This window comes from Passer domesticus, chromosome 31 (genome assembly GCF_036417665.1).
Source record: "Passer domesticus isolate bPasDom1 chromosome 31, bPasDom1.hap1, whole genome shotgun sequence".
In the NCBI taxonomy this organism is placed as follows: domain Eukaryota; kingdom Metazoa; phylum Chordata; class Aves; order Passeriformes; family Passeridae; genus Passer; species Passer domesticus.
This window is the reverse complement of record NC_087504.1, coordinates 3,633,151-3,699,194: the sequence shown is the minus strand read 5'-3', so window position 1 is coordinate 3,699,194 and position 66,044 is coordinate 3,633,151. Positions and strand designations below refer to the sequence as shown.

The 66,044-nt window shown below is 64.9% G+C and overlaps 6 protein-coding genes across 12 annotated transcripts in view; 3 read left to right on the top strand and 3 right to left on the bottom strand.

The window, feature by feature from the left end:
- Nucleotides 1-2,991, bottom strand: part of SLC48A1 (solute carrier family 48 member 1) — a 16,057-nt gene extending 13,066 nt beyond the window's left edge. For 3 of the 4 annotated variants that reach the window (XM_064401296.1, XM_064401297.1, XM_064401295.1), the window contains exon 1: nucleotides 2,801-2,991. In XM_064401296.1, coding sequence (XP_064257366.1) covers nucleotides 2,801-2,939 — 139 coding nt within the window. In that variant the 5' untranslated portion in view covers nucleotides 2,940-2,991. The remainder of the gene's footprint in view (nucleotides 1-2,800) is intronic. The other variant, XM_064401294.1, reaches the window with a different exon arrangement.
- Nucleotides 2,992-10,660: 7,669 nt separating this feature from the next.
- On the top strand, nucleotides 10,661-24,374 carry RAPGEF3 (Rap guanine nucleotide exchange factor 3). 2 transcript variants are annotated; one of them, XM_064401131.1, is made up of 27 exons: nucleotides 10,661-10,964; nucleotides 15,531-15,584; nucleotides 15,793-15,899; nucleotides 15,980-16,101; nucleotides 16,176-16,350; nucleotides 16,518-16,602; nucleotides 16,833-16,893; nucleotides 17,006-17,082; nucleotides 17,326-17,472; nucleotides 17,553-17,662; nucleotides 18,685-18,773; nucleotides 19,752-19,830; nucleotides 20,025-20,175; nucleotides 20,264-20,346; nucleotides 20,664-20,703; nucleotides 20,822-20,897; nucleotides 20,989-21,135; nucleotides 21,225-21,322; nucleotides 21,472-21,597; nucleotides 22,265-22,446; nucleotides 22,518-22,608; nucleotides 22,717-22,767; nucleotides 22,934-23,021; nucleotides 23,102-23,166; nucleotides 23,344-23,398; nucleotides 23,525-23,596; nucleotides 24,214-24,374. In XM_064401131.1, the coding sequence occupies exons 1-27, from the start codon at nucleotides 10,716-10,718 to the stop codon at nucleotides 24,330-24,332; spliced, it is 2,799 nt and encodes a 932-aa protein (XP_064257201.1). In that variant the 5' UTR covers nucleotides 10,661-10,715; the 3' UTR covers nucleotides 24,333-24,374. The 2 variants fall into 2 exon arrangements, with proteins under 2 accessions (XP_064257201.1, XP_064257200.1); XM_064401130.1 differs by having other exon boundaries at nucleotides 18,682-18,773.
- A 1,603-nt stretch (nucleotides 24,375-25,977) lies between these two features.
- On the top strand, nucleotides 25,978-34,602 carry ENDOU (endonuclease, poly(U) specific). The gene is made up of 9 exons (XM_064401132.1): nucleotides 25,978-26,087; nucleotides 29,710-29,844; nucleotides 29,985-30,020; nucleotides 31,220-31,391; nucleotides 31,468-31,667; nucleotides 32,813-32,926; nucleotides 33,307-33,413; nucleotides 33,706-33,848; nucleotides 34,467-34,602. Exons 1-9 carry the CDS (start codon nucleotides 26,030-26,032, stop codon nucleotides 34,579-34,581), a joined length of 1,080 nt encoding a protein of 359 aa, XP_064257202.1. The 5' UTR covers nucleotides 25,978-26,029; the 3' UTR covers nucleotides 34,582-34,602.
- Nucleotides 34,603-44,799: 10,197 nt separating this feature from the next.
- NEUROD4 (neuronal differentiation 4) lies at nucleotides 44,800-48,022 on the bottom strand. Its single transcript, XM_064401090.1, has 2 exons — nucleotides 47,577-48,022; nucleotides 44,800-46,287 (listed from the first exon to the last, which is right to left on the bottom strand). The coding sequence occupies exon 2, from the start codon at nucleotides 46,285-46,287 to the stop codon at nucleotides 45,301-45,303; it is 987 nt and encodes a 328-aa protein (XP_064257160.1). The 5' UTR covers nucleotides 47,577-48,022; the 3' UTR covers nucleotides 44,800-45,300.
- Nucleotides 48,023-53,850: 5,828 nt separating this feature from the next.
- LOC135287890 (protein IWS1 homolog) lies at nucleotides 53,851-56,321 on the bottom strand. 3 transcript variants are annotated; one of them, XM_064401122.1, is made up of 4 exons: nucleotides 56,122-56,272; nucleotides 54,696-55,823; nucleotides 54,112-54,237; nucleotides 53,851-53,975 (listed from the first exon to the last, which is right to left on the bottom strand). In XM_064401122.1, the coding sequence occupies exons 1-4, from the start codon at nucleotides 56,174-56,176 to the stop codon at nucleotides 53,965-53,967; spliced, it is 1,320 nt and encodes a 439-aa protein (XP_064257192.1). In that variant the 5' UTR covers nucleotides 56,177-56,272; the 3' UTR covers nucleotides 53,851-53,964. The 3 variants fall into 3 exon arrangements, with proteins under 3 accessions (XP_064257192.1, XP_064257193.1, XP_064257194.1); XM_064401123.1 differs by having other exon boundaries at nucleotides 54,144-54,237; XM_064401124.1 differs by lacking the exon at nucleotides 54,112-54,237 and having other exon boundaries at nucleotides 56,122-56,321.
- Nucleotides 56,322-62,615: 6,294 nt separating this feature from the next.
- Nucleotides 62,616-66,044, top strand: part of PPP1R1A (protein phosphatase 1 regulatory inhibitor subunit 1A) — a 6,195-nt gene continuing 2,766 nt past the window's right edge. The window contains exons 1-2 of the mRNA XM_064401184.1: nucleotides 62,616-62,779; nucleotides 65,696-65,756. Of these exons, the coding sequence (XP_064257254.1) occupies nucleotides 62,699-62,779; nucleotides 65,696-65,756 (142 nt within the window). The 5' untranslated portion in view covers nucleotides 62,616-62,698. The remainder of the gene's footprint in view (nucleotides 62,780-65,695; nucleotides 65,757-66,044) is intronic.

The following is a 66,044-nucleotide window of genomic DNA, read 5'->3' as shown; positions in this document are numbered from 1 at the left end:
TTCTGGGATTGTTCCACGTGGCCCACATGGAAATCCTGGGGAAAAACAACAAATCTGCAGCAGAGGCCAAAAAAAAAATCCCCAAATAAACAAAAAATTCAGATTTATTCTGCAAGGAGCCCCCTGACTCCAGCATTCCTGCAAGGAGCATCCAGCCCCAAAGGTGTGCTGATGGCAAAGAAAATGAGGGTAAAAACGAAAAATGACATTAAAAACTCCCTGAAAACAGGGACCAGCTCCAAGACTGAGGATTTTTTCTGTGTGTTTACAAAGCCTTCAGTCCTTTTCCAGCTAAACAATCCCCTTTTATCCACTCCAGCTGCAGCATCAGCTGGAACGAGCTGAAATCCCCACTCCAACAGGAGCTGGAGCTTTGCCAAGTGAAATTTTGCCATTTCCACGTTTGCCAAACTTTGCCTCTCCTGGGGGAACCCGGGAGCCTCAGCTGGGTTTGGAACAGGTCAAAAACGGGGGGATTTCCCTGCCAAAAGGGAGATATTTTAGGAAAATATCTGGAAGGAGAGGAGCCTTTGGAATATTCTGGTGCTGTACCAGATCCCACTCCTTCCATCCCTCAGGTGTTTTTACAATTCTCCAAGTCTCCCAAGCCCCTGTGCCTGGGTGGAAATGGAATTAAACCCCCGGGACACAAGGGGTTTAATTTCATTAATTCCAGCCCCAGCCTCGTTTTCCCTCCACGGAACTTCAGACTTGGCTCAAGTTTTGACTGTAAATAACAGGGAATGAGTGAAATTTAGGGCTGATTCCCAAGCAGGAAAGGGTCTCTGCGAGATAAGGGAAATATCAACAAACTGATAGCAGAGACAAAGCTGGAGATTCCTCAGAACCAGGAGGAATTCTTCCAGCCAGGAAGGCTGTGGATAAACATCCTCAAACACAGATCCAAAGGCACAGCAGAGGCATTAAAAACGAGATAAACACGGGCCCACAGGCAGAGCTTGGCTTAATCAGGGCACTTTGAGGAGGATCTGCAAATTCTGCTGTCAAAATTCCACTGTCAAAATTCCTCTGTCAAAATTCCTCTGTCAAGATTCTTCCCAGAATAAAAACACAGCAGAAAGAGCAAATGAAGTTTTTGTTTTTTCTCCTGCATTTCTGGTTCAAGATCCCCCCAGTTTTGTGCCACCCAGCAAAGCAAAGTGTGGGAATTCTCTGCTGAATCCCAGCTCCCGCTGGAATTAAAAGCTTTTTTTTTTTATTTTGAGACAAGCCCAGCCCTGTACCTCACCCTTGGATCCTTTCTACATTTTAACTTCACTTTCTGCTGCTCTTCTGGCAGGAATTCAGCCAGGGAAGCCCTGGAGCTGCAGCACTGTCCTGCTCCACCCCAGGCATTAACCAGAGCCACAAACCCCCACATCTCCCAGATCCCTGGGCAGCTCAGGTGCAGTTTCACCCCTGAAGCCCAAACCCCTCTTCCGGAGGGTCTGCTTGCAGCATTTGGGGGAATCAGGAGGATTTCTTTGCTTCCATGAAAACCTCAGTCCTGAGGAAGGGGCTGCTCGGCCCCATTGCTGCTCTGACACCCCCTCAGCCCTGACAGCCCCCCAATTCCTGCCCTGACACCCCCCAATTCCTGCTCTGACACCCCCTCAGCCCTGACAGCCCCCCAATTCCTGCCCTGACACCCCCCAATTCCTGTCCTGACACCCCCTCAGCCCTGACAGCCCCTCAGCTCTGACACCCCCCAATTCCTGCCCTGACACCCCCATAGCTCTGACAGCCCCTCAGCTCTGACACCCCCCAATTCCTGCTCTGACACCCCCCAATTCCTGCCCTGACACCCCCTCAGCCCTGACAGCCCCTCAGCCCTGACACCCCCCAATTCCTGCCCTGACACCCCCCAATTCCTGCCCTGACACCCCCTCAGCCCTGACAGCCCCTCAGCTCTGACACCCCCCAATTCCTGCTCTGACACCCCCATAGCTCTGACAGCCCCCAGTTTCTCTCCTGACAGCCCCCAGCTGCTGCGCTGACACTCCCTCAGGCCTGACAGCCCCTCAAATGCCCCCTCAGTCCTCAGATCCCCCCTCAAACCTCCTCTCAGCCACGGGGAAGGGGCTCCTCGGCCCCACCATCGCCCTCACTCCCCCTCACCCCTCACAGCCCCCTCAGCCATGAGGAAGGGGCTCCTCACACCCCTCAGTCCCCTCAGGGCTGAGGAAGGGGCTCCTCACACCCCTCACAGTCCCCTCAGGGTTGAGAGAGGGGCTCCTCACACCCCTCACACCCCTCAGGAATGAGGAAGGGGCTCCTCGACCCGCTCCCTCAGGCCCAGCCCCGATCCCCTCCCTCACCGCGATCCCGCTCAGCCCTCCCGGCCCGGCCCGGTGTCCCCTGATCCCCGGCGCCGTACCGAGAGCCCTCCCGGCCCGGTGTCCCCTGGCCCCGGTGTCCCCTCATCCCCGGTGTCCCCCGGCCCCGGTGTCCCCTGGCCCCGGTGTCCCCTGATCCCCGGTGTCCCCTCATCCCCGGTGTCCCCTCATCCCCGGTGTCCCCCGGCCCCGGTGTCCCCTGGCCCCGGTGTCCCCTGATCCCCGGTGTCCCCTCATCCCCGGTGTCCCCTGGCCCTGGTGTCCCCGGCCCCGGTGTCCCCTGGCCCCGGTGTCCCCTGATCCCCGGTGTCCCCTGATCCCCGGTGTCCCCCGGCCCCGGTGTCCCCTGATCCCCGGTGTCCCCTCATCCCCGGTGTCCCCTGGCCCCGGTGTCCCCTGATCCCCGGTGTCCCCTCATCCCCGGTGTCCCCTGATCCCCGGTGTCCCCGGCCCCGGTGCCGTACCCGAGAGCCCGCCGGCCGCAGCCGTGCCGGGCTGGCGCAGCGCGGGCACGACGCTCCAGGCGCAGAAGGCCGAGAGGCCGCTCACGGCGCCGAAGGACGCGTAGGCGACACGGAGCGCCAGGGCCCCGCTCAGCGCCATGGCGGCCTCGGCGCGGCCCGCCCACGGCACCGGGACACGCCCCGGGGACGGGACACGCCTTGGAAACGGGAACGGGACACGCCTCGGGAACGGGACGCGGCACCGGGACCGGGACAGGGACAGGGACAGGGACACTCCCCGGGACACGGCACCGTCCACCGGGACCTGGACACGCCCACAGACACCGGGGCACGCCCACCGGGACCGGACCCAGACCGGGACACGCCCACAGGCACCGGGACTCAGACCGGGACACGCCCACATACACCGGGACACGCCCACAGATACCGGGACACGCCCACATACACCGGGACACGCCCACATAATATGGACACGCCCCCAGTCCCGCCCTGTCCCAGCGCCCCCTGGCGGGCGGGAGGACCGAGGAGGGGACACGAAGGGACGGGGACACCGGGGGGAACACGGGGGGGACACAGGGGCGTGGGGACACCGCGGGGGGACGCGGAAAACACCGGGGGGACACGGAAAACACCGGGGGGACACGGCGATCCCGCGGCACACAGGGCTCGGGCGGGGCACAGGGGGGACACCGGGAGCGTGTGGCCTTGGGGACATCTCCGAGCGGCTTTCGCTTCCCCCCAGCCCGTCCTGTGGGGTTGCGGTCTGGGGACACCTCATCAAAATCCTCGAAGACTTTTTGGGGCTTTTCCGTTCCCTTTTCTCCCTTCCCTATTTTTTTTTTTATTTTTTTTTTTAGCATTCTTCCCCCTTCTGAGCCCTTGGCTGGCTCCAGCTCTGCTTCATCCGCGGGGACAGACATTTCCAGCGAGGACTGGGGTGAAAGTGGGATTTTCTCGCCTATTTCTCATCATTAATTAATTGTCCTGCGAGCGCCGCGGGCACAGAGGCGCTCCCCGAGCCTGGCAGCTCGGCTTTTCCCGAATTTCCCGTGTTCAGCCTCTCCCCAGAGCATCTCCGGGAATGGGGAACTCGGCTGGGATGCTCTAGATGGCAGCAGCCTCCTTCCCTTTCCCCTTCCCACATTCCCGGCTCTTCATCCACCTCTGACCCCTCCTCCTCCTCCTCCATCCCCCCTCTTCATCCTCCCTGGGTGTCTCCTGTGCAATTCAGGTTTTGGAGGGGTTGGAGCACCCCGGGACGCTGGAATTGTCCTGTGCTGGGAACGGGACAACGTTCCTGGTCCTGCACGCCAGCCCGCAGCTCCCACCCTGCTCAGGGACCCAAAATCCCCCCAGCTTGACCCAAAATTCCCCTCCAATGTGGCCCAAAATCCCCCCCCCAATTTGACCCAGAATTTCCCCCCAGTTTGACCCAAAATCCCCCCCCAATTTGACCCAAAATTCCCCCCCAATGTGACCCAAAATTCGCCCCAATTTGACCCAAAATTCCCCTCCAGTCTGACCCAAAATTCCCCCCCATTTTGACCCAAACCCAGTGACACCCCAAAAGCCCATGAAAACCCCAAAACCCAGTGAAATCCCAAAACCCCGGTGACACCCCAAAAACCCTGCAAAACCCCAAAACCCCCTGAAATCCCAAACCCCCAAGAAACCCCCAAAACCCCGTTAAACACCAAAAACCTTGTGAAATTCCAAAACCCTGCAAAACCCCAAAAACCCCATGAAATCCCAAAAACCCCATGAAAACCCCAAACCCGTGTGTCCTCTCAGCGCAGCCTCCGGGGGATTTTAGGCATAAAAACCCCGAGAGCAGCCAAACAAAACTCTGATTTCGTGCTGCGCTGCAGGACCGGGGGCAGAGCGAGCGGCGTCGGCAGCCGGGTGCAATCCTGGCCCCCTCCCCCGGAATTTGGGGCCGATTTTGTCATCCCGGCCCCGCTGCCTCTGCCCGGGCCTGGCAGATGCTGCGGGCTGATTTTCGGGCAGGGGGGAATCGGCTCCGAGCTGAGCAGCAGCGAAGTCTGGCGTTGTTTTTAGATTTTTTTCGAGTTTTTTGGGGTTTTCTTTTGTTCTTTTGGTGATTTTTTTGGGGTTTGTTTCAGGATGGGTTTTTGGTTTTGTTTTTTGGGTTTTTTTTTTGTTTTTATTGGGATTTTCTTTGGTTGGTTTGGATTTTGGGGTTTTTTTGTTGTATTTTTTATTTTTTGGTTGGTTGGGTTTTTGTGGGGTTCTTTTAGGGGTTTTTTGTTTGTTTGTTTTTTTTTTTTCATTTGTTTGGGGTTTTTTTGTTTTGTTTTTGTTTGTTTGTTGGTTGTTTTTGTTGTTGTTGTTGTTTCACTTTTTGACCCAAAATTGGGTTCCTCAGCACTGCCCACCCCAGGCAGCAGCTCCGGGTGACACCTGGATTTTCCAGAGATGGATGGGATGAAAATGAGGATGGGGAGAGGAGGAGGAGGAACCACTCCAGGTGGGAACAGCAACGTTCCTGCTCCTCCACCCCAGCCCAGCCCAGCCCAGCCCAGCCCAGCCCAGCAGCTCCCACCCATTTTTCCCACTTTTTGACCCAAAATCGGCCTCCTCAGCAGCGCCACCCCGGCCGCAGCTCGGGTGACACCTGAGGTGACAGCTGGCTTCGCAGAGCCGCGGACCTTGCCCCGCTGCCCGCGGCCCAGCCCCGGGAACAGCTGGGAAACAGCCGGATTTACCGGATGAGGGATCCTTCCTCCTCCTCCTCCTCCTCCTCCCCGCCGGGGGCTGGAGCTGCGAACAAAAGGAGGAAAATCATCCGGGATGGGGACAGCGCTGTTTGCTTCCCGCGAGCTGGGAACGGCCTGCGCTTCTGTCCTTGAGGCCGTTGTGGCTTCCCCCTTTGAAAGGAACATTTCGGGCGTGGGAGGAACGGGGATTGAGACCCCGGAAATGCCAAAGAGCCAAAGCGGAGAGGAGGAAGGAAAAGTGGAGGAAATGGGGAGATCCAGCTTGTTGTGGTGTGAGGAATGGTCACAAACCCCATCTTTGGGAAGAACAAATCCCATTTTTGGGAAAAACAATTCCCCTCTTTGGAAAAAGTAAACAAATCCTATCTTTGGGAAGAACAAATCCCCTCTTTTGGGAAAAAGAAACAAATCCCTCCTTTGGGAAGAACAAATCCCATTTTTGGGAAGAACAAATCCCACCTTTGGGAAAAACAGATCCCACCTTTGGGAAAAAGAAACAAATCCCACCTTTGGGAAAATCCTTGCTTTCCTTTCTCCTCTCTCTGGGTCACTGCTGGGACTCAGTGACCTTAGCGGGCTTTCCCAACCTGAACAATTCCCCTTTTTCCACTTTTGCCGATGTTCTGGACGCTCAGCTCTGGCTGGACTCAGACCTGAGGCGTCTGCAGCTCCTCGCAGACGCAGATCTGGGAATTGTTTCAGGAAGAAGCCGAGCGGGCACGACGGACCGGGAGAACAAGACGCATCACGTTCCCTCAATGATAATGAGGGAATGAAATTAAAGCACCCAGGAGACCAAAGCTCCCCTTCCTTCCTTCCTTCCTGCCCTCCTCAGGAGCAGCATCCCCTCCACGGCAGCAATTCCTGCCTGAGCTGTCACCCGTGGACGATCCAGAAATGAATCACGCCCAGAACTGGGGAACGCGGCTCAGATAATTCCTAAAGCTGTTGTTTCAACCCAATAAAACCGCGTGTAACAACAAGGGGCATCCCATAATTTGTGTTAATTCCGGAATTGCTGCTAATTCCGGCCCAATTAGGAGATAAAACACGGCGGTGGAGCCGCTTATTAAATTACAAATCATCCCGGCTAAATCCGAGGATTATTTAACACCGAGGGTTTGGGGAAGGCGCGCGGGAAACTGCGCCGGAATAACGATGTCAGGGGAGCAGAGCGTTAATCAAAGTAATGAAAACATAAATTAGGGGAGGCTGGGCCAATAAACAGGAAATAAATAGGGTTGGAGGGAGAGAAATACATAAAGCAGCAGCATGGAAGGATAAACCCACGGTGTTCGGAGCGCTGTAAATTCCCAACCGTTTTCCCCGGGATTGGATTTTCGGGGCTGATTTGCGGCCGTGTCCCGGCGAACCGGGGAGATGATAAATACAGAAGATTTCCCGCACCCCCAGCTGCCAGCCAAACCCTCCTGGGGGACTCCGAGGGCTCCCAGGTTCCTTCTGGAATTTCTGCCCTGCCAAGGGACGAGACCCGGCCACTCATTCCCAGGAAATGGAGCCAAAATAAGGCATGAAATGAAAATATTGGGATTTAACTCCGACCTCACTCCGTTCTGCCTTTGGGGGGGAGAAGGACGGCGAGCAGGGTCAGATGGATCTGTGAATCCCCTTTAGGATTTGGGAGCAGGGTCAGATGGATCTGTGAATCCCCTGTAGGATTTGGGATGTTGGTCAGATGGATCTGTGAATCCCCTGTAGGATTTGGGAGCAGGGTCAGATGGATCTGTGAATCCCCTGTAGGATTTGGGAGCAGGGTCAGATGGATCTGCGAATCCCCTGTAGGATTTGGGAGCAGGGTCAGATGGATCTGTGAATCCCCTGTAGGATTTGGGAGCAGGGTCAGATGGATCTGTGAATCCCCTGTAGGATTTGGGATGTTGGTCAGATGGATCTGTGAATCCACTTTAGGATCTGGGATGTTGGTCAGATGGATCTGTGAATCCACTTTAGGATCTGGGATGTTGGTCAGATGGATCTGTGAATCCACTTTAGGATCTGGGATGTTGGTCAGATGGATCTGTGAATCCACTTTAGGATCTGGGATGTTGGTCAGATGGATCTGTGAATCCACTTTAGCATTTGGGAGCAGGGTCAGATGGATCTGTGAATCCCCTGTAGGATTTGGGAGCAGGGTCAGATGGATCTGTGAATCCCCTGTAGGATCTGGGATGTCGGGAAGGAATTCCTGCCAGGAGGGCGCTGAGGCCAGAACTGCCCAAAGGCAGCGGAGCTCGTTAGGGAGCCGAGATCAATTAATGATTGTCCAGGGAGCCGAGCGAGCGCGGGCAGGAGCGATAAGAGGTTGATAAGGCAGAGCTGGCGGGGCTGGAGCCCCCGGGGGCGGCCGGGACTGGTGACCCCGAGCCGGGAGGGGCAGCGGGAGCACCGGCAGGGACGGGACCGGTGACCCCGCTCCGCTCCGAGCCGGGAAGGGCGGCGGGAGCACCGGCAGGGACGGGATCGGTGACCCCGAGCCGGGAGGGGCGGCGGGAGCACCGGGAGGGACGGGATCGGTGACCCCGAGCCGGGAAGGGCAGCGGGAGCACCGGGAGGGACGGGATCGGTGACCCCGAGCCGGGAGGGGCGGCGGGAGCACCGGCAGGGACGGGATCGGTGACCCCGAGCCGGGAAGGGCGGCGGGAGCACCGGCAGGGACGGGATCGGCCGGGCCGGGAGCAGGATGAGGGAGCAGCGGCGTCCCCGGGCTCAGGGGCACCTCAGGGGGTGGGAAATGGATTTGTGGAAGATTTGGTAGGGCAAGAAACGCGTGGTTTTTGTATTATAATTGAATAATACATAGAGTTATATAATATTTGTATAATGAATATATATAATTTTATATATTTATAAATAAAATTATAGATTTTAAATATGGAAATTAAATATATAAAATTTTAAATATTGAAAGTTAAAATATATAATATAATATAATATAATACAATATAATATAATATAATATATTTACATTATATTATATTTACATTATATTATATTTACATTATATTATATTATATATACTTATATTTTGCATTATAATGAAGAAATAGTTGGCTTCTGGTTGTGATAGTGTGAATTATAACGTCTGTACTGTCTCACCCTTCTCATGGGACTAAAAATAGAATAACGGGAGGCATTCCCAGCAATGAGGGGTGGGAAAGGAAAGGGGTGGGGGGACCCTCATTGCTGGGTCTGAAATGGGATGGGGAGGGAGTGGGATGGGATGGGATGGGATGGGATGGGATGGGATGGGATGGGATGGGATGGGGATAGGAATGGGATTGGGATGGGAATGGGATTGGGATTGGGATTGGAATGGGATTGGGATTGGGATTGGGATTGGGATTGGGATTGGGATTGGGAATGGGATTGGGAATGGGATTGGGAATGGGATTGGGATGGGGTGGGAATGGGATTGGGATAGGTTGGGATAGGATGGGATTGGGATTGGATTGGGAAGGAACGGGATCGGCGTGGGGCGCTGGCAGCCTCCACCGGGGCAGGAGCCCCCCGCATCCCCCGCGGGGCCGGGGCCTCCCTTGGGCTGCCGGGGTGGGGCTGCCCGGCCCCGGGAGCTGCCGCCTTCCTCAGGCCTCTTCCTCCTTCTCTTAATGAGCTCTGATTTGCATGGGGGACGTGCCCGGGCACGGCCGCGATCCCGGGCCCGTCCGGGCGGGGAGAAGCCGGGAGCAGCTCCGGGCTCGCGGGGCAGCTCCAGCCCGGGCAGCTCCTGGGGGTCCCGGGGGCTCCAGGAACCCCGGGAAAAGCGGCCTCGGCCTCGGGGGGGAGCAGGGAGGAGGAGGAAGGACCGGGATGGTGCCCCTGCTCAGGTTTGGGGACCCCGGTGTGACCCCCAGAGCCTCTCGGGTGCCTGGCAGGAGGGGGAGCAGGGCACGCTCAAGGATGTTCCCCAAATTCCTCGGGTCCAGCTGATGTTTCCCATCCCTGCTCTAGCTGATTTAAAGGCAGATTTGAATGTTTAAAATCTGGATTTGTTTCAAAAGTAAAGGCTCCTTTTGGCAGAAACCCCTTTCTTTTTTTGCCAAAAACCCCAGGAAAGGCTCTCCCGGGACCGCTGGGCCTCGCCCCAGCTTCGCTCCAGCTGGGGGCTGGGGGCTGGGGGCTGGGGGCCACCTCCCCAGGATGAACCATTCCCAGTATAAACCATTCCCAGTACGAACCATTCCCAGTGCAATCCATTCCCAGTACGAACCATTCCCAGTGCAATCCATTCCTGGGATGAACCATTCCCAGTATGAACCATTCCCAGTGCAATCCATTCCTGGGATGAACCATTCCCAGTATGAACCATTCCCAGTGCAATCCATTCCTGGGATGAACCATTCCCAGTGCAATCCATTCCCAGTACAATCCATTCCCAGTATAAACCATTCCCAGTATGAACCATTCCCAGTACAATCCATTCCCAGTGTGAACCATTCCCAGTACAATCCATTCCTGGGATGAACCATTCCCAGTACAAACCATTCCCAGTACAAACCATTCCCAGTACGAACCATTCCCAGTACGAACCATTCCCAATACAATCCATTCCCAGTACGAACCATTCCCAGTACAAACCATTCCCAATACAATCCATTCCCAGTACGAACCATTCCCAGTACAAACCATTCCCAATACAATCCATTCCCAGTACAATCCATTCCCAGTACGAACCATTCCCAATACAATCCATTCCCAGTGCAGCCCCTCCCTCTTCCCAGCCTCTCTGGGTCCCGTTCTCCCCCAACCAGGCCGGGCAGGCCAGGGGAGCCCCCCGCGACCCCCCCAAACCCCAGCTTTGAGCTGCTCAGGAGCTCCTGGAGACCCCCCACACCCACTCCCGGTGGTCCCGGTGGTCAGGGGGTCCCGGCGGTCCCGGTGGTCAGGGGGTCCCGGCGGTCCCGGGGGTCCCGGCAGTCCTGGTGGTCCCGGTGGTCAGGGGGTCCCGGGGGTCGGGCCGTGCCTCCCCCACGGCTGCGGCCGGGGGTCCCCTCCCTCCGCGGGGTCCCGGCGGGGCCGGGGAGGGGCGGCGGGCGGAGCTGCGGTGCCCGGGGCGGGCCCGGCGCGGCGGCGGCGGCGGAGCCGCTCCCGAGCCCGGCCCCGTCCCGAGGAGCGCGGAGCAGCCCCGGGGCCGCGATGGCCTCGCCCCCCCCCGCATGAAGGTGCGCGGGGCCGGGCCGGGGGCGGCGGCCGGGGGGGCGCGGAGGGGCGCGGGGCCGGGCCGAGCGGGGCTGGAGCCGGGGAGCGGCGCCGCCGCCGCCCCGCAGCCCCCCGGGGGTCCCGCGGCGGACGGAGCCCGGCTCCCGGGGCTGCTCAGGAAGATGCACTTGTTCCGGAGCTCCAGCTACGAGGTGCGGCTGGAGGGGGCCGGGGGGAGCCTGCCCCGCATCCAGGGAATCCGCTGGGTGAGTGGGGAAGGGGCAGCGTGTCCCCAAATCCGCTGGGTCAGTGGGGAATGGGGGAGCGTGTCCCCAAATCCGCTGGGTCGGTGGGGCCGGGGCCTCCCCAGCCCCGGGAATCCGGGGATGAGAGGAGGGACGGGAGTCCAGGAGTGCAGGGAGCCAGGTGAGGGGGGAAGGAGCCAGGTGAGGGGGGAAGGAGCCAGGTGAGGGCACGGGGAGTGAAGCCGGGCATGTGGGGGGCCGGGTGAGGGCACAGGAGGCCAGGTGAGGGCACAGGGAGCCAGGTGAGGGCACAGGGAGCCAGGTGAGGCTGCAGGGGCCAGGTGAGGCTGCAGGTGAGCAGCGCAGGCTGCTCGGGGCGGAGCGGAGTGGAACGGGCGGCCAGGCGTGAAGCGAGCCCGGTGCCAGGTGCCCGGCGGCGCATCCCAGCAGGGAGGACATTCCCGGGGGGACATTCCTGCTGGGACATTCCCGGGGGGACACTCCCGGGGGGACATTCCCGGGGGGACATTCCCGGGGGACATTCCCGGGGGGACATTCCGGGGGGACATTCCGGGGGGACACTCCCGGGGGGACATTCCCGGGGGGACATTCCCGGGGGACATTCCCGGGGGGACATTCCGGGGGGACATTCCGGGGGGACATTCCCGGGGGGACATTCCGGGGGGACATTCTGGGGGGACATTCCCGGGGGGACATTCCTGCATTCCTGCTGGGACATTCCTGCGGCACACAGTGTTCCCCCGTTCCCACAGCAGGGATTTGTCCCCTGGCATCGCCACCTCCCCGCCCGGCTCCGCACTGGCCCCGGGAGCTCGGGGGGTCCCGGGGGTCTCCCGGGCCCTGCTCTCGGCCCCTCCTTGTCCCCTCTAGGCGGGGAGGTGACCCTGGAGCTCTGGCAGAGCTTCCGGAACTTTGAGTCCTTCCCCTTCCCTCACTGCTTGGCCTGGGACACTTTTCCAAGAAAAATGTGGAATTCTTTTAGGGGACAACTCCCCTTTGGGTATTTCCACGGAGCACAGGGGCTCTCTCTCCCCTGTTTTCCTCACTTTTTCCCTTTCTTCCCGATTTATTTTTCTCTCCAAAACTTCTAGGAATGGTCTCTGGGGAGGGCTTTTGAGGGGCACTAAGCCTGGGAAGCAGCAGGAGGAGCAGGCCTGGAGCATTCCTGGGATGAACTGGGATCAATCCCAGCAGCCTGGCAGCGGTGGCACGGCAGGAGTGTCCCCTCTGCGGGGACACCCATGGACCGAGGGGACTGGAGCCGGTGCCAGCAGGGAAAGGGGATTTTGTCCCAGCGCAGCCATTCCTGGGGCAGCTGAGCGGCAGGGAAGCGCCTCAGGAGCCACACAGGTCCCTTGTCCCCATCACTGGAAACTCCTGGAACCTCGTCCCGGCGTCCCGGCTCCGTCTCATCCCCCCGGCTCCAAAGGACAGCGGCAGCTCCGTCCTCTGTCACTGGCACGGGGACATGTGCCACTGTGCCAGCGACAACTGCCACCGTGCCAGTGACAACTGCCACCGTGCCAGTGACAACTGCCACCGTGCCAGCCCCCGCCGCGTCCCTGGCGAGGACAGCAGAGCCAGAGCAGGTCCCTGACCCCGTCCCAGGGGGTGCCGAGCCCCTTCCCGGGGATCTCTGAGCCCATCCCAGGGGGACACTGAGCCCCTTCCTCAGGGACACCGAGCCCCATCCTGGGGGTCTCTGAGCCCATTCTGGGGGTCTCTGAGCCCATCCCGGGGGTCTCTGAGCCCATCCTGGGGGTCTCTGAGCCCATCCCGGGGATCTCTGAGCCCATCCCGGGGGTCTCTGAGCCCATCCCGGGGGACGCCCAGCCCCGTCCCGGGGGATGCCGAGCCCGGCCTGCGGAGGCTGCGGAGCTGCGGATGGGCGAGGGCTTTCTCCGGAGCCGTGAGGCCCGAAATAGCCGCGCTTGTTTTGCTCGGGATCCCAAACAAAAGCGGCCGCGAGCGCGGAACGGCCGCTGGCGGCCTTGGCCGGGCGCCCGGCGCTGCCGGAATCCTGGAGAAAGGCAGGATCCCGGCGTGTCCCGTGGGCAGGAAGATGGAAAAGGCAACTCCTTAGGAAGCTGCTTGGAGCCACGCCGTGACAAGGAGGGGGGTGGGGGGCGTCCTGCAGTCCTGACCCGGGGTGGATGCTCCAGGGAGGGGGTTTGGGGGCAGCAGGGGGGGTTTGGGTGATTCCAGAGCTGTCCTGGCAGCGAGGAACCCCGGGAAGGAGGAATCTGATCCTTGAGCGGGGTTTTTGTGTCTCTTTCCGTGTCCTTGGAGCGTGGCCCGGGGCACAGCCTGGCTCTGTGCCCCAAGGACAGAGCTCGCTGCCGGGGGACAGCAGAGGCCCTCTGGGGACCTGCGCAGGGGGGCACCCAGGGTGTCACCTGGGCCCACGGGGTGGCACGAACCTGCTGCACCCATGGGTGACAGGGGCGTCCTGCACCCATGGGGTGACACAGATCTCCTGCACCCATGGGTGACAGGGACATCCTGCACCCAGGAGGTGACAGGGACGTCCTGCACCCGTGGGGTGACACAGATCTGCTCCCATGGGTGACAGGGACATCCTGCACCCAGGAGGTGACAGGGACGTCCTGCACCCATGGGGTGACACAGATCTCCCACTCTCACGGGTGACAGGGACCTGTGGCTCCCATGGGTGACAGGGACCTGTGGCTCCCACGGGTGACAAGAACTTGTGGCTCCCACGGGTGACAGGGACCTGTGGCTCCCGCGGGGTGCCACCTCCGTGTCCCCAGAGCAGCCCCGTGCCCCGGCCGCCTCCCGGCTCCCGTTCACAAACATTTGCTCGGCGCGGTCCCTGCTGCCCGCGGCCGTCACGGGGCTCGGCAGAGTTTGCAGAGCGCCTGAGTCACCGTGTCCCTGCCTTGGGGACACTGTGGCCAGCTCAGGAGCGCTGTCCCCGCCTGGGTGACACCGTGGCCAGGACCTGCGGCGTTCCCAGAGCCGCCCGTGGCTCCTCGAATTCCTCCTGAGCCGTTGCAAAGTGCTGCGAGCAGGTGGAGGCTCGGCCTCGAGGATCCTGCACTTATTAACTCCTGTACTAATTAACTCCTTAATTGGAAATCCATCCTGACCGTCCCCCCAAGCTCCCCCACGCGGAGCCCGCAGACCCCCGGAGGATCTCTGCAGACCCCGGAGGATCCCTGCAGACCCCGGGAGGATCCCCGGGAGGATCCCTGCAGACCCCCGGAGGATCCCTGGGAGGATCCCTGGGAGGATCCCTGGGAGGATCCCTGCAGACCCCCGGAGGATCCCTGGGAGGATCCCTGGGAGGATCCCTGCAGACCCCCGGAGGATCCCTGCAGACCCCGGGAGGATCCCCGGGAGGATCCCAGCAGACCCCGGGAGGATCCCTGGGAGGATCCCTGCAGACCCCCGGAGGATCCCTGCAGACCCCGGGAGGATCCCCGGGAGGATCCCAGCAGACCCCGGGAGGATCCCTGGGAGGATCCCTGCAGACCCCCGGAGGATCCCTGGGAGGATCCCTGCAGACCCCGGGAGGATCCCCGGGAGGATCCCAGCAGACCCCGGGAGGATCCCTGGGAGGATCCCTGCAGACCCCCGGAGGATCCCTGGGAGGATCCCTGCAGACCCCAGGAGGATCCCTGCAGACCCCGGAGGATCCCTGCAGACCCCAGGAGGATCCCTGTGAGGATCCCTGGGAAGATCCCTGCAGACCCCGGAGGATCCCTGCAGACCCCGGAGGATCCCTGCAGACCCCAGGAGGATCCCTGGGAGGATCCCTGCAGACCCCGGAGGATCCCTGCAGACCCCCGGAGGATCCCTGCAGACGCCGCTTTTGGGCCCCTCCCGGGACCTGCAGGGCCCCCACAGCCGGGAATACCCGGAGGGGACCCCAGAATCCCCCTGGGGGTGCCCCCCGTGCGGGTGGGCGTCCCTCGGCCGTGCCCCGTGCCGGGTGAGCGCTCCCGGGCCGGGAACTGGTCTGACGGGTGCGGGCCGGGCTTGTTTATCCAGGGCCGTGGCCAGGAGCGAGCGCGGGTGCCTCGGTGCCCGCGGGCAGCGCCGGAGCTCGGCCACCTTTGCCCCGCGATCCGGGCGGGGCTGCGGGGACAGGGGCTCGTCCCTCCCTGCGGTTGTTTTTACCTGGAGCATCCCCGAGGGGGAGAGCTGGGAGGAAAATGAGCTGGGGAGGGGGAGTGGAGTCAGGATCTGCGGGCAGGAAATGGGTGCTGGGGTCAGGAAATGGGTGCTGGGGTCAGGATTTGGGTGCTGGGGTCAGCATTTGGGTGCTGGGTTCAGGATTTGGGTGCTGGGTTCAGGATTTGGGTGCTGGGTTCAGGATTTGGGTGCTGGGTTCGGGATTTGAGCTCTGGGTTCAGGATCTGGGTTCTGAATTCAGGATTTAGGATGTGGGTTCTGAATTCAGGATTTGGGTGCTGCCCCCTCGCCTGGTGAAGAGCTGGGGCTGCTCTGGGGGTGCCAGGACCCCCCCCCCCAGCTGTGTGGGGTGATGGGGGCGCAGCAGAGCCCCCACAGCCCCCAACCCCCTCCCCTTTTGTTTTCCAGACCCCGCTCCTGGACTCGGAGTCCAGCCTGGACTATGGCCACAGCATCACCCAGGTGGGGGGGCCGGGGAAGCCCCCGGGAGGTGAATTTGGGGAGGCTGGGGGGGGTGAGGGGCAGGAGCACCCCCACGCCCCAGAGCCATCGCGGCGCTCCTTGGGCTCAGCCATTCCTGGGGTGGGCGGTGGCAATCCCGGGGCACTGGGGGGACAGGTGACAGCCCACCCCCCACCCAGGAGCTGCCCTGTCCCCCTCCCACCCTCAGGCATCCTCGGAGAAGATCTGGAGGGCCGGCAAGCTCCTCTTCGCCCACCTCAGCAGCTCCCGGCCCGGCCTCATCCGCGACCACAAACACCACCTGCGGCACCACCGGTGCGCCGGGGGCTGGGGGGACCCCCGGGGGGCTCCGGGGGTGCTGTCCCGGGGGGATCTCACCCCCTGTGCCCCCCCAGGCAGTGCTGCTCGGGGAAGGACCTGGTGGATTGGCTGCTGAGCGCCGGCGTGGCCGTGCAGACGCGCAGCCAGGCCGTGGGCATCGGGCAGGTGCTGGTGGACGGAGGGGTCCTGACACACGGTGAGGGCTCCGGGGGGCTCCGGGGGGCTCAGGGGGGGTGCAGAGCCGAGCTGACGGCCGCTGTGCCCCCACAGTGAGGCAGGAGTGGCACTTCCAGGACAAGGACACGCAGTTTTACCGCTTTGCCGAGCTGGAGCTGAGCCCCGAGCCCGGCGCGGGGCCGCGGGACCCCGAGGAGCTGCTGGAGGCTCTGGGGTTCCTGGCCCAGCTGGGCCCCGACGCGCTGCTCTCCATGGCCCTGCGCAAGCCGTGAGTGCCGGGGGGCCTGGGGGGGCTGCTCGGCACCTTCTGGACTCGCTGGGACCCTGCTCGGGGGGTCTGGGCTGCTGAGGGTGGGGGGACACGACACTGTCACCCCAGGAGGGGAGGGGGCTGGGGAGGGGGGCACGGGGGGCCGCTGACCCCCGGCCCCCCAGGCCTGCCCAGCGCACGCAGGACGAGCTGGAGCTGATCTTTGAGGAGCTGCTTCACATCAAGGCCGTGGCTCATCTCTCCAACTCGGTGAGCGCGGCCGTGTCCCCGAACCCTGCGGGGTCGCGGTGTCCCCTGGGCCCCAAATCCTCCTGAACCCATCAATTCCTGCCCTGGCATCCTCCCTGCTCCCCAAATCCTCTGCTCCCCTTTCCTTCCATCTGAGCCCCCTCTCTGCTGGTCTCTGTGCCTCCCTGGGCCCGTCCCCGCCGTGTCCCGGTCCGTGTCCCCCGGGGGTGACAGCGCTGTCCCTGGCGCAGGTGAAGCGGGAGCTGGCGGCCGTGCTGATGTTCGAGGGGCACCAGCGCGCGGGCACCGTCCGTGAGTCCCCCTGAGTCACCCGCGAGTGGCACCGGGGTGTCCCCAGCCCGGGGACACCGGAGCCCTTCCCACAATCGTGGATTTCCCCCCCTTTGCCCGGGCGCTGTCCCAGTGTTCAGCCAAGGTGACAAAGGCACCTCCTGGTACATCATCTGGAAGGGCTCGGTCAACGTGGTCACCCACGGCAAGGTGGGTTTGTCCCCGCGCTGGAGGGACACCTTGGGGACACCCCAGGGACCTCCCAGTGCCACCATTCCTCATTTACCCTGGGCTTGGTGGCCACCTTGCACTGTGGGGACACCCTGGTGACACCCCAGTGTCACCATCCCTCACCTCCCCTGCTGTCCCCAGGGCTTGGTGCCACCCTGGACTGTAGGGACACCCTGGGGACACCCTGGTGTCACTGTCACTCACCCCCCGTGCTGTCCCCAGGGCTTGGTGGCCACCCTGCACGAGGGGGATGATTTTGGGCAGCTGGCTCTGGTGAACGACGCCCCGCGGGCGGCCACCATCCTCCTGCGCGAGGACAATTGTCACTTCCTGCGCGTGGACAAGCAGGACTTCAACCGCATCCTCAAGGTGGGCCCGGGGGTGGGGCGGGGATTTTGGGGGGAATTTTGGGGAATCCCGGCCGGGCTGACGGCGGGATCGTCCCCCAGGACGTGGAGGCCAACACGGTGCGGCTGAAGGAGCACGGCAAGGTGGTGCTGGTGCTGCAGAGGGACCTGCAGGGGGGCAGCGGCCAGGCGGCCTCGGCGCGGAGCAGCAGGTGACACCCCTGTGCCCCTTTGGCAGGTGACACCCCCGTGTCCCTTGTGGCGGGTGACACCCCTGTGCCCCTTGTGGCGGGTGACACCCTGTCCCTGTGCCCCTTTGGCAGGTGACACCCTGTCCCTATCCCCCTTTGGCAGGTGACACCCCTGTGCCCCTTGTGGCGGGTGACACCCTGTCCCTGTGCCCCTTTGGCAGGTGACACCCTGTCCCTATCCCCCTTTGGCAGGTGACACCCCTGTGCCCCTTTGGCAGGTGACACCTCCATGTCCCTTGTGGTGGGTGACACCCCGTCCCTGTCCTCCTTTGGCAGGTGACACTCCTGTGTCCCTTGTGGCGGGTGACACCCCTGTGCCCCTTTGGCAGGTGACACCCCTGTCCCCCTTGTGGCAGGTGACACCCTTATGTCTCTTGTGGCAGGTGACACCCCTGTGCCCCTTGTGGCGGGTGACACCCCTGTGCCCCTTTGGCAGGTGACACCCCTGTCCCCCTTGTGGCAGGTGACACCCTTATGTCTCTTGTGGCAGGTGACACCCCTGTGCCCCTTGTGGCGGGTGACATCCTGTCCCTGTTCCCCTTTGGCAGGTGACACCCCTGTCCTTGTCCCCCTTTGGCAGGTGCCACCCCTGTGTCCCTTGTGGCAGGTGACACCCCTGTCTCTGTCCCCCTTGTGGCAGGTGCCACCCCTGTGTCCCTTGTGGCGGGTGACATCCTGTCCCTGTTCCCCTCACAGCAGGCGCCCCCTTGTGGCAGGTGACACTCCCATCCCTGTCCCCTGAGCAGCAGGTGACACCTCTGTCCCTGTCCCCTCATGGCAGGTGCCAGCCCTGTCCCTGTCCCCTCATGGCAGGTGCCAGCCCTGTCCCCTGAGCCGCCCCCTCTGCCCTTTCCAGCCTCCCTCGGGGCCGTTTTTGGGAGGAACAAGGGGACGAGGAGCAGGGACACCGGCCCGTGGTGGCACCGGCCCGTGGTGGCCCTGTGCAGCCACAGTGTCACCTCTGCCCCTCCTGTCCCCAGCAGGTACCTGGTGATGGCCGGGACGCCCGAGAAGATCCTGGAGCACCTGCTGGAGTTCATGCGGCTCGATGCCACCCTCTACGACCCCGTGGGTAGGTGGGGGTGTCCCCTCTGTGTCCCCCTGTGCCGGGGACCGTCCCAGAGCCACCCGGAGACGGGGCTGGGGACGGGCAGGGGGAGCAGCACCGAGCGGGGCTCCTCATTCCCGGTGTCCAACCCCAAATCCCGCTCGTGCCACCCCGGCATCGCTAAAACCCCAAAACCCGAGGCCGGGAGAGGGCGGCGGCTCGGGGCGGGAGCGGCTCCGCGGCGCCTCTCGGTCTCCCTCTGCCTTCGGAGAGGAGAAACCCGGGCGAGCCCGAGCCAGGAGATGTCCCCAGCGGGTCACAAATCCCAGCCGGGGACACCGGCGCTGCTTGGAGCCGATCCCCGGGATCTGCGATCCCATCCCAACGATCCAGCTCCTCCCGCGGGGTTTGGGAACAAAATCTGCCCCGCCACCAGCGGGGTCCCCAAGGTGGGGACAGCCCGGGCCAGCCCGGGCCAGCCCAGCAGGGCACAGGGGATCCTTGGCCGGGTCCCCATGTTTGGGACAGCCCAGGCCAGCCCAGGCCAGCCCAGCAGGGCACAGGGGATCCTTGGCCGGGTCCCCAAAGTGGGGACAGCCCAGCAGGGCACAGGGGATCCTTGGCTGGGTCCCCGTGTTTGGGACAGCCCGGGCCAGCCCAGGCAGGGCACAGGGGATCCTTGGCCGGGTCCCCGTGTTTGGGACAGCCCGGGCCAGCCCAGGCAGGGCACAGGGGATCCTTGGCCGGGTCCCCGTGTTTGGGACAGCCCGGGCCAGCCCAGGCCAGCCCAGCAGGGCACAGGGGATCCTTGGCCGGGTCCCCGTGTTTGGGACAGCCCGGGCCAGCCCAGGCAGGGCACAGGGGATCCTTGGCCGGGTCCCCGTGTTTGGGACAGCCCGGGCCAGCCCAGGCCAGCCCAGGCAGGGCACAGGGGATCCTTGGCCGTGTCGCCATGTCCCCACGGCGCTGGGGACAGGAGTGACAGTGCCCTGTCCCTCGCAGACACGCTGCTGGGGGATTTCCTGCTCACCTACACCGTGTTCATGCCGACCTCGCAGCTCTGCCGGGCCCTGCTGCACCAGTATCCTTCTGTGCAGGAGCTGGGGGGCCTGGGCTCCGCCACACGCTGGGGACACGCTCAGCCCGCTCCCTGTCCCCTCGGGGGGAGCCCCAGATCCCTTTCAGTGCTCTTGGGCACATCCCCATCTCCCGGGGTGACATCCCTGGGGTCCCTCCCCCTCTCCACGTTTTACTGGTGCCCTTGACTGGTCCCAGTTTCCGCGCGGAGCCGCTGGAGGGCTCGGAGCAGGACAAGGCCACCTACTCCCTGCGGAAGCGGCGGAAGATCCTGCGCCTCGTCAGCCAGTGGGTGCTGCTCTACGGGCGGCTGCTGCAGGGCGACCGCAGCACCACGGCGCTGCTGCAGGTACGGCCGGGGTCACACGGCCCGGGTGACACGGTGACACCGCGGGGACCGGCGGGAACAGCCCCGCGCTCACCCCCTGTCCCCGCAGAACCTGGCGGACCTGGCGAGCCGGGACCCCCAGCTGGGCGGGCTGGGCCAGGAGCAGGGCCAGGAGCGGCGGCGACCCCGAGCGTGAGTGCCCCCGGTGTCCCTCAGTGTCCTCCAGTGTCCCCTCAGTGTCCCCTGGTGTCCCCCAGTGCCACCGCGGGTGCCCAGGGGCTGCGCTTCCCTGGGGAGGAGCTTTTGGGGCCACCTTGTCCCCAGTGTGGGGGTCCCGGCCGTGGGGAGGGTGGCACACACAGCTGGGTGGGGCAGGGGGCTCAGAGGTGGCCAGGGGGTGGCCCGGAGGTGGCCGCAGTCCCGGGAGTGGCCGCAGTCCCGGGTGTGGCCGGTCCCAGTTCTGTTCCCAGCGGGAACGGCGGCTCCATCCTCCCCTTCCCCTCCCGCAGGCTGGAGAACGGTGATGGCAGCGTGTCCCCCCAGCCCAAGGTAGGGACCCCCTGAGGGGTGGCAGGGCAGGACGTGGGTCCCCTCTGCCCTTTGGGGACACGCCACAGGAGGGGCGGTGGCCGCGTCCGCGTCCTCCCGTCTGTCCCACCTTCGCCAGGCGCGGAGCTCGGGAATGTGGAGCCCCGAGGAGGCGATCCTGGACAGCAGCTGCGCCCTGAGAGCGCAGGACAAAGGTACTGCCCCCTCAGCAGGGACTGTCCCCCGCACGCGGGGACGCTGAGGTCCCTTTTGTCCCTTTGAGGTCCCTTTTGTCCCCCCCCCCAGTGCCCTACGAGATCTTCAGGGCCGACCACTCGTGCCTGGTGTCGGTGCTGCCCGTGAACGCCGCCGTGCGCGACGTCCTGCGGGCCCTGGCGCCGCGGCTGCGCCGGGACCGGGAGCACGTCCTGGTCAAGGTGAACTCATCCGGAGGTGAGGGACCCCCCCGGGGTGGCCTTGTCGCCGTGCCCAGCCGGGATCTGTCCCCTCCTCCGTGCCAGCCCGCCCTTCCCTCCGCGCAGACCGAGCGGTGCTGCCGCAGGACGCCGTGGGGGTGTTCACGGCGCTGGGCCTCAACGAGAGGCTCTTCGTGGTCAGCATGGACGAGCTGGGCAGCCTGGTGAGTGCAGGGTGGGGGTCCGGGCTGGGCAGCACCGGGCAGACCCCCCCCTGGAGGGGTTGGGGGCTGCGGTGCCTCGGTTTGGGGCACCCACCCCTCCTGGGGCCCGCTGAGGGCAGGAGGGATCAGGGGTCCTGTCCCGTGCCCAGACCCCCCACCCTGAGCAGCTGGGCCCCCACGCCGGCTCCTCGGACACCCTGGACCTGATCAGCTCCAAGGACCTGGCCAGCCACCTCACCGACTACGACTGGAACCTCTTCAAGAGCATCCACCAGGTGCGGCCCGCGCCGGGAGCGGCCGGGAGGGGACCTGGGACCCTCCTCACCTGCTGGGAAAGGGGTTCAAGTCACCCCTCACCTGCCGGGAAGGTGTTCAGGACACCCCTCACCTGTCGGGAAGGGGGGTCAGGACACCCGTCACCTGCCAGGAAGGGGGGTCAGGACACCCCTCACCTGCCGGGAAGGGGGGTCAGGACACCCCTCACCTGCTGGGAAGGGGGATCAGGACACCCCTCACCTGCTGGGAAGGGGGATCAGGACACCCCTCACCTGCCAGGAAGGTGTTCAGGACACCCCTCACCTGCTGGGAAGGGGGATCAGGACACCCCTCACCTGCCAGGAAGGTGTTCAGGACACCCCTCACCTGTCGGGAAGGGGGTTCAGGTCACCCCTCACCTGCCGGGAAGGTGTTCAGGACACCCCTCACCTGTCGGGAAGGGGGATCAGGTCACCCCTCACCTGCCGGGAAGGTGTTCAGGACACCCCTCACCTGCCGGGAGGGGGGGTCAGGACACCCCTCACTTGCCGGGAAGGGGGTTCAGGTCACCCCTCACCTGCCGGGAAGGTGTTCAGGACACCCCTCACCTGCCGGGAGGGGGGGTCAGGACACCCCTCACCTGTCGGGAAGGGGGTTCAGGTCACCCCTCACCTGCCGCTCTCCCAGGTGGAGATGATCCACTACATCGTGGGGCCGCACAAGTTCCGCGAGGTCGCCACGGCCAACCTGGCGCGGGTGATGCGGCGCTTCAACGAGCTGCAGTTCTGGGTGGCCACCGAGCTGTGCCTGTGCCCCGAGCTGGGGCGGCGGGCGCAGCTCCTCCGCAAGTTCATCAAACTGGCGGCACAGTGAGTCCCTGTCCCTGTTGCTGTCCCCGTCCCTGTCCCCGTCGCTGACTCGTCCCCGTCCCCGCCTGCAGCCTCAAGGAGCAGAAGAACCTGAATTCCTTCTTCGCGGTGATGTTTGGTGTGAGCAACACGGCCGTGACTCGCCTGGCCAAGACCTGGGAGGTGACAGAGCGGGGGCCTGGGGGGTGGGACAGCCCCTGGGGAGGGACAGCCGGGGGTCTCTGGGGTGGGACAGGCAGGTGCCAGCCCCGTGATCCCACCCCTGCACAGAGATTGCCCCACAAGATCCGGAAGCTGCACTCGGCCCTGGAGAGGATGCTGGTGAGGGCAGCCCCCCTGCCCCGTGTCCCCTTCCTGCCCCATGTCCCCTTCCTGCCCCGTGTCCCCTTCCTGCCCCGTGTCCCCTTTCCCAGTGGGATTTGCCCCTGGAGCAATGGGGAGGGGGTGCCTCTGTCCCCCCCACCCCCGTATCCCTGCCTGTCCCCAGGACCCCTCGTGGAACCACCGTGTCTATCGCCTGGCCGTGGCCAAGCTGAGCCCCCCCATCATCCCCTTCGTGCCCCTGCTGCTCAAAGGTGGGTGTCTGGTTTTTGGGGACCCTCTGGGCGTGTGCAGTGCCCCCAGGAGCCCCTCTCTGACCCCTCAACCCCCCCAGACATGACCTTCATCCACGAGGGCAATCGCACCCTGGCCGAGAACCTCATCAACTTTGAGAAGATGGTGAGAGGGGGGTGGTGGCCCCTCCGCGGGCCCTGCTGTGCCCTGTGCCCTGGGCAGAGCTCTGCCCCTGCACGGCCGGGGCTGTCCCGGCGTGCTCACAGCCGTGGCGGGCACAGGGAATTTGGGGATCCAGGTGGGGCCAGGTGGCAGCAGGTGACCTCTGTGCCTCACCCACAGCACATGATGGCCAAGACCGTGCGAGTGCTGCAGCGCTGCCGGGGCCACGCGCACGGTGAGCGCTCCGGGGAGCTGGGGAGGGGGCCTGGAGCACCCCTGGGGAGGGGGCTGGGGTCCTGGGGACAGGGCTGGGGCCCTGGGGACACAACTGAGCCCCCCCACATCCTCTGTGTCCCCCCAGCGCCGCTGTCTCCACTGCGGAGCCGCTCCCCGCACCGGCCCGAGGACGCCAAGGCCGTCAGGATCTCCACGTGTACGGCTGGATCCATACAGGGATCCATGGGGGATCCATGGGGGATCCATGGGGGATCCGTGGGGGGAGCCATGGGGGATCCGTGGGGGATCCATGGGGGGATCTGTGGGGGATCCATGGGGGGATCCGTGGGGGATCCATGGGGGATCCATGGGGGATCCGTGGGGGGAGCCATGGGGGATCCGTGGGGGATCCATGGGGGGATCTGTGGGGGATCCATGGGGGGATCCTGGGGGGATCCATGGGGGATCCATGGGGGATCCATGGGGGGATCCATGGGGGATTCATGGGGGATCCATGGGGGATCCATGGGGGATCCATGGGGAGATCCATGGGGGATCCATGGGGGGATCCATGGGGGATCCATGGGGGATCCATGGGGGGATCCATGGGGGGATCCATGGGGGGATCCGTGGGGGATTCATGGGGGGATCCATGGGGGGATCCGTGGGGGATTCATGGGGGATTCATGGGTGGATCCATGAGCCAGTCCAGGGCCGTTCGGGGAGGCTTGGGGGTGACAGAGGGGGTCCATGGGGTGATCCTGCAGGGAGGGACAGGCTGTGCCAGGGCATGGAGGGGACCCCAGCCTCGACCTCGTCCCTTCCTCCCCGCAGGCTCGGAGCAGTCCCTGAGCGTGCGGAACCCCGTGTCCACCTGGGCCTACCTGCAGCACCTGAGGGCCATCGACAGCCAGAAGGAGCTGCTGAGGCTCTCCCGGGAGCTGGAGCCCTGAGGGGAGCGGGGCTGGAGCGGGGACGGGGGCCCGGAGTGGGGATGGGGGCCCGGAGTGGGGATGGGGGCCCAGAATGGGGATGGGGGTCCAGACCGAGGAAGGGGCCTGGAGCGAGGATGGGGCTCGGAATGGGGATGGCGGCCCAGAGCGGGGATGGGGGCCCGGCTGCCGGCGGCAGGGCAGCCCCTGGCTCTGCTCCCGGTGTGGGGCAGCCCCTGGCTCTGCTCCACACCCCCAGGCTGTGCTGGAGCCGCCCCAGAGCTCGGCCGTGGGCTCAGACCCGGCCCCGTGGGGCAGCCGGGCCCTGCCGGGCTGCGGGCAGGTGAGGGCAGAGCAATAGAGGTATTTTTGTACTCACGGCTGCGCTCCCCGTTCTTCTCCGAGCCCGGCGTCACCCCCTGCACCTGCACCCCCGATGTCACCTGGGGGACGGCCCCGGAGCTGCCCCAGGGGAGGTGACACAGCGCTGGCACCAGGAGGGGACAGCTCAGGAAATGACTGAGGGCTGAGGGAGAAGCCAAACCCGGCCCTTATTGCACCAAACGCCGCTCCCGTGCCAGCTGGCACCGCCCCGGGCACGGCAGGGACCGTCCCTGCTCTGCCAGGGATCCTGGGCATCGCCCCCCTCCTCGGGAGCTCTGGGGGTCAGGGCTCACCTGCCCAGGTGGGGGGCACAGGGTGTGAGCCTCTCCCGGGGGGGGACACCCTGTCCTGGGGCTGTGGCTGCTCCCAAAGCACCGGGGTCGGGTGCCAGGGGAGCCCCCAAGGGCTGACCCTGCCTGAACTGCCCCAGGCCAAGCCAGGGGCACCTGGACCACCAGGACCAGCCGGCACTGGCCACCCCCGGGCTGGCGAGGGGGTGGAGAAGAGTTGGAGCAAATCCTGCGGGCTTTGGGGTGAGGTTTCCTGGGAAAAGGCGGCAGGGAGTGAGGAAGAGGAGGCCGAGCCTGGTGGTGCCCTGGGGGACCCTCCCAGCACTGCTGGCGCTCCGTTATTCCCCTGAAATCGCCCCTGCTCAGCCCCAGGACCGGGAACATTTTCAACAACCCAACATCAGGGTTGGCTGGGAGGGGAAGGGGCTGTGACCCCCCCCAGGCCTGGCCTGAGCCCCCCCGGGGCCTGGAGGGTCCCTGGGGCAGCTCTGGGCTCACCCCGGGGTGGGACCAGGCTGGGATGACCCCAAACCTCCCCCCGGGGCTGTGCTGGAGCTTTGGGGTTTTCCTGGAGGATCCCGGGCTCCAACGAGGCCGATCCGTGCCGGGGGGGGCCGGGGGGTCACAACCTCCGGAGCTGCCTTAGGAGAGCTCATCACCCCCAATTAACGCCGCTCCCAGTTCACACCAGTCCCCCGAGCCCAGTCAGGGACCCTCCTGTGCCCCCGGTGCCCAGTTCGGGGGGGTGGGCAAAGCCCCCCCCGGGACCCTCCCCCCGCAGCCTCGGCCCCCCCGGGGGTCAGGCCCGGGAGCTGTGGGGCAAGCCCGGGATTCTGGATTTACCAGCCCTCCTCCCACTGCGGGCAGCCTGTAATTAGCCGCGCGCTTAATGAGTTTTGGGGAAGTTTGGGTGCAGCCCTCCCGTGGAGCCCTCGCTGCCATCACGCCCCTCCCTCCCCCCCCCCCCCCCCGCGGGACCCACAAATAGCAGCGGCTCCGGGAGCTCCGGCACTGCCGAACCGGGCCCGGGACCTCCGAGCGGCGATGGAGCCCTGGATCCTCCTGCTGGGGGCAGGGCTCGCCCTGGGCTGCGTGTCCGGCCGTGAGTAACCGGGGGGTCCGGGGGTCGGGCTGGGGGCGCTGCCTCCCCCAGCCCTACTGGGATAACTGGGATGGAGCCAGCGGGGCAGGGGAGGGGGATTTTCCCTGCTGGAAATCCAGCCCGGGGTGGGGGTGGGTTGCCGGGCCCACCAGCTGGGTCCTGCTGTGCCTGCGCCTGCGGTGGTGCTGCAAAGCTCAAGGAACCTTCTCCTGGCTCCTCCTTTCCATTTATCCGTGGAGAAACAGCCTTGGGAATTTTCCAATCCCAGCCCCGGATCCACCTTCCCGCTGTGGCCACCGGGGCAGCTCAGGTGGCAAACGCAGCCCAGAGCGGCTGTGCCCGACCCCGACGTGCCCGGGAGGGGCTCGGGGGCCTCTGGCTTCAAGGATGGGCTTGGGGCCACCAGGATTTGGCAGCCGGGATCCCACGGGGGTGAGGAGGTGCTGGCAGCGCCGAGTTCTTGCACAAAGCGTGAACCGTGATCCCCTGGCACTGAGGACGGGATTTCATCACCCCCGACGCTGCCAGGAGCTCGTATCTGATGTCCCAGGAGAGGATGAGTCCCCTTGGGATGAGAGATGAGCAGTTTTGCAAGGCCAGCTCACAGGAGAAGCTCCAAACCAGCTGGGAGCAGGAGGTTCCCAACCTCCCGAGTGAGTCCTGAGCTCCCAAATTTCCTGAGCTCCCAAATTTCCTGAGCTCCCAAATTCCCGTGTGAGTCATGAGTCCCCAAACTCCTGTGTGAGTTCCCAAATTTCCCATATTGAGTCCTGAGTTCCCAAACTCCTGAGTGAGCTCCCAAACTCCTGAGTGAGTTCCCAGACTTCCCGTGTGAGTCCTGAGCTGTTGCAGAAGGAAAGCCCGTGGTGAAGGTGCCTGGGAAGGTCGGCTGCCTCGTGGTCAGTCCTGGCCTCCTGCTGGACCTGTCTGGTGGCCCTGGGACCTCTCCACTCTCCTCGTGTGGGCAGTGGGAGCTTTTCCCTGATCATCCCACAGACAGGGCTCACGTGTGGGTTTGGAGCTGGGAACGGAGGGTTTGGGAAGCTCAGGCTGTCCCAGCTCTGCTCCAGGTTCGTTTGTCCTTCAGCTGGTCCCTGCTGGAGCCTGGGCTGGGTTTGGAGCCGTGTTTTCCTGGAGGAACGAGGTCCTGAGTCAGGCCAGGGGCTCGAGGACGCGGCTCCGGCTCAGCTGAGTCATCCCCGTGCCCGAAACCAAACTGGGAGCACTGGGAGAGCTCCGGCCCCTCCCCATGCCCGGAGGATGGAGCTGGGCAGGGAATGTCCCCTTCCCTGGGCCACGACTCGCTCTGGGAGCGGAGGGAGGGGTCGGGCCCCCGAGACAGAGAAATATTTCTGTGCTCCGTGCAGCCAGAGAAGATCTTGGGGCGGGATCAGCCAAAAAAATCTCCTCTGGCTGGAGCAGCCAAAAGCCCCCGGGTGGCTGAGTGTGGCTGTGCCGTGTCCTTGTGTCCTTCTGTCCCGGGCCACCACCCCTGTGGCGTTTCCAGCTCTTCCCACAGCCCCAAAAACCTCCCGAGAGCTCCAGCAGCCCTACCAGGGACAGCTGAGCACCTGCCGCGATTCAGGGTCGGTTTAGGGTCAGTTTAAGGTCGATTTAGGGTCGATTTAGTGTCGATTTAGGGTTGATTTAGGGATTTACAGTTGATTTAGGATCGATTTAGGGTCGATTTAGGGATTTAGGGTCGATTTAGTGTTGATTTAGGTTCGATTTAGGGATTTAGGGTCGGTTTAGGTATTTAGGGTTGATTTAGGGTCGGTTTAGGGTTGATTTAGTGTCGATTTAGGGTCGATTTAGTGTTGATTTAGGGTCGATTTAGGGTCGATTTAGTGTTGATTTAGGGTCGATTTAGGATCGATTTAGGGATTCAGTGTCAATTTAGGGTCGGTTTAGGGTTGATTTAGTGTCGATTTGGGGTCGATTGAGGGATTTAGGGTGGTGTCTGAGTGAGGAGGAGGAGCCGTTCCCCTGCCCTGAGCCCGCTCAGGTGCCCCGTGGCGCTGGGGATTGGGGATTGGGGATTTGGGGATTTGGGACGATGCTGAGCCCGCCCCTCCGAGGGCTGAGTCAGGGTCGGGGCCCTGCTGGGACACGCTGGGGCTGCTGTGACACGCTCGGGCCGCTGTGACACCCCCGGCAGCGCGGCACCGGCACCGGGACGGGCTCGGCGCTGACGGGGGAGCGTGGGCAGCTCCTGCCTTGCCCAACCCCGCCGGGATCGCGCTGGGAAAGGAGGGGAGGGAGCGGGATTCACCCCAGTGCTGCTCTGGGAACGGGGCTGCGGCTGGGCTGGGCGGACTGGGAGGGTCTGGGCAGCAGCGAGCACCCCTCCCATGGGATGGCCCTGCCCTGGGGTTCTCCCAGCTCTTCTCAGGGGCTTCGGGAGAGCCTCGAGACCCCCCTGCCAAAATCCTCCTGTTTAAAGGAAAAATCCTCCTGTTTAAAGGAAAAAATCCTCCTGTTTAAAGGGAAAAATCCTCCTTTTTAAAGGGAAAAATCCTCCTTTTTAAAGGATAAAATCCTCTGTTTAAAGGATTTACAGGGAATGGGAAGCCAAGAGGGAAAACCAAGCCAAGGACACCCCCAGGAGCTGGGATTTGGGGGCGAGGGAGCCGAGGGGTCCCCCAGGACCTGCGGGGCCGGGGTGACATCACCGGGCACAAACAATCGGGGTGAAGTGACAAAGGGGACAAACAAGGCGGGCAGGCGGCGGTGTCGGGAGCTTGGTGCCACCCTCGTGGCCTGGATGTCGCTGTCATCGCCTGGTGTCCCCGGACAGGCTGAGCCGCATAAGGATTTGCCCCGGGGCCACCTTTCAGCCGGGCTGGGCGAGCCCGCGGTGCCTCAGATGTCGCAGATTGCGGCGGCTCCGCCAGGGAGAGCAACGCCCGCTCCTCCGGGGCTGCCTTTGCCGGCTGGGCCACGCTGCTGGCACGGGCTGGCACGGGCTGGCACGGGGACACCGCTGGGACAGGGACACCGCTGGGACAGGGCCACCCTTGTCCCGCTGAGAGTGTCCCTTGTCCCCTTCAAGGCTTCACCGCTGCTATTTTTAGCTTTGCTTTGCGTCACAAAGCGCAGCAGCTCTTTGGCTATGAGCAGCTCGGGAAGGTTTGCCCAGTTTTCCCGGTTGTTTGCCCAGTTTTCCCGGTTTTTTTCCCAGTTTTCCCAGGTGTTTTCCTAGTTGTTTCCCCAGTTTTCCCAGTTGTTTTCCCAGTTTCCCCAGTTTTCCCAATTGTTTCCCCAGTTTTCCCAGTTGTTTTCCCAGTTTTCCCGGTTTTCCCAGTTTTCCCAGCTGTTTTCCCAGTTTTCCCAGCAGGAAGCCGACGAGGCTGCCTGGAACGCGGCAGCTCCTCCGGCGTTGCCCGGGGCTCTGGGGCTCCTCCCGGGATCCCGGGGTGAATCACGGGGAGCAGTCCCGGGGCTGTTCCCGGTGTCACCTTGAGGCTGTGACAAACACAGCCCCACAGGAGCGACCCTGGTGACAAAGATCCCGGCTGGAGCTGCCCGGGAGGGGACCGAGGGTGGGACGGGGACGCTCCGGGGGTGGCGGTGGCTGCTCTCAGCCCCTCCTGAGTGCCACCCCCCGTCTGTGTCCCCAAAGATCTGTACACAGCCCCCGACTCGTGCGAGGGACGCTGCGGGGAGCCCCTCAATGAGGAGGACGAGTGCCACTGTCACCCCGAGTGCCAGGCACAGCACAACTGCTGCGAGGACTACGAGAGGCACTGCGGGCCCGGTGAGCGCCCCGCGACAGCGATCTGGGGTGTCCCCACCCCCCTGAGGGTGCCAGGGGGTGGTCCCGAGCCCCTTCAGGTCCCCAAGGTGTCCCCAAGGTGTCCCCAACACCCTGAGCTCCTTTTCCTCTCTCCTCCGCAGGTGGGGAAGGCGCCGAGGGCGGAGCTCGAGCCCGCGGTGAGTCGGGAGGGACAGAACCGCCCCCGGTGCCTCGGGGTGTCCCCACATTCCTGGGGGTGTCACCCCCCGGTGCCTCGGGGTGTCCCCCCGTTCCTCGGGGTGTCCCCCTTAATTTCTTGGAGTGTTCCCCCCATTCCTCGGGGTGTCCCCTCTGTTTTTCAGGGTGTCCCCCTCTATTCCTTGGGGTGTCCCCCCTGTTCCTCGGGGTGTCCCCTCCCGGAGCTGGGGGCCGCGGGCACAGGGAGCAGGGGCAGGAACCAGCTGGGCTGGCACCCCCTGCCCACCCCCAGCCTGGGGAGGGGAACGATCCCCGGGGATTGGGAATTGTCACTGCCCGTGTCCCCGTGGCCACCTGCTGTCCCCGGACTGTGGGGTCAGGACCCCCTGAACCCCCACCATGTCCTGGGGGACACCCTCACCTTTCCATGGATCCTGCTGGATCCCCTCACTTCTCCATGGATCCCTCCCTTGCCATGGATCCCAGAGGTGTCCCCAGTCCCTGCCTGTCCCCACATCCTCACCTTTCCATGGATCCTCTGGATCCCTTGACTTTTCCATGGATCCTCTGGATCTCCTCACTTCTCCATGGATCCTTCACTTTTCCATGGATCCCTCCCTTTTCCATGGATTCTGCTGGATCCCCTTGCTTCTCCATGGATCCCCTTGACTTTTCCATGGATCCTCTGGATCCCCTTGACTTTTCCATGGATTCCCCTCACTTGTCCATGGATCCTCTGGATCCCCTTGACATTCCCATGGATCCTCTGGATCCCCTTGACCTTTCCATGGATCCTCTGGATCCCCTTGACCTTCCCATGGATCCTGCTGGATCCCCTTGACCTTTCCATGGATCCTCTGGATCCCCTTGACCTTCCCATGGATTCTGCTGGATCCCTTGACTTTTCCATGGATCCTCTGGATCCCCTTGACTTTTCCATGGATTCTGCTGCATCCCTTGACTTTTCCATGGATCCTCTGGATCCCCTTGACTTTTCCATGGATTCCCCTCACTTGTCCATGGATCCTCTGGATCCCTTGACCTCCCCATGGATCCTGCTGGATCCCCTTGACCTTTCCATGGATCCTCTGGATCCCCTTGACCTTTCCATGGATCCTTTGGATCCCCTTGACCTTCCCATGGATCCCTGCCCTCCCCACGGTCCCAGAGCTGTCCCCAGCCCCCGCTGTCCCCGCAGACGGATTCTCCAGCAGCAGCGACTCCATCACGGAGCAGGAGCTGCTGCAGCTCTCGGAGCAGCTCTACGCGCTGGATCACAACAAAGCCCGGCCCAGCGACATCGCCATCAACCCGCAGCACCTGGCGGGCCCCGGCGACACCGGCGACAAGCAGGACCGGTCCCCGCAGCCGTGAGTGGCACCGGGGGAGGAGGGACGGCGGCCCGGGCTGGGGGAGGGAGCTGCAATTCCAGCAATTCTCCCCCAGGCTCTACAAATACGTGAACGAGCAGCTCTTCTCCAAGCCCACCTACGCCAGCTTCATTAAGCTGCTGGATAATTACCAGAGGGCCACGGGCAGGGAGGAGGAGGTGACGGCCGAGGAGCTGCGGGAGCAGGAGCGTTTCCTCGAGGAGGTGATGAAAACGGAGCTGATGAAGAAACTCTTTGTGTTCCTGCAGGGAAAAAGTGAGTGCGGAGCAGGGCAGGGGATGGGGGAATCCCAAAGGGGGACAGTCCAAAGCAGCACAGTCCATTTTCAGGAGGCTTTTAAAATAAAATTTTAATTTTTAGTTATTTTTTACATGGGTTTTTTTAAATGAAAAACCCATTTTTATTTTAACACGCATGCTTTTTACACATTCTTACAAAACTCCTAAGTTTACACTTTGTTCTTTGGTCACGAGAGACAAACAAACTGCTCATTGGGATAACTGCAGGTTTCTCTTGTTTATCCTTTTCTTTCTTGGTTTCTATGTCAACGACCTTGGTAGGAAATTCTTTCAGGGCTAAACGTGGATCCTCTTATCACACTTCTCTCTGGCTCACGGGAATCTCTGTAAAACCTCTTCCACAAAGCCCCGGGCAGGGAACACCTGGGAGGGGCACGGGGGAATCCAGAGGGAGAATTCCCGAGGGACAGCGTGGGGAGGGGATGGGGAACCCTGATGGTTCTCAGCTTCCTTTTTCCACCTCTGCTGAGGTCGGAATTGAGGGCACTCAGGATGATATTTCACATTCAGACTCGGGTGTTTATAATTTATCCATGTTATGATTTTTCACATTCAGACTCGGGTGTTTATCATTTCTTATCAGTGCTGCAGTCTCACAACCCTGAGTTCTGCAGTCCTTCATTAACCAGGCCCAAAATGGCCAACGGTCTCTTGTTACGAGGTGTTTTAAGGCTAAACTATCCAATTAGGAAATTACACCTAAATTATTTTCACTTTTATCCCCATATCTAATCCCTCAAAGTCCTCAGTGCGGATTTTTCTGTCCAATTACAACACACCACCCAAACCCAGGAAGAAGAAGGAGGAAGAACAACCTAAAACCCCCATCTTCCTCTGTATTTATTACTACATTCTAAAACCCCAAACTCTGAGTTTTCCACCCTGTGACATCACACACTTCAAATCAAACCACACACCCGTAATCCCAGCGCTGTCAATCAATTTTGGAATTGATTGACAGCATTCTTCATGGCCTGGGGTCAAATGCAGCGCTCTGCTGGGGCTCAGAGTCTGCCAGCACAGAAAATCTAAATTTCTCAGCACCCACAAGTCCAGCAGAGCCCCAGCTCTGCCTCTCCCTGCTCCTGCCTTTCCCTGCAGACCGCTACAGCTCCGAGCAGGAGTTCCTGCAGGACCTGAAGCAGATGTGGTTCGGCCTCTACTCCCGAGGGGACGGAGAGCGCGATTCCAGCGGCTTCGAGCACGTGTTCTCAGGTACGTGTTCTCAGGTACAGCCCTCCCGGGTGTTCTCAGGTACGTGTTCTCAGGTACAGCCCTCCCGGGTGTTCTCAGGTACGTGTTCTCAGGTACAGCCCTCCCGGGTGTTCTCAGGTACAGCCCTGCCCAGGACAGTTCTGAGCTCTGCTCTCAGGCACAGCCCTCCCTAGGCTTGTTTTGAGCTCTGCTCTCAGGCACAAAGCTCAGTTTTGAGCTCTGTTCTCAGGCACAAAGCTCAGTTTTGTGCTCTGTTCTCAGGCACAGCCCTGCCCAGGACAGTTCTGAGCTCTGCTCTCAGGTACAGAGCTCAGTTTTGAGCTCTGCTCTCAGGTACTGCCCTCCCTGGGCCAGGGGCTCATCCCAGCTCTGTGTTTTAGGGGAGGTGAAAAAGGGAAAAGTGTCTGGATTTCACAACTGGATCCGCTTCTACCTCCTGGAAAAGCAGGGGGTCGTCAACTACTTCAGCCACAACTTCAACGGGCCGGTGAGAGCTCGCGGGGGGCCGGGGCACCCGCAGTGCCCCACGGGGCTGAACCCCCAGGTCAGGGGTGCTCCCCCTGCCCCATCCCCGCTGGGGGGTGGGAAGGGCTGGGACTCACAGCGCCAGGGGCGAGAGGGGCTCCCAAGCCACCAGGGAGAGATTTGGGGCTGGGGGCTCTGCCAGGACCCCCCGGCCCCGTCGGGAGCTGCTCTGGAGCCCCCTGGGGGGGCTGGGAGGGTCCCTGGTGGGGCTGGGGGGGATTCCCACCCTGCTGAGCCAGCCCCCCGCCCCGCAGTGGGACACGTACCCCGACGTGCTGGGGCTGCAGTTCAGCTGGGACGGCTTCTACAAGGAGGTGGGCTCGGCCTTCATCGGCTGCAGCCCCGAGTTCGAGTTCGGCCTCTACTCCCTCTGCTTCCTCGCGCGGCCCGGCCGGGCGTGAGTGCTGACCCCGCGTCCCTCTGTCCGTCCCGAGTCCTTCTGTCCATCCCGACTCCTTCTGTCCGTCCTGAGTCCCTCTGTCCATCCCGAGTGCCTCTGTCCATCCTGAGTTCTTCTGTCCACCCCATGTCCTTCTGTCTGCCCCATGTCCATCTGTCCACCCCAAGTCCTTCTGTCCATCCTGAGTCCTTCTCTGTCCATCGCGAGTCCTTCTGTCCTCCCCATGTCCTCCCATCCATCCTGTGTCCCTCTGTCCATCCCAAGTCTGGCCCTGGGGGCCAGCGGGGCCTCCCTGAGCCCCATCAGGGCTGGGGCTGGCCCTGAATTTGGGGAGGGATGGGATGGGATGGGATGGGATGGGATGGGATGGGATGGGATGGGATGGGATGGGATGGGATGGGATGGGATGGGATGGGATGGGATTGATGGGATGGGAATGGGGATGGGGATGGAGCAGCATTGCCTGGGGACACCAAGAGCACCCTGGCGATGGGACTGTGGCTCGAGGGGCTCAGGGCTGGAGCACCGTGGGCACGGGGACACCGAGAGCCCCCCGGAGCCCCCGCAGCGGGGCTCGGGCACGGAGCGGGGCGGTGCCTGGCAGTGTCCCCACAGGTGCCACCTGAGCCTGGGCGGGCACCGCCTCAGCGTGCAGACCTACCCCTGGACCAAGTCCACCTACGGCAGCGGCAGGAGGTTCATCGCCACCGCCTACGTGATGTCACCCTGAGGGGACAGGGCGGGGGGCGAGCACCGGGGCCGCCCCCGCGCCGCTCGGGGCCGCTCCGGCCCCACGGGAGCGGCTGCGCCGCGGGCCCGGCCCGGGGGGCGCCCGGGAGGGGCGGCGGGGGCCGAACCCCGCGGGGAGGGGGCGAGGGGACACCCCCAGACCCCGCCGCGTGTGGCGGGCCCGGGCTCGGCGGGAGAGCGGCGGGAAGGGGAGGATTTGGCACGGAGAGGAGGATCCTGAGCGGAATAAACCTGCCCTGGCTGGAGGAGCGTTGCCTCTGGGTGCAGCAGCCCCCCCCCCGCGCCCCATTTCTCCCTCCATTTGTCCCCCCACCCCCTCTCTGAGCCCCCCCGGCCGCCTCCGGTCCCGGGGGCTCTGTCCCCTGGAGCCCCTCCCCGGGAATTCGGCTCTGCCCCGGGTGCTCCCCCCTCCCCAGCCCAGCTGAGCTCTCCCCGGGGGCCGCGGCTCCCCGGAGACCCCCAAACCCCCCGAGCTGGGGCTGCTCGGGGCTGCAGCTGCTCCAGCACCGCCCCAGGGGCACAAAGCAGAGCCCGGGCACCCCCAGGCCGGCACCCCCCGAGCCCCCCGCCCTTGGCCCGGGCCGGGACAAACCCGAGGCTCCGGGACCCCCCCAGCACCCCCCGCTCCGCCCCTTCTCCCGCTCAGCCCCGATTTGGGGGGTCCCGGGAGGGGGTGCCAGCCACCAGCCCCCCCGCTGCCCCCTCCCCTGCTCCTGCAGCTCGGCCGGGGGTCCCCGGGCGGCCGCCTGACAGATGGCCCGGGCCGCGCCGGGAGCCCCCGCGCCATCTGCCGGGGGTCGCGGGTGACCCCCAAACCCCGCCCGGGGGAGGGGGCATGCCGGAGCTTGATTTATAGAAATGCGCTGGGAAATCGGGGAGGGGGCGGCTCGGGGGGAGCCGGGGGTGACACGGGGGTGACACGGGGGGGGACAAGGAGACGTCTGAGGGTCCAGTTGGGGTGACACCGGGGGGGACACGGGGTGGGGCACGGAGCTGTTTGAGGGGTCCAGCCGGGGTGACACTGGGGTGACACGGGGAGTGACACGGGGGGTGACACGGGGGGGGGGGGGACACGGAGCTGTTTGAGGGGTCCAGGCGGGGTGACACGGGGGGTGACACGGGGGGTGACACCGGGGGTGACCCGGAGTCATTTGTGGGTCCAGGTCCAGCGGGGTGACACTGGGGGTGACACTGGGGTGACAGGGGGGTGACACTGGGGGTGACACGGAGCCATGAGAGGGTCCAGCGGGGTGACACGGCCGGGGGTTGCCCGGGCCAGCTGGGGGGCACCGGGCAGGGCAGGGCAGGGCAGCGGCGAGGCTGCTCCGGGCGCCCCCAGCCCGGCCCGGGGCTCGGGGGCCTCCTGCCCCCAGCCCCCGCAGCCCCCCGGTGCCAGTGTCACCCTCGATGGTGCCCAACGCCCCCGCAGCCCCCCCGGTGCCAGTGTCACCCTCGATGGTGCCCAGCGCTGCCCCAGGTTCACTCAGAGCCCCGGGCTCCCTGAAATCGCTGTTCCGATGCCCATTCCTGGCCAGAACGGGGGAAAAACCCGCGGGGGAGGGTCCGGGGGGGGCTGCGGCGCTGGGCACTGAGAATGTTATTTATATATTATAAACGTATATTGTTTATACGTTGTAAATATTTTTTTAAAAAATATCTATATGTAAGTATATTAAAAATATATATAGAAGTAAATTTTTTCTATATATATAAGCATATTAAAATATATATAGACACAAACACATATATAAAAGTATATTAAATATATATACATGCATATACATATATATATGTATATTAAAACATATCTATACATATATAAGTATATTAAAAATATATACACATATATAAGTATATTGAAACATAGATATACATATATGTAAAAGTATCTCTATATATATAAAGTACATTAGAACATATATACACACATATATATTAAAAAGTATCTTTTAAATATATATAAAAAGTATCTATATATATATATGAAGTACATTAAGACATATATACACACATACATATATATTTAAAAGTATCTTTTAAATAAATATATAAAAGTATATATAAAAGTGTATATATATATCTATTTATATGTATATTTATATATACATATAAAAATAGATATAGATAGATATTTATATATTTATATATATATATAAATAGGTATAGATAGATATATATAGATATAGATATAAAGTATTTTAAAGCATACACAAATCATCTTTTATATCTTAAAAATCCGCTCCTCAAGCCGCACCCCAAAGCCCCCGGGAAGTTCCCGGGACGCTGGAAGCGCTGCCGGGATGAGGCCGGGGAAGCGAGAGAGGGCAGGGCAGGAGAGGAGGGGCAGCTGCGGCCGAGCTGCCCCCGCCATCTGCCGCCAGCCCCGAGCCCCCGGGGCCCCGGCCCGCAGCCCCCCGGGGGTCCCGGCCCCACCCGGGGCAGCGCCGCTCCCGCCCAGGTGCGCCCGGCACGGCTCAGCTCGGGGACCCCCGGGGGGCTCCGTCCCCGCTCCCCCTGGGGGAACCTCGGGGTGTCCCCTGGGCGCCCCCCAGAGCGAGCCCCGCGTCGTTTTCCCTGGTTTTCCCGTGGTTTTCCCCCGTTTTTCCCGTGGTTTTCCCCGTTTTTCACGTGGTTTTCCCTCGTTTTTTCGCGTTTTTCGCGTTTTTCCCGTTTTCCCCCGTTTTTTTCGTGTTTTCTCCCCATTTTCTCCACGTTTTCCCCCCGTTTTCCCCGTGGTTTTCTCGGGGTTTTTCCCTATTTCCCCGTGTTTTCTTGGGTTTTTTCCCCATCTCCCCCTTGTTTTCTTTGGGGTTTTTCCCCCGTTTTTCTCCATGTTTTATTGGGTATTTTCCCCCGTGTCTTCTTGGGGTTTTTTCCCGTTTTCTCTTGGGGTTTTTTTCTTCATTTTCCCCCGTGTTTTCTTGGGTTTTTCCTCCCTGTTTTTCCCCATGTTTTATCGAGTTTTCCCCCTCTTGTTTTCTTGGGTTTTTCCCCCGTTTTCCCAATGTTTTATTGGGTTTTTTCCCCCGTGTTTTATTGGGTTTTTCCCTCTATGTTTTCTTGGTTTTTTCCCCGTTCTCCCAATATTTTATTGGGACTTTTTTCCCCCCCGTGTTTTCTGGCTTTTTTTCCCGGTTTTCCCCCTCTCTCTCAGGAGCGACCCCCGATGGTTTTAGGGTGGGATTTCGGGGTCCGCCCCCGGGTCCCGCCCCCAGAGATCCCCCGGGGATTCACCCCAGCAGCCCGGTGAGGATGAGGAGGGCCCGGCTCCAGCTGAGCCCCCGCCAGCCCAAGCTTTAAACCTTAATCCGGGCCTTGGGGAGCGGAGCCTCCCTAATCCCGGCCGGAACCGACTCGCTGGGCTCGGGCCGCATCTGCTCCGGCGAGGCCCGAGAGGATGAGGAGGGGGATGAAGGTTTGCTAAACCATGTAGGGCCCTGGAGCTCCTCGTCCGCGGGAGGGGACGGGATCTGCAGCTGGATCCAGCCCCGGAGAGGCACCGCAGGGCTGATCCCAAAAAACCGCCGGGATGATCCCAAAAAAACACTGGGATGATCCCAAAAAACCGCCGGGATAATCCCCAAAAACAGCCAGGATAATCCCAAAAAACCGCTGGGACCATCCCAAGAAACCACTGGGCTGATCCCAAAAAAACCGCTGGAACGATCCCAAAATCTGCTATGGTCAATCCCAAAAAACCACCGGGCCGATCCCAAAAAACCCCGGGGGGATTCCTGCGTTTGGGAACGCCCCAAAAGTCTCAGCACCCTCCTTTGCAGCCCTGAGCACCAAATTCGGGGAGAAACCACCCCAAAAACCGCAGCCCGGATCTGGGAGGGACCCCCCGGATCTGGGAGGGACCCCCCGGATCTGGGAGGGACCCCCGGAGCTGGGAGGGACCCCCGGATCTGGGAGGGACCCCCGGATCATCCCCCAGCCCAGGGGTGCAGCCCAGGGGAGGGGTCGGGCCCTGCCAGGATTTTGGGATGGCCAATCCGGATTTATCCCGGGGATGGAGGGGGGGGGGAGCGGAGCAGAGCCCCCCCGAGCCCCCCGGCGTGGCTGGCAGCTGGGCCGGGGTCTCCCCGGAGCCGGGGTTAATGAGGGAGCGGCGGCCGTTGGTCCCATATGGACACGGGCACGGGGAGGGGGCGGCTCCTGCGGGGTCCTGCCCGCCTTTTGGGGCGGGGGGAGGCAGAGCCCCCCCTCCCCGCGCTGCAGAGAGCCCCCCGAGGGGGGGGGGGGAGGGCCTGACCCCCCTCCCTTGGCAGGGGCCGTTCCGAGGATCGAGCAGCCCCAAAACCAAACCCTGGGGGCTGCCGGCACCCCAAGCCTTGTCCTCGGGGGTCCCAGCACCCCAAACCTTGTCCTCGGGGGTCCCAGCTCCCCAAATTTCATCCTCCAGAGGATCCAGCACCCCAGATTTGCCCAGGGGGCACCGGGGATGCCCAGGGGGTGCTGAGGATGCCCAGGCTATCCCGGAGATGCCCAGGGGGCACCGGGGATGCCCAGGGGGTGCCGAGGATGCCCAGGAGGTGCCGGGGATGCCCAGGGGGTGCCGAGGATGCCCAGGAGGTGCCGGGGATGCCCAGGGGGTGCCGAGGATGCCCAGGGGGTACCGGGGATGCCCAGGGGGTGCCGGGGATGCCCAGGGGGTGCCGGCACTCCAGCCCGCACCCTGGGGACCCAAGGCGGGGTCGCTCCGTTGTCCCCGCGCCGCCGCCCGTGGCCGGGAGCCCCCGGGGCCCCCCGGCACCCGCGGGGACGCGGAGCAGCCCCCGCTAATCCAATCCATCAGGGGGGTAATGAGCTATGAAAGTGTGGATTCAATTAAGGGGGATTGCGGCGGGAGGCAGCGCCCGGCGGCAGACGGCGAGAGGAGCCCGGCTCCCCTCTGAAAGGCTCCATCTGTGCCGCCGGGGCCCTTTGTGCTCCCTGAAAGCGCCGCGCAGCCACAAAAGCCGCCGTCCTGGTGATTCCCCGGGGGAAACTGAGGCACGGCGGAGGAGCTCGTGGAGGGGTTGGCGGGGGGGGGAATGGCGGAGCCGGGGCTCGGTGCTGGTTTCACTTCAGGGATTTGGGGTGGATTTATGGGGTTTGTGCGGGGATTTCATGGGAATCGTGCAAGCCGGGGATGCTCGGATCCAGGGGTGGGCTGGGAGGGGTTTAAAGCCCAGCCGGTGCCACCCCTGCAGGGCCGCAGGGTCGCCTCCCCGTGTCCCCGCGTGCTCCAAGCCCCTTCAGACCCTTCCAGGGATCCTCAGCTCCTCTGGGCACCCTGTGCCAGGCCCTCCCCCCCTCACAGGGCGGAATTTCTCCCCAGCCTCCCCCCAAATCCCCTCCGTGCCGCGTGAACTCCCCCCGACTCATTTGGGCTGCAAACACCCCCGAGGCCCCTCCACCTCCCCCCGCTACAACTTGGGAGGGATTGGCGCGGGGACGAGTTTAAAGATGGGATTATTGCTGTACAAATTCTGATTAAAGCGTCCCCAAACCCTCCTGCAACATCGCTAAGCCGAGCTCTAATCTCGCCCGAGCAGAGACTTCGTCAGTGACTCCAAATCTCCGCGCTGTTGGTTTATCTGGCGCGGATTAAGCCGGAGCTTCCTGAACTCGCATTAGAGCAGGAAAAACGCCCAAAGCCCGCGGGTTTGGGGAATTTGCCTTGGCAGCGGCCCGGGCCCAGCCGGGGTTTGGGGCTGGGTGGGATTCCCGGTGCATCCCAAGGATGGGATTCCCGGTGCATCCCGGGGACGGGGCTGGATGGGATTCCCGGTGCATCCCAAGGATGGGATTCCCGGTGTATCCCAAGGATGGGGTTCCCGGTGTATCCCAAGGATGGGATTCCCGGTGTATCCCAGACTCTGGGGCTGGATGGGATTCCCAGTGTATCCCAAGGATGGGGCTGGATGGGATTCCCAGCCTCTCCCAGGACTCCGGGGATCTCCCGGGATGGGGAGAACAGCCCTGATGGGACAGATAGACACATGGATGGATGGATGGATGGATGGATGGATGGATGATGGATGGATGGATGGATGGATGGATGGATGATGGATGGATGGATGGATGGATGGATGATGGATGGATGGATGGATGATGGATGGACGGATGGATGGACACTGGGATGGATGGATGGATGGATGGATGGATGGATGGATGGATGATGGATGGATGGATGGATGGATGGATGGATGGATGGATGGATGGATGGATGATGGATGGATGGATGGATGGAGGGATGGATGGATGGATGGATGGATGGATGGATGGATGATGGATGATGGATGGATGGACACTGGGATGGATGGATGGATGATGGATGGATGGATGGATGGATGGATGGATGGACGGATGGAAGGATAGAATCCATGGATGGACAGACAGACAGACTGATGATGCCGCAGGAATGGGACACCCCACACTGGAGCCCCCCACCCTCCCAGCCTCATCCAGGACCAGCTCCCAGAGCTGATGGGGAGAAGGAGCCGCTCGCGAGCCCCCCAGGGTGGCAGTGGCAGGGGCTTTGCACCTGGGGCTCGCAGCCTTGCACGACCCCCTTTAACCCCTGCTTCCCCAGAGCGCCGCCCCCTCCCTCCTCCCGGCACCGCGGCGGCTCCTCTGCCCGCTCCAATCAGCAGGAAAAGTTCGTTTGCCAAAATCCGCCGTCCCCACGGGGAAAAGACGATTAAGCGAAGACCCCAGAGCCCGATATCCCAGCTTAGTGGGAAAATCCGCGCGGTTTCCCGAGCCGGGCACATTAGGAGCTCGTGGCCGGCGGTGTTATCAGATTACAGACAAATATCAGAATTACAGCCCTGAAAGCCGGGCTTTAGGGGGGCTTAGCAATTATCCAGCCCTGGGCAGCCCCACCCTGCCGGGGAAACCAGGGCGACCCCGAGCCGAGACCCCCGGGGCTGGGGCTGGTCCCGAACGGGGCGAGGGGGACAGGGAGTCCCCTCAGTGGGACAGGGAGTCCCCTCTGTGGGACAGGGAATCCCTCCATGGGTCAGTGTCCCCTCCATGGGTCAGGATGTCCCCTCCATGGGTCAGCGTCCCCTCCATGGATCACTGTCCCCTCCACGGGACAGGCTGGACCCCCCAACGCCCCTCTCAAGAATTCCCCCTTTGGGAGAAGCTGCCCCCCGACCCCACCTGCCCCGTGCCCCCCACCTGTGGCACCCCTGGGGGGGCTGTGGGGTGCCCAAGGACCCCCAGAGGGGACAGGGGACCCTCCCCACGACCCCCCGGCTGGGCACAGTGAGCTCTCCCACCCTCAGCTCCTCAGCAGTTCCCCCCCCGCCCCGGTGTCCTGCGGGGACACGGCGACACCGCCACCCCCGGGTGCTCCGTGCCCCCTCCCGCGCCAGCCGGGGGCCAGCTGTGCCCTGGCAGCGCGGGCCTGGCACGGCTCCTGCCCTGCTGGCACGGCCGGGGCTGCGGGGAGGGCGCTGCCCCGGCTGGCGGGCGCACGCGTGCCCGGGGGGGCTGGCACCGAGCGGGGCTTGGCCAGCGGCCAGCCGGGGGGGCCGGGGGCACAGCTGGACCCTCGGCCCGGCGGCAGCGGCCGCTGCCCTCAGCCCGGGGCTCCCAGGGCATCGCTGGGCAGGGGTCCCGATGCCACCGGGGGGTGCGAGGGGGGCGTGGGGGTGCCCGGCACGGAGCTGTGGGTGCGTGGGGTGGATCCCAGGGGTGTTCCAGTCTGGGGTTTGTGCCACAGTCTGGGGTTTGTGCCACAGTCTGGGGTTTGTGTCCCAGTCTGGGGTTTGTGCCACAGCCCCCAGATCGTGTCCTAGCCCGGGGTTTGTGTCACACCCCCCGTTTTTATCACAGCCCCCAGTTTTTGTCACAGCCCCCGTTTGTGTCCCAGCCCGGGGTTTTTGTCCCAGCCCCCAGTTTTTGTCACAGCCCCCAGTTTTTGTCAGCCCCCGTTGGTGTCACAGCCCCGTTTGTGTCCCTCCGCACACGCGGCTGGGTGACACGCTGCTGTCGCGTGTCCCCCCAGCTCCCCCGGAGCGGGGCAGGCCGAACCGAGCCCCCCCAGGTAAATCCAGTCCGGGCCGGTCCATCCCAGGCCGTTCCACCCCGCTCGCCTCATCCCCGTCCCTAAATCCCCTTTTTTGGGGACACGCGAAGCTCCCCCGCCCGTTCCCGGCCCGGTTCTCGCTCGGAGCTGCCCCGCAGGGCCCCCCCGGCCCGGCTGCAGCTGCGGGGGCCCCCGGAGAGCCCCCCGCCCTCAGCCCGAGCCGGGCGCAGCTTGCGGGGCCGAGCGGCGGCTCCCCCGGGCTCGGCACAGCCGGCGCGGGGCCGGGGGACACGGGGGGGACCCCGCGAGAGGGGACACGGGGGGACACGGCGGGACACGGGGGGGGACAGGGGTGCAGCTGGGGAGGGACGGAGGGAGCCGGGGGAGGGGACGAGGTGAAGTCAGGACGGCCGTGTCCCCTCCGTGCAGCAACTGGGGCAAATCTCAGCTCTCCGAATGCCTCGGTACCCCCAGGGCTGCTCTGAACCCCATTTCCTGGGACCCCAAACCAGTCCTGAGACCCCCAGGGCTGCACTGTGCCCCATTTCCTGATATGCCAAATCCCCCCGGTACCCCCAGGGCTGGGCTGAACCCCCATTCCTGGGACCCCAAAACAGTCCTGTGACCCCAGGGCTCTGCTCTTCCCCATTCCTGGGACCCCAAATCCCTCTGGGACCCCCAGGGCTGTCCTGAACCCCCATCCCTGGGACCCCAAATCCCCCCAGACCCCCGCTGGGGGTCCCGGCTGGACCCCAGCACAGGGGGCTGGGGTCCTCTGGCACCCCCCACCCTCACCCCAGCCCCCCAAAAAAGGAGACAACAGCCCCAGGGCGAAGCTGCTTGAAACAAGACCACGACTTTATTTGAGCTAAAAACCCCAAATCCGCTCTCTTTACAAAAGGATAAAACATTTCCAGTACAAAAGGGAAGAAGCCCCCGGACCCAGGGGCTGGGCAGGGACCTCAAATCATCTCCAAATTTCCAACTTTGTACAAAACCAGGGAGATTTTGGCCAACCGGGCTGGCGAGGCCAGTGGGGCATCAAAAATAGTTGCCTGGATTTTCTTTGAGAAACAAAAAAATAAAATTGTTGCATAGCATTTAAAAGTTATTGCTCGTCTCAAAATGCACAGAGGAGTTGGGAGCTGCTGGCAGGATCCCAAAGCCATGGGATGGCCCTTAAGTACCGAGTTTGGCATTAAATATGGAAATATTGGGGTTTATCACCGGCAAAACAATCAGGTGGTGAGGGGAATAAATTAAATAAATAGTGGCTAATAAATAACCCTGGAGCACCAGCACGGCAAAATCCAGGCAGGGAATTCCCACTAGGAGCCTGGGAAAAACCTTGGGCACATCCCAAATTTCCATGGAAAACGGGAGGAAATAAATTAGGACTCCTCACACACAGTAATTAATAAATAAAGCAGGAATTAAGACAGGTTTTTGTTGGTGCTCAGGACTGGGAGCAGGGGAGGGGACGCTGTGAACCCAGAGGGGACGAGACCCTGGAAGGGAGAGGGGGTCGGGGGCTCCTGTTCCAGGTGGGATTCTGGGAGGGATCAGCGGGATCCCAATGAAATTGGGATTTTGGGAAGGATCAGTGGGTCCCATCCAGATCAGCAGGATCCCAATGAAATTGGGATTTTGGGAAGGATCAGTGGGTCCCATCCAGATCAGCAGGATCCCAATGAAATTGGGATTTTGGGAAGGATCAGTGGGTCCCATCCAGCTCAGCGGGATCCCAATCCCGTTGGGATTCTGGGAGGGATCAGCAGGATCCCACCCGAGGCTCCCAGGTCGGTTGTGGGGCACAGGGAGGGTGAGGCTGGAGGAGGGGTGGCCACAGGGCCTGGCTGCGACCCCAGCAAGGGACTGGGATGTGCATGGATGATGGGCCACCATCATGGGGCAATGGACCACTGTCCCTGGACGCTGTCCCCCCATCCCTGGACACTGTCCCTCCATCCCTGGACGCTGTCCCTCCATTCCTGGATGTTGTCCCCCCATTCCTGGACGCTGTCCCCCATTCCTGGACGTTGTCCCCCATTCCTGGACGTTGTCCCCCATTCCTGGACGTTGTCCCCCATCCCTGGACGCTGTCCCCCCATCCCTGGACACTCTCCCCCCATCCCTGGACATTGTCCCCCATTCCTGGACATTGTCCCCCCATCCCTGGATGTTGTCCCCCCATCCCTGGACGCTGTCCCCCATTCCTGGACGTTGTCCCCCATCCCTGGACGTTGTCCCCATCCATGATGGCAGAAGGAAAAGCTTCTCCCTGGGGTGGGGGTTTCTGTGCTGGTTTCCCACAAGTGCCCGGCTCGTTCCCACCCGGCCCCAGCTGGACTGGGAACTCCGTGACCCCCCCGGGGAAGGGACAGTGGTCACCCCGAGGGGCAGGAGGGGCTCTGTCCCCACTTGGGGGGGACAGGGAGAGGTTGGACAATCCAAGGGCTGGACCTGCTGTCAGGATGGACTCCTGGGGGTGGAAGCACCTTCGGGAGCGTCTCTGGGGGAGCAGCGACCGCTCAGAGCCCAGAACGGCTCCCGCGGCTCCTGGGGACAGCTGGGACAGCCGCGGTGGCACCTCCAGGGCCACGTCCTGCAGAGCTGCCCCAGCTGCGTCCATCCCGGGCTCTTCTCCCGGCCCCAAAGCCGCGCCCGGCCCCGCTACTCGTTGAAGATGGCGCCGAGCTGGGGCCCGGCCACGTGGGGCGGGAAGGGCTCGAAGGCGACGTCCAGCGGGATCTCGTAGCGGGGCACGGAGCCCTGGAAGTGCGAGCCGTGCCCGTGGGCCCCGGCCAGGCCCACCGAGGGGTAGTGCGCCATGAAGGGCGGGTAGGGCTTCTCCAGCTCCGGGGACCCGTCCTGCTTCAGGGAGAAGTTCCCGCTGATGCTCAGCGGCGGCGTCAGGGGCCCCTCGTAGGGCGGCGTGGAGCAGTCCGAGGGGTGGCTCCCGAAGGAAGCCTCCACCAGGCTCTTGAAGGCCGGCGGCTTCAGGTGCAGCAGGTGGGACTCCATGGAGCCGTAGGGGGGGCTGGGCAGCCCCTGGTAGCCGAAGGAGTGGCCGGGCAGGGCTGGCTCGCAGGGCTTCTCCTCGTGCTTCTCCAGGAAGAGCGGCTGCGCCCCCAGCTGCAGGCAGCCGGCCACCAGGTTGCTGGTGGGCTGCGAGAGCCCCTTGCACAGCATCTCCACGAAGCTCTTCCCCTCGGGCGTCTGCCCCGTCTCCAGCACCTCGGACAGGGCCCAGATGTAGTTCCTGGCCAGCCGCAGCGTCTCGATCTTGGAGAGCTTCTGGGTTTTGGAGTAGCAGGGCATGACGCGGCGCAGGTTGTCCAGGGCGTCGTTCAGGCCGTGCATCCGCGTGCGCTCGCGGGCGTTGGCCTTGACGCGCCGCGCCCGGAACCGCTCCAGCCTGGCCTTGGTCATCTTCTTCTTCTTCGGGCCTCTCCTCTTGGGCTTCTCGCCGTCCTCTTCCTCCTCCTCCTCCTCCTCGGCGCTGTCGTGCTGCTCGGCCAGGGCCGGCACCAGCGCGAAGGGAGCGCTCCCGGTGTCCCCCTCGCCCAGCTCGGCCCCGGCTGCGGGCGCGTCGCCCATCCAGGCCTGGCTGCTGACGAGCTCGGCCATGTCCGAGGGCTTGGAGCAGCTCTGGGGCATCTGCAAGGGAGGGACGGGCACGTGGGGACGGATCCCAGAGGAAGAACCCTCAGCGCCATGGGAAAATCTCCCTCCAGGCACAGCCCGCTCCCAGCACCCGTGGATTCCCTTTTTCCTCCTATTCCCCTCTCAGTTTCCAGAGGATTTTATTTTGGAGACGCTGGCGCCTCTCCCTGAGCTCCAGCAACGTTCCCAGAGCTTCCAACCATCCCATTTTGGGGTTATTCCTGCTGCTGAACCCCTTCTTGTCACAAGCTCCACCCCGACTGTCACACCGGGGGTGACAAGAGGGGGCTGGCGATTCCTGCTCTGAAATTTTCCTTCCCGAGCCTCCCTTGCCCTCGGTGGCGGCCCCGGCTCCCCGTTAATCGGCCCCCCCAATCCCATCACGGCCCCTGGCTCGTTCCATAAAGCTTTAGCCCCTAAGCAGCTTTGCTGGAAGTGCTGCTCCCCTTTCCCGAGCATCCCACGCGGAAAATCCCACTTTTAATATGCGTGATGGGCTCCCGGGCGGGATTAGGGTGTTAATTGCTGTGCTATCCCCAAGGACCACGCGGCCCCAATTAACTCCTGGCGGAGCACCGGGGGTCTGGCGGACAACGGGAAACCGGGGGGTGAGGGCGGGGAAGGATCGATTTTGGGGTGAGGGGGTGGGTCCGGTGAGATCAGCCCCAAAACGCTGCAGAACTGCCCCAAAACGCTGCAGAACTGCCCCAAAACGCTGCAGAACTGCCCCAAACCCCCTCAGGCTGCAGCCAGGGGTCCCTTTCCCCCCATCCTCGCGGATCTTCCCTCTCCTCGCTGCTCTCGGGATCCATCCCGGGTGGGAATCCCCGGCTTTGGGGTTCCCTTCTCGAGGGGAGCATTTCCAGGGAAAGTTCTCCCTTTGGAAGTCCCGCTGGAATTTTTAAGGGGATTTTGCTTTCTTTCTACAGAATATCGATCTAAAACTAAAGAAATCGCACGAAGAGGGAATTGCCTGAGGAAATCGCTTCCTCCTCCACCATCCCCAGCCAGAGCCCGGCCCCGCCGCGCCCGGGGGTCGCCGAACCCTCGCTGTGCCCCCGGCCCCGGGACCGCGGCTCCGTCCCCAGCGGGCACCGGGGCAGCGGCTGCGCCCCCATCCCGCCCCTGTCCCCGCACCCCCGGCCGCTCAAACCCCCCCGGGCCGGGCTCAGAGCCCCCCGGGCCAGCCCGGGGGCACCGGGAGCGCCGAGCGGCCGCGGAGCCCCCGCGGGGGCACCCCCGGACGGGAGTGCCGGGGTCCCGGGATGCCGGTCCGCCCTTACCTGGGCACGGCAGCGAGTCCCCGCTGTCACTCGTGTCACTCGCCCGGGGACATGGCGGGGTCAGCCCCGGGGAGCGCAGAGGAGGCGCAGCGGGAGCGCAGAGGAGGCGCACCGGGAGCGCACCGGGAGCGCAGCGGGAGCGCACCGGGAGCGCAGCGGGCACCGGCGGCTCCGCGCTCGGGCGGTTTTGAGAGCTCCGCGCTGCCCGCGGCTCCTGCCCTGCCGAGGGTCCCGCGTGGCTCCTCCCACGGGGGGAGTGACCGGGCCCGGCTCCTCCCGCGGCCCCACCGGGACCCCGACGGCAGCGCCCGAGCGTCCCGGGCTGGGGACCGGCGGGGGGGACACCCCCGGCTCTTGGGGACCCCTGGGTGGGGGCTCGGGGACTCCCCCGGTTATTGGGGACCCCTGGATGGGCACTCGGGGACACCCCCGGTTATTGGGGACCCCAGGACGGGACCCCTTGGATGGATCCCCTGGAGGAGCCCCCGGACGGACCCCCGCGGATGGAGCCCCCGGACGGACACCCCCGATGTCCCCCCCAGTTTGCCCAGCCCCAGGACACCCCCGATGTCCCCCCCAGTTTGCCCAGCCCCAGGACAGCCCCCGGGCCCCCCTCCTCCCATCCCACGATGTGGCAGTGCCACCAGCGCCACAGCCCCGGGGGTGTCCTCACCCCCCGCCCCTCAGTGCGGGGCACTGCCCCGGTGACAGCGGGGGTGACACCGGGGGTGACACCGGGGGTGGCAGCGGCTCCCCCCGATGCTGGGGGGGCGCGGGGGCTGCGAGCCCCTCGCGGCGGTAATGAGCGGGCGAAGGGCCGTAATTAGCGCTCGGCAGAGCCAGAAGGAGCCCGGGGGAGCTGGGGACAGGCAGGGGAAGGGACCTCGGGGCTCGGCAGCCCCCGGGAAGGGAGAGCAGGGGGTGAAAAAAGACCCCCGCCGAAATTCTGGGGGTCCTGGGTTGTTTTACTTGGCCCGGGGCCTGGGGGGAGCCCCTCGGACCTGGGGCAGCAGCTGGAAGTGGGGGACAGGGATGACACCCCAAAAATCATCCCCCGACCCCCTCCTCATCCCTCCGCTGCCCCCCAAATCCCCGCCAGTGCCTGGGAGCGCTCGGAATCGCGGCCGCGGCAGGCCGGGATTACGGGGAATACTAATTAATTCATTAGGCGGCTCCGTGGCTCCCTCCCCGGCGCGCGGCCCGGGCGGCAGGAACAGATTGCGGCCGATAAATCTGCCTGTTGCGGGCCCCCCCTGACAGATGGCTCCAACAGGTCCCGGCACCCGCACAAAGGGGCCGGTGGGCGCCCCGGGGAAGGGGGGACACGGCCCGGGCTCCCCCGGGACCCCCGGGCATTGTCTGCGCCGGCCACGCGCCCCCACCATTGTGCGGGGGGACCGCAACTGCCGGGGGTGCGGCGGCCCCCGGAACGCTCGGCTGAGATCTTCCTTCCCTTCCCCTTCCCTTCCCTTCCCTTCCCTTCCCTTCCCTTCCTTCTTCCCCTTTCCCTTCCCTTCCTTTACCCCCTTCCATTCTCCTTCCTTTATTTTTCTCTTTTCCCTTTCCCTTCTCTTATTTCCTTTCCTTTCCTTTCCTTTCCTTTCCTTTCCTTTCCTTTCCTTTCCTTTCCTTTCCTTTCCTTTCCTTTCCTTTCCTTTCCTTCTGCTTCCTTTCCTTTCCTTTCCTTCTGCTTCCTTTCCTTTCCTTTCCTTTCCTTTCCTTTCCTTTCCTTTCCTTTCCTTTCCTTTCCTTTCCTTTCCTTTCCTTTCCTTTCCTTCCCCCTTTCCCCTTTCCCCTTTCCCTCCCACCCCCAGGAACGGGCACAGCCCCCCCAGCCCTGCCCGGGTGGGGTCCCCACGATGGGCACCAGAGAAGTGCCACCCGTGCCCAGGACCGGGGGTCCCCAAATCTCCAGCCGCGCCCACCCCAGGAGCCGCCCCCCTTCTCCCTGGAGCCCCCCCCCCCGCCATTCCTGGGGACCCCCACAAGGCCGTGTCCCCCCGGGCCGTGTCCCCGTGTCCCTCTGTCCCCCCGGGCCGTGTCCCCCCCGGGGTGGGGGGCAATTTCCAGGGTAAATATCGGGAGAAGCCCCCGCGGCCCGGCTGGAATTCCTGGGCCCGTGCGGAAGCGCAATTAGCGCGTATTAACGGGGTCTAATTTAATCCCGGCAGCTGCGCCCGGGCCGCCTCATTTGCATAACACTGGGGAATGCAATTAGGGAGAAATGAGGGGCTGGGGGGCCCCGGGCGTGGGGCTGCGGCCAGCGCTCGCTGACCCGTGCTTGTCACTTTGAGCGATGGTGGCACCGCCGGGGGGGGCGCGGGGGCGGCGGGGACAAAGGGGCGCTGCCCCCGGGGTCCCCTCGGCTGAGTTTTGGGGTCTCCAACCCCCCCCGGGGTCCCCTCGGCTGAGTTTTGGGGTCTCCAACCCCCCCCGGGTGATCCACCCGGGGGCTCCGGGGGGAATTTCCCCACCGCGGTGGAAATTGTGGGAATGTTGGTGCTGGAGAGGGGACGCGTCAGGGGCTGGGGACACTCGGGGGGGGACCCCGACCCCCCAAACCTGCGGGAGCGGGTGACAGAGTGGGGGGCACCTGAGAGGCGCGGGGTGAGCCTCTCGCGCTGCTCCTGCCTCAGTTTCCCCTCCCTCAGCTTCCCCTTCCCCATTTTCCTGCTCCAGTTTCCCAGAGCTGGGAATTTTTCCTGCTGGGGTGTGGCTCGAGGGGGGGTCCTGGGTGGGCTGGGGTCCCTGGTGTCACCCCCCGAGGGGAGGTGGCAGCGCACAGGGAATCACACAGGGAATCACAGGGAATCTCACATGGAATCATCCATGGAATAACACAGGGAATTATCCGTGGAATCACAGGGAATCATCCATGGAATCACAGGGAATCTCACAGGGAATCACACAGGGAATCACACAGGGAATCATCCATGGAATCACAGGGAATCTCACAGGGAATCACACAGGGAATCTCACAGGGAATCACACAGGGAATCATCCATGGAATCACAGGGAATCTCACAGGGAATCACACAGAGAATCAATCCGGAATCGCACAGGGAATCACACGTGGAATCATCCATAGAATCGCACACGGAATCACACATGGACCCGCACACGGGATCAGCCCGGGCGGGGCGCTCGGAGCCGCGCTCGGAGCTCCCGGAGCGGCTCCCGCATCCCCGGGCCGGAGCTGACCCCTGCTGGCCGCAGCCTCAGCAGCCCAGCCCCCCGAGCGCCCCCCGCCCCTCGGGGGGTCCCCAGCGCCCCCCGCCCGGCGGCCGCGGGGGTTTGGGGGAGCCGGGGCTTGTCCGGGCTGGGATCCGCGGGAGGGGGGCTCCAGAGGACCTGGGGGGCTCTGCCGTGTGGGGAAGGGGTTCGGGAGTGCCCGGGGGTGATTGGAGAGTCAGGATTTGGGGTGCTGGGGGGATTTGGGGTCCCAGGACGGGGGGTCCCAGTACAACCCCGGGGTCACAGGATGCTGGGACAGGCGCACCCCGCACCCCTGGGTGCCACCCCAGGGTCCCCCCGCTGCTCTTTGGGGCCACGGGAGCCCCTCGGAGCCCCGTGGGGTCACAGCGGGACCCCGGGGATCCCCGCAGGGGGGTCCCCCATTCTCGGGACGCGGAGGAGGAGGAGGAGGAGGAGGAGGAGGAGGAGGAGGAGGAGGAGGAGGAGGAGGAGGAGGAGGAGGCGGAGGCGGCCTTGGCACCGGCGGGGGCACTGCTGGCTGCTCGGCCGCGGCGGGCCCCAGATGTTGAGCTGCGGGCACGGCTTTGCCCGTTTGGCAGCGGCCTGGCCCAGCTGCCGCCCCTGTCCCGCGGCTCCGCAGCCGGGGCTGCCCGGCCCCCCCGGAACGGCCCCGCTCGTCCCCCGGGGCCCGCGGCGGCACCTGGGCCAGCCTGGCCCCGGCCCAGGCGTGGAGCGGCGCCGGCATCCCCGCGGGGAGCGGGGCCCGCGCCAGCTCCGGGAAAATCCCCCGGGAGCCGCGGCCCCTCCGCGGACACCGGGAGCGGGGTGGGGGGGGGGCTTGGGGGGCGTTTCGGGGTCAGGAAAGAGATCCCGGGGGACCCCCGGCTGCCCGCGCAGCTCCGCGCAGGGAGCGGGGATTTCCCCAGCCTTGCCAGGCAAATCCATTAATTACTCGATGAAGGGAAATTAATTAGGATGGGTTCCTCCGAGTGCGGCTGAGGCTGCAGCTCCGGGACCCACATCCCGGCTGATCCGGGGGGGCTCCCGAGGGGACGGGGCTGGAGGGACACCCCGGGGTGCTGCTTGTCCCTGCTCCCCCTGGGGGCCCCCTCCAGCCCCCCCCGTGCCCCCCCAGTGCACCCAATGCCCCCAGTGCCCCCCAAATGTCCCCAATGCCCCCAGTGCCCCCAGTACCCCCCCAGTACCCCCCCAGTGTCCCCAGTGCCCCCAGTGTCCCCCAGTGCCCCCCCCTTTACTTTTGGGGCTACCCGGGCGGGGACATCCCGGGAACCTGCAGGAGGTCACGTGCTTGGATGTCACCACCTGGCAGCTGCTGACGTCACCACCCGGCGGCTGCTGACGTCACCACCTGGCGGCTGCTGACGTCACCACCCGGCGGCTGCTGTCACCACCCGGCCGATCCCAAGGCTCGGTGGGCTCCGCTCCCTTTCTCTGCTCCGTCCTTTATTTGAGGCCAATTCCCGGCGTTTGGGGCCAGCGCCGGGCCCCAGGTGGCCGCAGGTGACATTTCCACACTGGGTGTGGTCACAGGTGACATTTCCACACCGGGTGTGCCCACAGGTGACATTTCCACACCGAGTGGCCCCACCCGGGGGGTTCCAGAGCCGGGGCCTGATCCCGGCTCGGTGCCCCCTGGGTGACAATGGCAGCGCCAGGAGCCCCTTGTGCCACCTCGCTGGGGACATCGGCAGCGCCGGGCCGGCCCTGCTCACCGCCAGCCTTTTCCTGGGGAGAAAAACCAGAAAAAACCAGAAAAACCGCAGCGAAGCAGCCGGAAAAGCAGATTTTGTGGGGCTGTGAATTCTCTCACCTGCCCGGAGCTCGCACCGAATTCATTTTCCGCCCCCTCCGCGTCCCTGGGCCGGCTCCGCATCCCCGAGCTGGCACCAGGCGCCTTTTCCTGGCAAAAAACGGCCCAAAAAGCGCCGGGTTTGGGGAAAAAGCTGCCCGGCAGCGGGGGGAGGAGGCGCGGGGAGATGTGAGCCAGCGAGGAGGAGGAGGGTGAGGATGAGGCAGCTCTTCACACCGGCACGAGGCATCTCCCCGCGCCGGGAGGGGCCGGGCTTGCTCCGAGCGGGGATTTATTGAGCGGAAAATCACAAATTTCGGGTGTGCTCCCATCCTTGGGGGGCCGAGCGGGTCGGGGCTGAGCGGGGAGTGGAGCCAGAGCCACGAGATGTCCTTTCCGGGCTCCGAACTGGGAACCAGCGGGCCCCGGTTCAGCCCCGAGCCCTGGGGGCTTTTTGGGGGGAACAACCCCGAGATTTCACGGAACCGGGGCCGGGCTGGTCCCGGGGGGGCCGGGCTGGTCCCGGGGGGGCCGGGGTCCCTCGGGAGGGTCCCGGGGCTCCCAAAAACCACAGAGCTGCTCCCCCCCCCCACTCCCGATCTCCCGCTTCCCACGGAGCTGCCGCCTCATCGCCGTTGCCATGGAAACCGCAGCCCCCCACCCCGGGCAGGGCTCTGGCACAGCCGGGGGGGGCCCGGAGCTGCCAATCCAACCTCGGCCCCCGCAGGACATCGTGAGGGGGGGTGGGACCCGCCACGGCCCCGGGGACACGGCCAGGGGGGTCCCCAGGGATTGTCCGGGACCCCCCCGCAGTGAGGGGGGACGGGAGAGGGACAAGGACAGGGGACAGGACGTGCTGGGTGTGGCAGAGGGGACCGAGCTGTTCCCGGCCACCCGGGGGTCCCTGTGTCCCACCCCCGTGGGGACCCCGAGCTGTCCCTGCCCGCCCTGGGAGAGCCTGGGGAGACAGCGACCCCCCCCAAATGAGGGCCGGGCCCAGCTCCGGACAGGGACAGGGACTTTGGGGACAGGGAGGGGGGTCTGGGGGTCGGGGTCTGCACTCTGGGGTGTGCAGGACCCTGGGGCACAGCTGGGCACAGCTGGAGGGGTCCCCCATCCCCGGGGGTCTCCGGGAGGGAGGAGGATTGAAGCCACAGCTGAAGACCCCAAAACGGGCGTGGGGATGGGGTGGGGGGCCCTCGGTTCATTCTGCTGGACCCCAGCCCCATTTCCCCCCACCCCCGGCAGAGCCGGCAACACACGAGGGGCGGCGTTTGGGATCGGCTTTATTTGGGATGAGCGGGGACAAGGCGGGGGTCTCTGGGGCCGGGAAAGCCGCGGGACGAGCCGGGAGCTCGGCGGGATCCGTGCCCTGCTCGCTGCTCACTGCTCACCTGCAAAAGAGAAAACAGCGGAGCTGAGCCCCGGCCCAGCCCCCTCCTCCCCCTCATCCCCCCTTGGGACCCCCCCCCGGCGCCCCCCACCCCCCCAGGCGCGGGGAGGGGCCGGGGGCCGTTGTGGGGCGCTGACCTCGGGGCCGCAGCCCGAGCCCCCGTGCGCACCCGAACAGGTGATTGCTCAGGTGGGTCACCAGCCAGTTAATCGCGTCCACGAGATGAGACAGCACCCCCTCGTTCTTCTCGCTTTCCTGCGCCTCTGCGGGGGCAAAACCGGGGGGCTCCAGCACCCCGAGGGGCTCCTCGCCCCCTCCTCGGGGTCCCCCCCACCCAAAGCGGTGGCGCTGAAGCCCGGCACGTCCTGACCCCCCCTGTGACCCCCCGGCCGTGCCACCGGTCCCGTCTGTGCCTCGGGGGGTCTGACCCGCCCGCTCCCTCCCCCTCGGAGCCGGGACGGGGATTTGGGGTCGTTCCCAACCCTCGGGAACGAACTGACCCGGCAGCACCAACCCCGCCTTGGAACAGAGGCAGAACCCAAAAATCTGCCCTTCCCTGGGGGGTTCGGGGGTTTTGGGGGGCTCTCAAAGCAAATCTGCCCTTCCCTGGGGGATTTAGGGGGTCCCAAAGCAAATCTGCCCTTCCCTGGGGGATTTAGAGGGTCCCAAAGCAGATCTGCCCTCCCCTGGGGCTTTTAGGGGTTTGGGAGGGCTTGCAAACCTTTCAGTTTGTTTGCCAGTTCCACCAGGACATCTGGGTCCAGGCTGAGCTCCTCTGCCTCCTCGGGGCCCTCTTCGGGATCCTCGGACTCCTCTGAGCTCTCCTCGGGATCTTCTGATTCCTCAGGGTTCTCTTCAGGTTCCTCTGACTCCTCGGGGCTCTCCTCAGATTCCTCAGACTCCTCGGGGCTCTCCTCAGATTCCTCGGATTCCTCGGGGCTCTCCTCGGGTTCCTCAGTCTCCTCTGGGCTGGCTTCAGGTTCCTCAGACTCCTCGGGGCTCTCCTCAGATTCCTCGGGGCTCTCCTCAGATTCCTCGGGGCTCTCCTCGGGTTCCTCAGTCTCCTCTGGGCTGGCTTCAGGTTCCTCAGACTCCTCAGGGCTCTCCTCAGATTCTTCAGACTCCTCAGGGCTGGCTTCGGGATCCTCGGACTCCTCTGGGCTGGCTTCAGGTTCCTCAGACTCCTCGGGGCTCTCCTCAGATTCCTCGGACTCTTCAGGGCTTGCTTCAGGTTCCTCGGATTCCTCAGGGCTGGCTTCGGGATCCTCGGGCTCTTCAGGGTGTGCTTCGGGCTCCTCGGACTCCTCAGGGCTCTCCTCAGATTCCTCAGACTCCTCTGGGCTCGCTTCAGGATCCTCTGATTCCTCAGAGCTCTCTTCGGGATCCTCGGACTCCTCTGGGCTGGCTTCAGGTTCCTCAGACTCCTCGGGGCTCTCCTCAGATTCCTCGGATTCCTCGGGGCTCTCCTCGGGTTCCTCAGTCTCCTCTGGGCTGGCTTCAGGTTCCTCAGACTCCTCTGGGCTCTCCTCAGATTCCTCAGACTCCTCTGGGCTCTCTTCAGATTCCTCAGACTCTTCAGAACTCTCCTCAGACTCTTCGGGGCTCACCTCAGGATCCTCCTCCTCGTGGGGTTCCTCGTTGGGCTCCAGCAGCTCCAGGGGCTCCTCGTTGGGGTCCAGCAGCTCATGGGGTTCCTCGTTGGGGTCCAGCAGCCCCAGCAGCTCCAGAGGTTCCTCGTTGGGCTCCAGCAGCTCCAGGGGCTCCTCCTTGGGCTCCAGCAGCTCCACGGGGTCCAGCAGGTTGCCGAGCTCCGCCAGGAGCCCCTCTGCACTCGGCTCCTCCACGGGGCCTGCGGGGGAACAGGAGAGCTGGCATCGCCTGCCTGGGCAGGGGTCGGGAGCCCCAGGACCCCCGCCCCAGTCTGGGGACACCGCGGGCACCCTGACCTCCCTCCTGCACCCACCGGGACACCCCCAGTGCCACCCCGGTGCCACCCCGATGCCACCCTGATTGCCACCCCGATGCCACCCGCAGTGCCACCCCAGTGCCACCCTGATGCCACCCTGATTGCCACCCCGATGCCACCCGCAGTGCCACCCCCGTGCCAGCCCCGTGCCAGCCCGGTGCCAGCCGCGCCCCCAGCTCACGGGCAGTGGCCAGGCTGGCGAGCCCGGCCAGCAGCAGCACGGCACAGAGCTTCATCCTGGCGGCGGGCACGGGCACAGAGGGCACAAAGAGCTGGGCTGAGCGCGCTGCCTGAGCCGGGAGCCGCCTCTGCCCCTTATGAAGGGGCTGCGGCAGGGCTGGGCACCCGGGGATTTTCCAGGTGTGGGCAGATGCCCGTGCCAGGGCGGGATTAGCCCGGATTAGCCCCCAGCCCCCCCGGGCCAGCCCAGCCCCAGCCCCGGGCAGTTCCTGACCCCCCCAGAGCTCCATGGGTGCAACTTCTGAGTGTCCCAGGGCACCCCAGGGTGTCCCAGGGCACCCCAGAGCAAACCAGGGCACCCCAGAGCAAACCAGGGCACCCCAGGGTGTCCCAGGGCACCCCAAAGTGTCCCAGGGCACCCAGAGTGTCCCAGGGCACCCCAGAGCAAACCAGGGCACCCCACGGTGTCCCAGGGCACCCCTGGACCCCTCCCAGGCCCCCCCACGCTCCAGCACTGGTTTCCCAGCACCTGATGGGAAAAGGACGGGAGGGGACATTTGGGGACATGGAGGGACACGGGATGGAGGGACATGGAGGACACACAGCTAGGACAGGGAGTGACCATGGGCTGGACATGGCCAGGACACAGAGTGACATGGACAGGACAGGGAGTGACACGGGCTGGACACAGTGACACGGGCTGGGCGGAGTTCTGGGGAGTGATTGATTGATTGATTGATTGACAGCCGCCCCAAGGGAGGGGGGATTCCGGGATGTGTCCCGGGAGAGGTTCCGGGTCCTGCAGGGTGGGTGTGGGGTGGGAATGGGGTGAGGGATGGGATGGGGGAAATGGGGTGGGGATGGGACTGGGGATGGGATTGGGGATGGGATTGGGGATGAATGGGGATAGGACTGGGGATGGGATTGGGGATGGGACTGGGGATGGGACTGGGGATGGGACTGGGGATGAATGGGGATGGGACTGGGGATGAATGGGGATGGGACTGGGGATGGGACTGGGGATGGGATTGGGGATGAATGGGGATGGGATTGGGGATGAATGGGGATGGGATTGGGGATGGAGAAGGGCTGGACGTGGAAAGGAACAGGGATAGAGAAGGGATGGCTGTGGATAGGGATGGGGCAGGACGTGGTGTCCGTGGGGATGGAATTGGGGATGGATGGGCCTGGATGTCATGTCTGTGGGGATGGATGGGGCTGGCTGTGGATGGAATTGGGGATGGAGAAGGGCTGGACGTGGATAGGAACAGGGATGGAGAGGCTGTGGATAGGGGGGGGGCCTGGTTGTGGTGCCCGTGGGAATGGAATTTGGGATGGAATTGGGGCTGGATGTGGATGGGGATGGAATTTGGGATGGAATTGGGGCTGGATGTGGATGGGGATGGAATTTGGGATGGAATTGGGGCTGGATGTGGATGGGGATGGAATTTGGGATGGAATTGGGGCTGGATGTGGATGGGGATGGAATTTGGGATGGAATTGGGGCTGGATGTGGCTCCAGCAGGGACGGAGAACACCCTGCACCAAATGTAGGACACGGGGCCCTGCTGCAGCCCCCCCACTCCCTCCCTGCCCCCCCAGCAGCTCCGGCTCCCGTGGGAAGCGGCTCCCACGGCTTGGCCACATCCTTCCTCTTGGCTGCCGAGCCGAGGGATGAATCCTGGGTGTTTTCCATCATCCCAGCGCCCGAGGGAGGATCTGTGCCACCTTCCTGCCTGTTCCTGGTGGCTCAGAGAGCCCCGTTCATTCCCGGTGGGAAGGGGAGGGTGAGGAGAGCCCAGGCGTGCCCCGGGCGGGGATTTGGGGCAGGCAGATCCGGGAGGCACAGCCAGAGCCCCCAGCAGGGAGCTGGAACCCTGGATCAGGAGTTAATCCCCAAATGCCCTCGCAGAAACACCTCATGGCAAGAGGAACCTCTTTGTGCTGCTCCAGCAGCCAGAAGTTCCCAGTCCCAGGGGATTAATTAATCCTAAATGGCCCCAAAATCCCCTAAAACCCTCCTGGGAAGCACCGTGGGCTCCAAGGTGTCCATGAAAGGTGCTGGGGCTGCTGATGTCTCCGTGGAGAGCCGGAGGGAGATGTCCCAGCGTGTCCCCAACCCCATCCCTGTCCCAGCCTGGCTCTGGGATGGAACCATTTCCCACTGGGATTTGGGATTTAGCTGGGTAGGATGGAACCCTCTGCCCGGGATTTGGGATTCAGTCCAAGTGGGATGGAACCCTCCCCTGGACCCTCCCCCCGGGGTTTGAGATGGAACCCTCCCCCCGGGATTTGGGATGGGACCCTCCCCCCGGGGTTTGGGATGCGGCCCCGGTGCCGGAGGGGCCGCGGGGCTAATCCCGGATGATCCCGGCCTGGCCGCCCGCCATGGGGAAGCCCCGGGGCTGTTGATGCTCCGGGATTTCCCTTCCCGGTGCCACCGTGGCACACCGAGGGTCCCGGGGGCGGCGACAAAGGGACAGCCCGGCGACAAAGGGACCGCCGTGGCTCCTTGCCCGCGTCCCGGGGCTCGCACCCGGGTGGCGCGGGGGCTGTCCCTGTGCCCTGGGTGGGGGCTGGGCAGGGATGATCCCCCCCCACCCCAGCACGGACACAGCTACCACCATCCCTTGGGGGACTTTATTGTGTCCCCAACCCCCCCAGTGTGACCGACCAGAGTGCAAGTGACGTCCCCAAGGGTTGGGAACATGTCCCTAATGGTTGGGGACACGTCCCCAAGGGTTGGGGACACATCCCCAAGGGCTGGGAACATGTCCCCAAGGGTTGGGGACATGTCCCTAAGAGCTGGGGACACGGGGGGACACGGGAGGGACATGGGGGGACACGTGGTGACACGGGGAGACACGGAGGGGACACGGGGAGAGACAGGGTGGGGACACGGGGGGACACGGGGGGGACACAGGGGGGACAGGGCGGGGACACGGTGGCACCGAGCAGCCCGTGCCCCCCAGGAGGGTGGGGAAGACCCCAGCTCACTCCTGCGGGTGGTGATGAAGGGATGGGGGGAGCGGGGCCATCATCATCATCATCATCATCATCATCATCCTCATCCTCCTCATCCTCCTCCTGGCTCGGCACCTGCGGGGGCGGCTGCGGGGCTGAGCGTGTCCCCGCTGCCGTGACAGAGCTGTGGCACCGCGTCCCTCGTGTCCCCACGCGTGACCCGGCCCGGCCTGTGCCCGGGGGGGAGGGGAGGGACGCGGCTCCGCCCGAGCCTCTGAATCATTTAAACCTTAAAAGCCTGGGAGGCTCCGGGGACATTTCCCGCTCCAGCTCCTTCCCCGCGCCCGCCGGGGGGGCCTTCCTCCCTCATCCTCCTCCTCCTCCTCCTCCTCCTCCTCCTCCTCCAGCTCCAAGGACTCCGCCGCTCCTCGGGGCTCGGGGGGCTCGGGGACCCTCGCGGGGGGCTGCACCCCGTGGGACCCCCCCGCAGCCCCGTGGGACCCCCCCGAAGCCCCCACGGTGTCCCCGGGGTGACACCAAGGGCCGAGGTGACACCTGCTGGGGTGACATCGCCCCGCGGGGTCCCCTGTGTCCCCCCGCGCTGCTCTGGCCGAGGTGTCCCCGACCTTCCCAAGGTGTCCCCAAACTTCCCTAAGGGTCCCCGACCTTCCCAAGGTGTCTCCAAACTTCCCTAAGGGTCCCAAACCTTCCCGAGGTGTCCCCAAACTTCCCTAAGGGTCCCAAACCTTCCCAAGGTGTCCCCAGACTTCCCTAAGGGTCCCCGACCTTCCCAAGGTGTCCCCAGACTTCCCTAAGGGTCCCAAACCTTCCCAAGGTGTCCCCAGACTTCCCTAAGGGTCCCAAACCTTCCCAAGGTGTCCCCAGACTTCCCTAAGGGTCCCAAACCTTCCCAAGGGAAGCGGGTGACGGCGAAGCCACCCCGGGTTTGGGGGTGACAAGGAGGGGTTTTCCCTGGCAGTGTTTTCCCAAGCTGGGATGGCACCTCTGAGGCCGGGGGACAGCACAGAGTGACGGGGACATGGGGACAGCACAGAGTGACGGGGACATCCCCAGCGTGGGGACAGCGCTCACCTCACGGCCACTGAGGTGCCACCCCTGGCCCCTCATCCATCCCGACGGGTCCCCAAGGAGCAGGAGTTCCCAGGAGCTGGAATCTCCAGGACCTGGAATCCCCAGGAGCTGGAATTCCCAGGAACTGGAATTCTCAGGAACTGGAATCCACACGATCTGGAATTCCCAGGAATTGGAATTTCCAATATCTGGAATCCACACGATCTGGAATTCCCAGGAATTGGAATTTCCAATATCTGGAATCCACACGATCCGGAATTCCCAGGAATTGGAACCCCCAGGATCTTGACACCCCAGGGGAAGACGGAAATATTCCTGTGGAGAACAGGAACACCCCCGGGAGGACGGGAATATTCCTGAGAAGGACTGGAAGAGCTCTGCAAGGACGGGAAGAGCCCTGGGAATGACAAGGATGCTCCTGGGAAGGACGGGAAGAGCCCTGGAAGGACGGACACATCCCCGGGAAGGACGGACACCACCCTGGACTGATCCCTCAGCCCCGCCCCGGGGTGGGAGCGGGAGAAGGGCCCCGTCCTGTCCCCCCTGTCACATCCCGCACACGGCTGTCCCCAAGGGGGTCCCCAGGATGTCCCCAGGATGTCACCCAAGCACGGCCAGGGCACCCGCAGCGCCACCAGGGCCTGGCCAGTGACACTCGCTGCTGCCGGGGGGGCTCCCAGTTCAGCACGACCCCCCCCAGTATCCCCTCATCCCATTCCCAACCCCCCCATTCCCTCGGGAAGCGCAGGGGGGGTCGGGCGGGTCTCTCCCACCAAAAATTCCCGACGAGCCCCAGGATGGGGCTGGGGGTCCATCTGCCTCCCCCCCCACCAGAGCTGGGAACCCCCCCTCCCCAAAACCACCAGCGCCTTTATGGCGACCCCCGCCCCCCCGGGATGCCCCCCCGGGACCCCCGGGGCTGGCGGGGGGGGCACGGCGGGGCTGGGGCGGCCCCCCCCGCCTGACCTAGTTAGGGATTCCTGCCGGCAGATCCGGCACCGCCCGGGCTCGGGCTCCATGAATAAGTGATGGGACACGCGCTCAGGGCTGCGGGGGGGCCGGCCCCGAACCCCCCGGCCTGGAACCCCGGCCCCGAACCCCCCCGGCCCCGAACCCTCCGGTCTGGAACCCCCCCGGCCCCGAACCCCCCGGCCTGGAACCCCGGCCCCGAACCCCCCCCGGCCCCGAACCCCCCGGTCTGGAACCCCCCCGGCCCCGAACCCCCCCGGCCTGGAACCCCGGCCCCGAACCCCCCCCGGCCTGGAACCCCCCCGGCCCCGAACCCCCCCGGCCCCGAACCCCCCGGCCTGGAACCCCGGCCCCGAACCCCCCCGGCCTGGAACCCCCCCGGCCCCGAACCCCCCCGGCCCCGAACCCCCCGGCCTGGAACCCCGGCCCCGAACCCCCCGGCCTGGAACCCCCCCGGCCCCGAACCCCCCCGGCCCCGAACCCCCCGGCCTGGAACCCCGGCCCCGAACCCCCCGGCCTGGAACCCCCCCGGCCCCGAACCCCCCCGGCCCCGAACCCCCCGGCCTGGAACCCCCCCGGCCCCGAACCCCCCCGGCCCCGAACCCCCCGGCCCCGAACCCCCCCGGCCTGGAACCCCCCGGCCCCGAACCCCCCCGGCCTGGAACCCCCCGGCCCCGAACCCCCCCTGACCCCACAACCCTCCCGGTCCCACACCCCGAACCCCCCCCACCCCTGGGGGTGTCACTTGGGGGGCACACGGGGCCGTGGGGACACAGCACACCCAGGACAGAGGATCGGGGACACCCCCAGCCCCCCCAGTCCTAACTCGGCCGTTTTAGGGTTTTGGGGGGGTCCCTGCGGGTCCGGGCTCAGCGGGACAGTCCCCGAGCGCTGGCCTTGTCCCCTTGTCCTGGAGCGGGGGGGCGATGGTGGGACTGCCCCCCTGACTGCGGGGCGGCTGCTGTCCCTGTCCCTGTCCCCGTGTCCCTGTGTCCCTGTCCCTGTCCCCGTCCCCGTCCCTGTCCTGTCCTTGTCCCAGACCGTGTCCCTGTGTCTGTCCCCGTGTCCCTGTGTCTGTCCCCATCTCTGTAGCCATCCCTGTCCCAGACCACGTCCCTGTGTCTGTCCCTGTCCCCATCTCTGTCCCTATCCCTCTCCCTGTGTCCCTGTGTCTGTCCGTGTATCCCAGACTCTGTCCCACTCTCCTGACTCTGTCCATGTGTCCTTTGTCATGTCCCCGTGTCCGTCCCTGTGTCCCTGTGTCCATCCCTGTGTCTGTCCCCATGTCCGTCCCTGTGTCCGTGTCTGTCCCTGTGTCCTACGCTCTGTTACCGTGTCCCTGTGTCTGTCCCCGTGTCCGTCCCTGTGTCCCTGTGTCTGCCCCTGTGTCTGTCCCCGTGTCCCGTTGTCCGTCCCCGCGTCCCACGCGCGGGGCCCGGGGCGAGGCGTGGCCTCCGCGGGGCGTGGCCGGGGCGTGGCCGGGGCGTGGCCGGGGCGTGGCCGGGGCGTGGCCGCTCGGAGCCGCCGGAGCCGCCGGAGCCGCCGCGCCCGCGATGGAGCCCAACAGCCCCCGCAAGATCCAGTTCACGGTCCCGCTGCTGGAGCCGCACCTGGACCCCGAGGCGGCCGAGCAGGTGCGGGGACACCGCGGGGACACCGCGGGGACACCGCGGGGACACCGGGGGGACACCGGGGGGACACCGCGGGGCGCGGGGCCGCGCGGAGCAGCGAGCCGGGGGGGCTCCGGGGGGCTGCGGGCACGGCCCGGGCGGGGGTGGCACCGCCGGGGCCGGGGGTGACGCGGGGACAGCGGCGACACGAGGCTGCGGCCCCCCCGCTCCCGGGGCCACCGCGCCGAGCGGCCGCCGCTGTCCCCGGAGCCCCGCGGGACCGTGGGGCGGGGGGTGGCAGTGCCAGGGCCATGTGCCCGCTCCGCGCGACGCCACCGCGGCCAGCCCGGGACCCCCCGGCCCCTCCGGCCCTCGCCCGGCCCTGCTCCCGTCAGGGCCGCTCCCAGAACGGCCCCGGGCACGGGGTGACCCCGCGGGGACACGGCCGGGGACCCCCGGGCACCGCCAGCCCCCCGTGCCACCTCCCGGGGGCTGCGGGGCACTCGGGGGTCTGGGGGAGACCCCTCGGCCCCTCATCGCCCGCGGGGGCTTGAGGGGGTGAGGAGAAGAGGGGGGGTCCCTGCCGTGCCCCCCCCAGCCGGGGGTGGGGGCCAGGACCCCCCCGGTGCCAGCGGAGCGGGGGCGAGGGTGGCACTGTCCCTGAATGTGCCCTTCTGGGGCCACCACCCCGCGCGGTGGCAGCAGCGGGGGGTCCCCAGGAGGGAGGGGGGAGAGTTGGGGGTCCCCAGGAGGGAGGGGAAGGGGGGCACGAGCCCCCCAGCACCCAGCCCCGGGCACCCCCAGCCCCGTCCTCATCAGAGCCGGGCTCGGGCACTGCCCAGCCCCGGGCACCCCCTGCCCTGGCGTGCCTCAGTTTCCCCTCCCTGGGGGTCTCACCCAGCGCCTCTCGGGGCGCTGGGGTGGGGGTGACGCGGCCCCGTGCGGTGGCAGCAGGTGGCACTGCCCATGTCCCCTCCCTGCTCCCCTTCCTCGCGGTGACGGGGCTCGGCCGTGCCACCCCTCTGCGGGTGGCACCGCGGTGTCCCTGCGTCCTGCGGGGTCACCCCCGATCCGTCCAGCCCCACCCTCCCGTGTGCCCCCCGCAGGTCCGGCAGCCCCCTGACCCCCATCTCAGCCGAGCCCCCCCCGGTGCCCCCCGGTGCCAGGCCCGGCCCAGGCCTTTGTCCTGCACCTCTGCCCGTGTCCCCAACTCCCCCCGAGGCCGCGGGGACAATCCCGGGGGGGTTTTGCTGAGCCGAGCCGAGCCGGGCCAGGCCGGGGCCCTCCCGCTGCTGCCGCTGCCCGGTGCCCGGTGCCAGTGCCAGTGCCCGGTGCCGCTGCCGGTGCCCGGTACCCGGGGCCCGGTGTCAGTGCCCGGTGCCGGTGCCCGGTGCCGGTGCCCGGTGCCGGTGCCGGCCCCGTCCCCGCTGCCCCCGGATCGCTCCGCGCTCCTTGATCGATGCTGGAGATTGATCTAAAAATAGCTCCGGGAGGGAGCGGGGATGGAGGGATGGGGGAGGGATGGGGGATGGAGGAGGGAGGAGGGAGGGGAGGACGGAGGGAGGGAGCGGGAGGGGGGGGAGACCAGCGCGGCCCCTCCCCGGAGCATCGCCGGGATCCCCCGGACCCCCGGAATGAGGGGGAGGGGGCTCGGCCGGGGGGCTCGGCTCCACCCGGGTCACCTTGAGCAGGTGACACCGCTGTCCCCTCGCCGTCCCCGCCCCGGGGGGGGTCTCGGCCTCGCCCCCGCCCGCGGGAGGCTCCGCGGGGCTGCAGCGTCCCGGGGGGGGCCGCGGTTCGCGGGTTCCCCCCGGGAGCTGCGGGGTCTGGGGGGGCCCCCAAACCCTCCCAGCCCCATCGCGGGGGGACCCCGACCCCAAAGCGGGGGGCTCGTGCGAGGGTCGGGGGCGATTCCCGGCGATTCCCGGCGCCGCTAATCTCCCGTTAACATCCAACCCGCGTTTCCATGGCAACGGGGCCGGCACGGAAGGATGCGCCGGGCCCGGGGGGGGGCAGGGGCCGGGGGAGGTGCGGAGGGGCGGGGGGGGCTCCCGGCCGCTCGCCCGCCTCATTAGCATCTCATCAGCATCTCATTAGGCAGCCCGCCTCATTAGGGAATCCTCGCTGGGAAATGCAGCTGGCGGAGCGCTCAGTCACTGGGTCAGCGGGGAAAGGGGGCGCGGGGTCAGCGCCGTGCCCACCGCCGTGCCCACCGCCACCGCTGTGCCCAGTGCCACCGCCGTGCCCAGTGCCACCGCTGTGCCCGGTGCCACTTCTGTCCCCGGTGCCACTTCTGTCCCCCGTGCCACCGCCGTGCCCACCGCTGTGCCCAGTGCCACCGCTGTCCCCACCGCGGCCACCCCGCGGCCACCGACCCCCCCAGAAGGCAGCGGCGGGGCCGGAGCGGCTCCGGGTGACCTTGGGCAAGGACAGCGGCCGCAGAGGAAGGGCAGGGCCCCGCCGCTGTCCCCGTGTCGCTGTCCCCGTGTCGCTGTCCCCGTGTCGCTGTCCCCGTGTCGCTGTCCCCGTGTCGCTGTCCCCACGCCCTTCCCGCGGCCGGGTATAATTAGCTCCGGGATGGAAAAGCCACGTGTGTCCGGCCACCGCTGTCCCCGCGGGGCCACCGCCGGGGCCGCCACGGGGGCCACCACCGGGGCCACGACCGGGGCCGCCACCGCCCCGGGCACGGCGACACGGCGGGCTCGGGGCCAGCGGGGACAGCGGGGACAGCGGTGTCCCAAGCCCTGTTCTGGGGGGTCAGGGCCGAGGGTCCCAGTTCTGTGTTGGGGGTCCCAGTTCCGTGTTGGGGGTCCCAGTTCTGTGTTGGGGGTCCCAGTTCCGTGTTGGGGGTCCCAGTTCTGTGTTGTGGGTCCCAGTTCTGTGTCCGGGGGCCCCAGCTCCCTGTCTGGGGGTCCCAGTTGTCTCTTCTGTCCCCCCCAGATCCGGAGGCGCCGCCCGACCCCGGCCAACCTGGTCCTGAGCAGTGACCAATCGTCCCCAGGTGGGTCCCAGCGTTGTCCCCGCGTCACCCCCGGCCCCAGCCCACCCAGGGACCCCCCAGAGTGCTCAGGGACCCCCCAGAGTGCTCAGGGACCCCCCCAAGAAGCTCAGGGGCCCGAAATGTACTCAGGACACTCCCCAACATGGTCAGGGACCCCCCCATTATCCAGAGGGTCCCCCCCACATGCTCAAGAAGCCCCTAATGACACTCAGGGACCCCCCTAAATGACTCAGGGACCCCCAAAACTGCTCAGCCACCCCCACGTCACTCCCAGCCCCTCCCCACATT

Excerpts from the sequence above, each read along its gene's own strand:
- RAPGEF3 (XM_064401130.1), top strand. The coding sequence starts at position 10,716 with ATGAAGGTGCGCGGGGCCGGGCCGGGGGCGGCGGCCGGGGGGGCGCGG. Across the intron at positions 18,774-19,751 it reads CACCCTCTACGACCCCGTGG|ACACGCTGCTGGGGGATTTC; the intron begins GTAGGTGGGGGT and ends TGTCCCTCGCAG. Across the intron at positions 21,323-21,471 it reads TGGACGAGCTGGGCAGCCTG|ACCCCCCACCCTGAGCAGCT; the intron begins GTGAGTGCAGGG and ends TCCCGTGCCCAG.
- NEUROD4 (XM_064401090.1), bottom strand. The coding sequence starts at position 46,287 with ATGCCCCAGAGCTGCTCCAAGCCCTCGGACATGGCCGAGCTCGTCAGC.
- LOC135287890 (XM_064401122.1), bottom strand. The coding sequence starts at position 56,176 with ATGAAGCTCTGTGCCGTGCTGCTGCTGGCCGGGCTCGCCAGCCTGGCC. Across the intron at positions 55,824-56,121 it reads CGCCAGCCTGGCCACTGCCC|GCCCCGTGGAGGAGCCGAGT; the intron begins GTGAGCTGGGGG and ends GTTCCCCCGCAG. Across the intron at positions 54,238-54,695 it reads ACTGGCAAACAAACTGAAAG|AGGCGCAGGAAAGCGAGAAG; the intron begins GTTTGCAAGCCC and ends TTGCCCCCGCAG.
- ENDOU (XM_064401132.1), top strand. The coding sequence starts at position 26,030 with ATGGAGCCCTGGATCCTCCTGCTGGGGGCAGGGCTCGCCCTGGGCTGC. Across the intron at positions 26,088-29,709 it reads CCTGGGCTGCGTGTCCGGCC|ATCTGTACACAGCCCCCGAC; the intron begins GTGAGTAACCGG and ends GTGTCCCCAAAG. Across the intron at positions 33,414-33,705 it reads GCCACAACTTCAACGGGCCG|TGGGACACGTACCCCGACGT; the intron begins GTGAGAGCTCGC and ends CCCGCCCCGCAG.